We start from the raw sequence: 72089 nt of genomic DNA, 5'->3' as shown, positions 1-72089 counted from the left end.
GTATAAATCAATGAAGGTAATATTTGAAGAAAATGTCACATGTTAATTATTACTATAGCTAATGAACAATATTGTGCATCATATTTTCAGGTTGGATTTAATATATAGAAATAGCTATACGATCTACACCTAAGACTACTTGGTTGATACTAGACAGGTAAGATGAAATCAAACTGATCAATGAAATTACATTTACAATGAATCATCAAATTAATTAACTACAACCTCATATCAATGAAAATTGTACCTTAATTGGTCACAAGAATAAGGAGTTCTAATAGAATTATGCGTATAAGAGGACCAATAGACATTACTCCCCCAACCGCAAACAATATCATATAGAAATTCTGAAACATATGCTGACAGTATCACACCACATGACATTTTCTCCAATAATAAGTTATTAAAGGTTTTAGGTTTTTTAATCAACTTTAGGTTTCATTTGTTAAAGAAATTTCACTTCCATAACATGCATTGATTTCATTTGTTATGTGTTAATTTAAAATATAAACACAAAATTTATCAACCAAATTCAAATTGCTAATGGCTACGTACTGCGTATCAATATCAGACAAAAAATTTAACAACATATAGGAGAGATAATTAAGTGGAAGAAATATATGAGACAGATCCATGATAAAAAACCAATATATTAATAAATTTGAATCCATACAATTGACTGTACTCAGAAACATTAGTGAACTACACCGGACATCAAAAAATTACAATTTCAAAACAGTTGTAGAATATCTTCGAATTCATCGTTCACGATGTGTAGTCCATGAAATTCCTTCTTCTTTGAAAAATTACGCTTCAAAAACAGTTTTAGAATATCTTCAAATTCATCATTCACGATATGCAGTCCATGAAATTGCTTCATCTTAGTTTTTGTGACCGTATCCTTAGGCGCAAAATCCAGAGAAGTCTTTGGGAATTCAATCTGACTCCTCGTCGATTGCGGAGGTGGAGGTGTAGTAAGAGGAGATAAATCTTCTACAGGAGGAACATGAACGGAATTGAGCGAGTTGACGGAAAATTGTTTGAGCTTGATAGCAGAAGCCAAAGAATCAAAAGATGCCTTGTTGTTGTTAACAGGGACAGGGAAGAGGAAGACCCTCAACCATGCAGGCTTTCGTGAAAAGTGACACATACGATCATACTCGAACATCATATGATTGAGATCTTCTTCGTTATAAACTGGGATCAAAGCATCAAAATCTTCACCAAGGAGTTGATACTTGAAGCAAACATTGGAAACCATGAATGAGGAAAGCTTTGCCATGAGGTCGGAGAAGTTGATATTACGATCGACGGTGATGATTTTATTGTCTCCACCGATGTAGGAATAACGACGATGATCATGAAGAGCAGTAAGCCTAGGTTGGATTTCTCCACCATAAGTAATCATGAGCTTGACTCTCTCCATCGTTTGAAAGTGTTTTGAGAGGGTATTGAGAATGAAAAGAGGGTTCGAGAAAAGACGGATGAAACTGTTGGGACCTTCTCTTTTTTTAACTATGTGAATTGTGAGATATTCAAATTTATATGTATTTCATTAACTGAATTTCCAAAATATTAGGGGGGAATGAAAGAGAGTTTTAAATAAATAAACTATGGCAATATAGTTGGACTTACCGAATTTTCCAAATACTATGGGAATGTGAAAATTCTTATCATGTTGTTTGTTAACTTTTCACGTGAATTTTTTTTGATAAGCCATTTAACTTATCCCATCCCATTTATATAAGGCATATAACTTATCACAATTATATTGTCAAGTATATTGCACAAACCTACCTGCAAACCCTTTGATACTTTATCTTTTTGTTTGTTACAATAATATCTTTTAAATTTGAAAATTATATGATTTTTTTTTAGATTTGTTTGTTACAATAATATCTTTTAAATTCGAAAATTATATGAATTATTTTAGGGAAAAAACATATTTGAATATTATTTAATTTTTAATTTAAAGTGTTGATTTCCATTACTATTACATTTAAATTAATATTTTTCTGAAATAAAAAAATTTCTTTATAATTTTGACTAATAAAAATTATTTTAAATTGAATAAAATCGCTATCACGACTATATTAATAAAGCTTAAATATGTATTTCATCCTTGCAATTAGGGGTCGTTTAAAAATGGGTTCTTGTATTCGTTAATCCTTGCAAACTAGCCTTGCAATCATTAACCATTTAAAATTTCGTCCTTTGACCAACTTAATCACTGTCACATCACTAATTTGATGATGTGACAATCACTGCCACACGTGAAATTCCAACTTTGCCCTTAAGAAGAGGACAAAATATTGAAGAAAGAATTGAAACTCATGGGTAAAATTGGAATTTCATGTATGACAGTGATTGCCACGTCATCAAATTAGTTATGTGGCAGTGATTAAGTGGGGAGAGGGACGAAATTTTAAATGATTAAACAATGCAAGAGTAAATTGTCAGGATTAGCGATTACAATGACCAATTTTTAAATAACCCCTAATTGCAACGATGAAATACATATATTTACGCAGCCTATTAATAATAATGGGAAGACGGACATCACGGCATAAAAATTCAAATTAAGAAAGACGATGAAACCAAAACTAAAGAGAGTAATAGACTTTTAAATTAAAGCAGACAACACTCATGAACAAAGTGGTGAGAAATAGTTTCATCGTTTCTAACCAAAAAAGGCATGTAGGAGAAACATTAAAAAACCTTGATGCTATAGACAGTAGACTTAGTTTGAAGAAAGTTATATCAATCTGTGTATTGATATAGTAAGTTCCTTGGGCTAGTGGAAGATTTAGATTTGTAATGATATTTCTATCATCAACTCATAGATATTCTTGATCTTTAAGCTCATAAACTGAGGCGGGATATCTTGGATTATATCACAAAGAGGATGCTCTGAGCGCCACATTTGGAACCAGAAATTAGTATCTCCATATCCTATCTTACAAGTGAAACCATCTTTCATATCCAAACTTTTTATTAACCAAACCAAAGGAAACGGAACTTAATTTTGATATCTAAGAAATCGATGTACCAATCCGCTAGATTTACTAAACTTGCAAATCTCAATTTGACTTACGCCAGACCTAAGATTTTACTAACATCATTACTCAAACAACTTAAGTAAGCACGTCGTTTCACACACTCAACAAAACAACAGTGGAGGAGGAATGGGTTGGAGAGTTGAGGAAGCGAAGCAGTTGTCATCTCACACTCGACAAAACAACACTGGTGGTTTCTCCCACTCAACGGCAAGGGATGGGTTGGAAGGTTGAGGTAGTAAAGCAAGATGTCATGTTAAGAAGAAAGATATGGTACTAAAGAAAGTGTTCAATAAATTGAAAATGAGAGTTTCTATTTTCTAGTTATGAAAATTACATTTTTTATTGCATCATGTGAATCAATCAACCGAACCAAATCAAACCAGATATCATTGGTTCAGTTTAGTTTGGTTCTACTTTTAAAAAATGATGAAAACAAAAGCAAACCGAACTGATGTAGATTTTGTCGGTTTGAATATTTTTTCAATTGAAAATCGAACCGACAAAATTTTTACACCCCTAGCTCCATTAACAAAATTATATCATTTTTTAAGTTATTTGTTTGGCGACCCTTTATCCTCCTTTGTCAAATTCTTTATTTTCTACCCCACTTTCTTATCATCCATAACTGCGCCCCAAAATGAATTATCAACAAAGTGAATGTTCAGAACCATTTGGTGTGAAACATCAAACAATAAAATGCAAAATGAAAAGTTAAAACCATTCCAAATTCCGAAAACAGTACTTCAATGTTAAAAACAATATATGTGGTCTTCTAAGATGAAAACAATCTTGAAAACAAGTAACCATGACAACCTTGCACAGTATCTAGAAGAGGCATAGTTTGACATGCTTCCTCAACATCACGATTCATCCATTTTTCTAATATAACTTCAGCAATAGGAGCAACTTGATGTTGCAACAATGCTGCACCAAGGGGTCCTATCAAGTTCAACCTTGTAGCAGCAGATACCACATCTCTCATTGTTATGAACATGAAAGCTCTCTGAGAACTTGTACTATCGAACCCCAACGCACCACATGTTAGTCCAAATATAGGAGCGTGATGAAAAGATACAGTCCCTAACTTCATAGAAGAATCTCTCATTGTTTTGAGAGAAGGAATCTCCGCAAACACAGCTGAAGCTACCCTCATTAATGCAGATCCTTGTGAGATTGATGCCTTTCGACCCACTTCATTAGTAAGGGTAGCATCCAATATCCTGTCAAGTTTATGCCAGGTTTCCATATTCGGCGACATGCAAGACAAGTACACAAAAGGAAGGAACAAGCTCCCTGTATTCTCCAATACATGAATAAGAAATGTCTTGAGCTCATTTGAATCAGACACTAAGCGGGACTGAACTGCTGCTTCAAGACCAAAAGAATGAGCGAATCCACCGGTAGGTAGAATAGAATCCAACAGCTGCCATTGACTCCACTGTAAAAATGAGTTTTCAAAGACAGGTTTTTCGCGCTCTTCATTTGTTTGCATTATCAATGATATGATATTCCTTCCAAAGTTGACCGGGAATGTCAGATTACTAAAAGTACCTATAAACGAGATTTATGCATTCAAATTTGTAAACAATCTAAAATGTTACAATAGACCATTTGAAAATGTATTGCATATGCAAGATTTGTTTTGGGTGAAAAGTATTGCATATGTAAGATATAAACTTATGAAGCCTGTTCAATTTTCCATGTCCAGTGAACAAGTGGAAAATTGAATTGTTCTTGAAGGAGTAGGAGCATTTAACATAGTCTGATGTGCAAGTTGCCTGAAACTATATCAAATTTACATCTCTTAAAAGAATAATCTTTCTTTTCTCTTTATCTTTCATCTGGCTCTTTCTCTTTCAAGAAACTATATATATTTCAGTCCACTCAGAATCACCATCTAACAAATATTTTTAAGCTATATAGTCACTACTCAATTAACAACATTCAGTAAAAAAAAAAAGTTACAACACATCAAAATGCATGTGAAAATCAAAAAGCACTGTAAAGTAGGAAATTAGAACATATAAGTAAAGGAAATTTTCCATGATGTAATTGTGATTAATTATTCTGCAATTACAAGTCAAGCAGCTGTACCATGACATTCTCTATGACCTCAAACCTAATAACATCATCACCCAAAAAACAAAAATTAAGACTTGTGTTATTGGGATTCCTTATTGTCCTTTTTCATAAAATGGAAGCCCATAACGCCCCTATATTCTCCGGTTCCAAGGCAGCGGGAGCAGTACGTAAGACCACTTCCGCCACAAGTTCTACACCAGTTTGGCCATTCACCTTTTGGAAGCATTTCCAAATGTACCATATTCGTCCTTCCTCGTCCCTGACAACGATGGCAATCCACTCTTCCACTCCCCTCACATACAACACAAGGTGGATCCGGCTTCTTTTTTACTTTCTTCCGAACATTCGACTCAGTCCTCACAACCCAAGATGGCTTTCTGATTGAGAGATGAGGCAGTGTACCACGGGGTTGATATGGTGACAAACCATTAAAACTTGTGGCCTCATTTCGCACTGTTGTTGATAAACTCAGAGTCACAACGAAACCCATCTATGCCAGCAGAATTCAAGTAAGTGTCTACACAAATGGAATCTGAAACAAACAAAGGTACCTACTTACTTACTTTGGACTTTCAACAAACATTTCATGAACATAGGCTTGAGGGTACTGTGACAAAATATTTTTAGTGAGTAAATCACCAATTTTTACCGCTAAAGACGTCACGCAGGGTTTTAAATAAAGGTCTGCAACTGCAATCGGGGCCACAATATTAGGGTTTTAAGTTGTCGAAACCATAATTGAGGCCGCATCAATCACATTTGACCTTATTTTCCATAATATTAAGAATTATGATTCGTGACATGGTTAAAACCGCCGCCGCCGCCACTACTGTACTCTAAAGTTTGTTCTACGGTACCCGACATCTAATCATTTAATGACATGTCATTTCTTATATATTCAGGATATCCAACAAAATTCCAGGTAGCAAATAATTTATATACTTCAACATAGTCTTTAAAATTGATAATCTTTAATCAAATTAAAAGTAACGTGGAGCTGAAAAGTATTTATTTTTATTCTGAAGTTAATTAATAGAATGAAAGACAATGAAATTAAAGAAGAGTACAAAACAAAACAAAACAACCCAGAAGAAGATAAATATATAAAGAAATATAGAGAAAATAATTTGAGAAGTATAAGAAGGGTAAGAGAAGATTATTACAAGGTGGAGCTGAAGAAGTTTGTGCTGCAGCTGCAGCTGCTGTTGTTCAATTTTCGTCTCCGAACACGGATTTGTGTTTTCGTTTTTTTCAAATAAATCATCTTCCCCGGCTCTAATATAAACGATATCTCATTCAATTTTTTAACTAGAGATACCTCTATTTTTTTTATATTTAAGATCGGATTTTTTTTTTTATTATTTTTGTTTATATTTAAGATCGGAATAACTTAGAGTGTACATGGTCTGTTTGGTTTGATTTGGCCAAACTCAATACCCGAACATATATGGTACTTTTATTTTGATGAGGTAAATAATCATCAATTAAACTGTGAACTAGTCCTCGTGAGCTTAATTCGATTGGTAAAAACAATGCATAAAATATGCAAGGTCTGGATTCAAACCCCGTCTAACACAAAAAAAAACTGATGAACTAGATTTGGCAAACCCATTAATTTTTTGTTTGGGTTGTGTAGTGAATTATCCAAATTAGTTTTCTTTTTTTGTTGTTAATATTAAATGACTAAATGATAAGTCATTGTATTTTTTTTTTCCATAAAAATTACATAAGTTTTTTATTTTCTTAAAAAATCGTGTAATCTATTTTCACTATATTTTAGTGTCACAAAATAATAAATGATAATATCAAATATAAAGCTTCATCATAAAATATTTGCGACAAACTATTGCATCAAATAAAATTGCAATACCATCATAATAACAAAAAAGTGTAACATCTTAATATATAACTTTAGCATGTTTTGATTTTCAATATATAAGATGTTTTGTGTCAATTTTGGAAATGAGACTTAATTTATGATCAAAATCTTTGGTACTCTTGTGGAGAGGTATAGGCGGTTGTTTGATTTATCGATTCATCAAAATCTGACGGTGGACGCAATGCACGCCTTAGGTTGGGGTGAAGATGGGGAGGCGTGGAGGTGGAGACGTCGTTTGTTAGCTTGGGACGAGGATTTAGTGGTGGAGATTAGGTACTTGCTTTCTAACGTTACCTTGCAGGAATCAACTTTCGATGTATGGCTTTGGCAAAGAAATTCATGTGATAGCTTTACAGTCCGTGGTGCGTATCAAATGCTCATGAGGCAGGAGATACCTACTCATACCGTTACCTTGGAGGCCCCCTGACATAAAAATGTTCCTTTGAAAGTTTCTATTTGTGTGTGGCGTCTCTTCCGCAATAGATGGCCGACAAAAGACAACTTGGTGCGACGAGGCATTATCAAATAACAACCTATTGTGTGTATCAGGTAGTGGCCAAAGTGAAACTTTAGAACATATTATAATCCATTGTCCTTTTTTCGGCAACCTATGGCAGCTTGTTAAGTCTTGGTTGGGTGTGTATTCAGTGGATCCTCAACAATCTACAGATCATTTTGCTCAATTTGTTTTATCTTCACGTGGTTATGTTCCGCGCCGGTCCTTCTTACATTTGATTTGGCTTTGTTGCATTTGGGTTCTTTGGAATGAAAGGAACCATAGACTCTTTGCTAACAAGACCAACACGACTGTGCAGCTTCTGGAAAAGGTTAAGATCACATCTCTTCGGTGGTTGAAAGTTAAAAATGTTTGCTTTCCTTTTGGCTTTCATATATGTGGTGGCAGCAACCCCTTGTGTGTTTGGGGATTGTCTGTTGTACTTTTCTTATTTATTTTTTGATTCTTAGACTCTTTGATGTAACCTTGTTTTGCTTCTTTGGACATATCTTGTGCTAGGGAGCAAAACTTCTATTTATTTATATATCTCATTTTGGCGTGTTAAAAAAAAATCTTTAGTATTCTTTGTCTTTCATGTTAAAATAAAAATGTTAACATTGTTAGCTAAGTAGGGTATTTGAGTTGATTTTACTCGAAATACATTAATTTTAGGTTTTTTAAGATGGGTTTACCATTTTTTGGGTAGACCAATGCATATACACCCCTCGAGTAACACATTATATGTTTGGCTCTCCCGTTTTTTTTTTTAAAGAATGGTTGGGTCTCCTTTTATCAACTCTTATATGTGTAACACCTTAGCTTTTCCTACATCTATTCATGGGCTCAATTTTTTTTTCTTTATCTTTCTCTTCCATTTTTTAAGGATTATCTTTCTCTTTCTATCACTTCACTTTCTTCATTTCTATTTCTTTCTTGGAGTAGAATAATAGATAAAGAGTGTACAAAAAATAATTTTTTCTCCTTTCATGTTTACTTAAAAAGAGGAAAAATTATTTTTGTATGCCCTTTATCATTTTTTTTGTCAAGTAGTTCAATGGTTAAAGAAATTCACCTTAAAGGTGAATAAGTAGGGTGTCTGTGGTTCGAACCTCAGTCACACCTCCATAAATATACATTATCCCTTATCAAGTGAGTTAAGCTCAAAGGGACTTGTACGCCCTTTATCTATCTACATGCACTTTAGATATATGTTACAAAGACAAAAATAGATAACTCAGAGATACTCACTTTTCTGCACGCATTTCACCTTCATGTGCAAGACTAACGCTTTTGCGAAATGAAATTTCCCAAAACATGCTTACTAGTTACTACTATTATAAACAATTTCGCCTCCTGAACATTTGCTTAAGTTGTGAAACCAACAATTTTTTTAAGAAAAAATAAATGTCTCAACCTTGGTAGTGTCGTTTCAAGCTTTAACCCCCTCACAGTTTCTTAGTAAAAAATTGAGCTTTTTGAAGGATAGTGCAAACTCAATTCATGAACTTACTACCCTCAAAGAGTTTAAAACTTAACTCAATGAGTTTGAACATTAATATAATGAGTACTAAATGCTACATACATAAAAATCATAACTTGTTATTTAGGGTTGTTGAGAAATGGTGTTGTAAGACCAATACATTTGTGTTTCCACTTGGTGTAGCAACAATCACTTTTGAAGATATCATGGTTTTGGGGGTTATCCACTTATCCTATACTTGATGATCCTGTTTTCACCACAGTTGAAGACCAAGAAATGAGAGAGGTGGAAAAGAAATTGATACTTGCAAGACAAGAACCTTGGATATTTTCTTTAATACTGAAAGTGAAATTCAGCATGAAACGTTCCTTGTTACTTGGTTGTCCATTTTTGTTTTTTCTTGCTACTTGGTGAAAAATTCTTTGTTTCATAATGATGTTATTTGTTACATGCTTGAGAGTTTCCTAGCTAATTGGATTTGACTCTATTGAACAATATCTACCACATAGAGATGCTATGTAATTTAGAATTGATCAAGATGTTCCAAGTTATGTGCTTAGGTTAAATGAGACTAAATCAATTGCTTAGAAAAACTACCGCAGTCTCATATTTGATAAAAATTTGTATTTTCCACCAAGATTATTTGAGGCAGATGTTACCAAGCGTTATGCAAGGTGGTGGAAGCAATCGACATTAGGTTGCAACGATGACATATATGCATTTATGAGTGTCTGTTGTGCTTGTGATCATGCCAAAATGAGATATTTTTCTATGCTTTAACATTTTCTTTAGTAGTATTGGCATGACTAACACATATTTTGCTATGCTTTTACACACATATGAGGAAATCTGGTGTGAAAACTTTGTCAAGGAAAAGTGATGAAACCTCAAGAAATTGATTGCTAACTCACTACTGCAATTGAAACGTCCTCACACTACCATCCAAAAACACATGATGGACAAGTATAAAACAATGTTCCAAGGACTTCTTGAAGAAACAATAGCTTCCTTATGTGATTATTAATTTCAATGAAACACAGTCAAAAGCTAAAGGTCTACTTAAATTGAGGCTTAATTGCACTTTAAACTCACCAAATATCATGATTTTGTGATTTTTGCCTTTCACGTTGTTTTTAGCAATTGTCGCACTTTATGTTTTTCTTTTTGAATTTGGTAGTCCATCTCCCGATTTTGAAGCCTCTCAATTTTGTCTAAAATTTACTTTGAGATGATATAATTTATTGACGTGATATTTAACTGTTATAGTCGGTGTATAATCACAACAAATTTTTATTGGTCAAAATTAGGGGTGTTCAAAACCAAATCAACTCAACAGAAAAATCGTAAACCAAACTAATCCAAATCGAAACCGCAAAAAATCGCACTTGGTTTAGATGAATTTGGATGACTTTTGCACTGAACCGTGAGGTTCGGTTTGATTTGCGGTTTGTATCTCAGCAACCGAACCAAACCAAACCAAACCGCAAGAATAAGAAATATTACTTAAACTTGTACTAGCCCAATTACATAGCCTAAGAATAATCTCTTTTAATTCGATTTTTCCATTGTTGCACCATCACGTTCGATTCTAATTCTTTTTCATCTCCTTTAATTCATTTCCAATGATGAATTTATTTTCTTTTCTTCCCAATAATTTGTTTCACGCTTATGTTTCTTCTTAATTTTACCTATTTTGTTATAAGTTTTGTTTGGTTTTAATCTGGCTAGAACTCCTATGTTTATTTTGTAACAAGTTGGCAATATTAGAGTTAATGTAATATTTTTTTTATCTCGCGATAAACCGCACAAACCGAACCAATCCAAGCCGCATTGGTTTGGTTTGGTTTGGAGGACTTTTTAAAAATCAACCGAACCAAACTAAACCGCATGATTTTTTATCTCGCGGTTTGAATGACTTTTATGCTCAAAACCGAACTAAACTGCACCGTGAACACCCCTAGTCAAAATTCATTCGAATTTCATTGCTTGAAAAGATTAGTCCTACCATATAAAGAAAGTTCTTCTCTTAACTTAGTAAAGAAAACAAACTACTGGTAAAAGATAATTAGAAAGTGAAAATTGCTCTTCTCCCTTTTTTTTCTTTTCTCATTCATCGATCTTAAAAGTGCCTCTGTGATGCTGAAAAATGTCTAACGTAAAAAGTCGAGCGTAAATTAACTTATGTTGGACATTTTTCAGAGAATGAGCAATTTGGAATGGAGAAGAGCAATTTTCTTAAAAAGTTGTAATCTGATTGAATAATGTAAAAAGGCCCGACTGAAATTCTTCGGTCATGGCTGATAGGCCTGTTCTATAGTGTCTCCTCTGACCCAGTCGTATTTGGGGAAATTTTACCCTATACACCTACATTCATGCCTTCACCCCTACAAAGCATAAATAATTCCTATTTTATCCCTTTTTTTTCATTTGAGTTCAACCCCACAAAATATATTTCCAATATGTACAAGTTTTCCGATGAGTGTGATCAAAATTGTAAACCATAATTCTTCAAGTGAAATTTTACTTGGGACTTAGTTGGTTATGGGTGCATCAATTTGTAAGGTTTTTTTGGCTAACCCTCCTATTCTCAAGGGACAAAAAGGTTTGGACAAGTTGAAGGGTCCTTTGTACGTCCTCTAAAGCTTTGGACAAAAAGGTTTAGCTACTCATCTTATTAGAGTTGGGTGGCGTGATTAATCATTAGGTTGGATTTGGATTTGAATTAGAATTTCACAAGTGAATCATAACCGTCCATGACTGATATTCATATAGTAGATAAGAAAAACAAACTTGCAACGATTAGGAATGTCCTGCATTTGCACAATCAGCATTAACCAATCAAAATCAGACGACTCATACTTCAAGCAAACTTATTAAGACTTTTAAAACTTGATTTATTGTGTTCAAAATCTAAGTTTTTTTGACTAAAGATCGAACTATGTGAAGATGTCAATGGTGTGAATGCAAAGAATCTTAATCTAAGTTGTTCAAAATCAGACGACTCATTCTTCACATTGTCTTCGCTTGTTCGGCAGCTCGTTAGTGACATGGAGTGGGATCTTAAGGTGTTAATTTTTTATTCAATTCTTGATCAATTTAATTGGTTATCTCATCTGAAGTTCGTCCTTTGGTGGATGTTTTGTTATTCTTCTTTATGAGTTCTTTGTCTTTGTTGCTGGAGCTTTGGTCGTGGTTTGTCTAAGATGCATTAAATTGGTAATGATACACTAGAATCCTTTATTCTTTAAGAGTTTACATGTTTCTTTATTTTGATGTTTGATGTGCTCTCATAATATTTTCTCCTTTATAAACTTTGATCTTATCCTGTATTCGGCATCAACCTATCATATTTTGTACTAGAGAATGAATTTTAACCTAATATAAACTTCTTTTTTCTTCATTAAAAAAATCTCTTCCACTTAAAAACTAACCCCTACCCTAAAATTTACCTATAAATTTTCTAATAATAAATAGAATGTTTCAAAGAGAGTAGTGTTGCCAAATCCTCCCCCTTTTCCATAGATAGACATTAGCCATTTATGAGAAGATAAATTCATTAATTAAAATACTGCAAAAAAAATTGGGTTGTCACACAAATCTAGAGTCAATACACCATTCCAAAAATGTAATACACAAGTTGTGGTCATATGTCAATGAAAGTACTGTTGCTCCACTAAATAAAGTCTTATCAACTAGTGGAAAACCAACATGTAGATAAAATTGCACGTTTAATTAATTAATGTGCATAATGTGTACTTTAAGCTTAATTATAATTTAAGCCAAATAATTAGTATGCAATGTCTTCTAGTTCTAAGTCAACTAGTTTTGAGCTGTCAAAAAAAAAGTCAACTTGTTTTGACCCATGGAGAAGCTTATGAATTGTTTGTAACAAACAACTAATGCTATGAGTTGTATAATTCAATGAAGGCCAACATAAGGGGTAAGGTAAGGCCATAAAAAACTATTGTCCAAAAAATATAAATTCATATTCTACTATTTTTAAAATATAAATTCTTTAGTCATTAAAAAGACCTCATATTCTACTTTTTTAAAATTAAAATTAATAAAAAATTTCAAAATTAATATTGTCTTCACAATGATTATATTAATTTAATAAATAATTTCTATTTTAAAAATTAAAATTAATAAAAATTTCAAAATTAATATTTTAAATTAATATTTTCTGCACAATGATTATATTAACTTAATAAATAATTTCTATTTTAAAATATCTTAAAATTTGCCTTTGACCTCCATATATGTTGGGCCAACATTGGATTCATTTAAGACCACAAAAGATAAGTTCATGTTCAAGATGCCACCAGAAGTCTCATAAGTCTAAATCATCATTACTTATGCAATGGAAGTCAAACCATAATCTTTCAAATTACCAATTGAAAATAAATGTGGACTTGCATGATCCACGATTACGTTCAGAATATCAATTGAAAAATTTAAATGAAATGAAGTAAGAGAAGAAGAGTTAGTGGAGTTATTCAAATTAGTGGTCCTAACTCCTAATGCACTTAACAAATTGCAATATTATTTGAAAACTCACCTCTCCTTGTTTTGAAGTAAATGAAAAAAAGAGAAATGGAGATGTTAATTATTTTATATTTGAGTTGTTTGGTGTGTGTGCGCTAAACAAAATTTTGTAAATGAGTTTTGTCAATTTTAGTTTGTTTGTAAATGAGTAAAAAAAAACTAAATTGTGGTAATAGTGAAATCTCTAAAAATTATCCATCAAATGACGAATTGTTTGAGAAAACCCGAATTTGATTTCTGAATGAAACATTTTTTTTATCAAATTATATTTATCTCAAGATCGAACTTCAAATTATTATGGGACATTTCCCTTTCTGATAAGATGAATAGCTAAACTTTTTTATCCAAAGTTTTAGAGGACGTACAAAGAACTCTTCAACTTGTAGCCAAATGAACTGTAAAGAGTAAAGCTACAATACCTTAAAATTTCCATCTTCTCTTTTGACAAAACTAAGTTATCAAATTGATGTACAAAAGAGGAAGAAAATAAAACTCAAGCTATAAAGTAAGTAAACAAAATTTCCAAAGATAAAAGACTTAAAGAGACTTTTAATGCAATTAGGCCCCTTTTCCATCAAGTTGGGCTCAGTGGACCCCACATTTGATTAATGGGAAGAGAAAATGTTGCAATCTCTTTTTTTTTTTTTTTTTAATATTAACAAAAAAAAAATGCACTAACAAACTTTATGTGATAAATACAAGCACTAGCTACCAAGGTAACACCGCCACCAAAATACCCTTATTAAAAGCCTTGGATAAAGAATTTCTACTTACAAGTTCCAACTTCAAAAACCCTTTGTTTTCTCTTAAGAAATCAAAATCTTATTCTCCATTAAACTCAAAAAAATTCTAGCTATGTGGCATCTCTTGAGAAACCTTAACAACACAAGAAAGAGTTCAAAGGTGGCTGATGAAAACATGTTCCAACAAGGAAACAATATTGTTGAGGTACAAATATTTGGTCATGAAAGGAGAAGAAGATCACAACATGGTTGGGGGAATATTGTGTTTAGTATTCTTCAAGCTCCTATATCAATACTATCATGTGTTTCTCATCCTCAAGTTAATGGTTCTGATGGTGCTTGGGTGAGTGGTGGTGAATTTTCACAAATTTCTGAAATGAATCATCTCATGGTAAATGATAGCATGAGATATGCAATTTTGATGTAGAAAAAAAAATGTGTAAGTATACCAATTGTTGTTAGGTTTTTCTTTTTTCATCATCATTTTTCTTCTTCTTTGTTTGTATTTATTTTAGGTGATTGAGTGGATTATTATGTCAATGGAGATGTGAATATTAATGAAATCCTCCTTTTGTTCTTCTCTATTTTGGGCAATTATAATGAGACTAATCCTTTGTTTAGAGCTACTATTACACTTTTTTAGGGTGCTTAATTACACTTTAAAACTTCAAGTCTTTTCAAAAGTGCATTTTATGATATTATTTTACTCATAATTTGGCTAAGCTTTTAGGATTTAATTTGTTTTAATATCAAAGTTTTGTTGATAAAGAAGTATAGGTTAAAGGTATTTGTTTGTGCTGTGTGGCACAATGATCCAACTTGTGTCAAGTTGAGAGAAAGCCTCGTAGAATGAGGCATATAAGAAAATGACTAAAATAGGAAATGGGTAGGTATATTTTAACTTATTTTCACTTTAATTAGCTAGGGTCACTATGTTAATTGGGGATATAAGCAACGTGAAAAGATGCTCTTTTGTTGTCATGTACTTCTATGATTTTGCTTTGATTTGATTATAATAGTTAATATTCACATAATTTTCTAACATGGTACCTTCTATTTTTTACTAAAGACATGCCACCTTCTATTGAATCTCACTATTTTCCCTAATAAGGGGTAGACACCATTTTCCTACTTCCGATGATTTATATAAAAAATAGGGACGGTCCAAATGACCAAAGCTTCAAGTTGTGACCTAAGTATTTGAGCAAATATTAGTCTCATAGGGAGGAGGGTCCAAGTGACCAAAGCTTGTGGAGAAATCTAGAGTTATGGGAAATTTTAACTAGTGATTTTTCTACAAAAGAAATATGTACGCACTATATAAAGTTTAAAAAAAATTCCTAGTCAAATTATTGAATTTTAGTGGTTAATAAATTTAAATAAAAACAAATAATTTAAGATAATTCGAGATTAAATTTTAATTGTAACAATCATCGATCAAACTTTTTATCCTTTCACAAACTTCAAAATATCAAGATCACTTCGTCTAAAACTCGAAGTTTAGCATATAAATGACAAACATCCATTTTGCACCAAAATATAGCTTTGATTATCAATTTAGATTTATCTTTCCTCTTACTTCCGAGAAGATGAAGGGGAAAATATATAGGCTCTATAATTACACTCATTATCAATTTAGCATTTTCTTTCACAGACAAAAAAAAAATATCAATTTAGCTTCTATATTTTCCCCCCCTTTTTTTTTTTTTTTCGTACAACCCCTTGTTTACCTCTTGGAGAAGTGTAATATAAAGTTATCTCTTTCACAATAATACAAAGTTACCCTTTATTTTCCCAAATAAGGGGTAAACACAATTTATCTTGTTAATGACACTTTTTCATTGTTCAAAAATTAAATTACACTTTTCTAAGCGCACTTGCATAACTTTATATTATTGTGACTGATGTGAGAAGTGTTATTGATTAACAAACCGCGTGAGAGGCAAAACATATATATATAATGCAATATACTCTTGTGAACTTTTCTTATATGAGATAAATAGGTTAAGAAAGTTGATGTATTTAGTTAATAATATAGATCAAATATATCTGTTTTATTAATCTTTTTTTTCTTATAAAAAAGATTGGAGAAATTCTACAAGTCATAACTAAAATATCTAAATTACAAGGTTGAATGTTATGATCCGGAAACCCAATCCCTTCACTCAGCTGTATAAATTTTAATGATTATTTATCAAGGGAGTTTTTATAAACAAATTGCATAAAAATTGACACAAGGCATTACCTACTCATGTATATCTCCACTATCTCGAATTCTTAAGCTCTAAGTATATGCATATTTATTTCCATAGTGCTATAATATTGTACTTTTATAGCAACAATGTATTTGCTATGGGCTCCCCATATTAATAGTTCCATCTATGAGTCGGCATCTATATTATCTTTAGTTTTTAATTTGATTTCTGAATGTATGTATCTATGTGCATAAACAAAATACACTTAATCTCACTACCAAAAAAATAAAACACTTAATCCAAAGGCCTTCTACGTTTTCCAACCAAATAAATCAATATCGATAATTTAGTCGACAAACAATCATTTTTTCTCCAATTTAGTTCATATAGTAGGTCACGAGGGGAGCTCGGAAGATCATCCACATCGAGGTTAGAACAACCGCACAAGTGAGAGAGACGTCACACTCTTACACAAAACCTTAAGACAATGGATTAATGGGTCCTCTACTTATAAGATGTTCAACCTTTACTTTTCTATCCAATGTGGGACATATAACTCACACAACACTCCCCCTCAAGTGTGAGTCCATCTATTCATGATGCACCCCTTTCAAGAGGAAGCTCTTACTTGCTTGTATCGTCGTTGCTGGTTTCTGCGCAAACAGACTGGCTGTCTTGGTCACACCCTTCGTCGAACCGGGGCTCTAATACCACTGTTGGATCATCGAAGGGAGCTCGGGGGACCGCCAACATCGAGGTTAGAACAACCGCACAAGCAAGAGAGACGCCACACTCTTACCCAAAATCTTATATAAATATGATAAATAGTTGCTAAATTATATGAAATTTGTCAATATAATTCTTACTGTATATAAAAGTCCATCAAATTAGTAGCCTGAACTAAATTGATAATTTATTATTTTCGAACAAAATGCATCATGATTTCAAGATGTATTTCGTCACCCACTTTCTATGTAATGAGTTTAAGTTAGTTGCGAATCTTGCAAGACTTATGTGAGTTTACATTTGACCAATACACTCAACAGTATAAGCTTTAGCTGTAGTTGGTTTTATTGGCTTTACCCTCTCCACGTTGGAAGGATGTGTGCAAATTAAATTGAAGAAATCTTATGTACCCATATGTGGGGGGAAAATTAGGACCGGTAGAATTTTAAATAAAAGAATTTACAAGTTTATTTTGAAGGAAAAAGAATTTACAAGTCATGTCCATAAATAAATAAATAAAATCATATTTGTCTCTTAAGCATACTTCAGTTGGTAGGATAATGCATTATTATATGTAGGGCTGAGGTTTGAACCCCAGACACCTTACTTATTCACTTTATAAATGAATTCTAACCACTAGGCTATCAGACCAGAAAAATAAAATCCTATTTGAGATGTATCACACATTAAAAGTGTGAATATATAATCATCTTAGTTAAGGTTTAAATTTTGATTTATCACGTTGTAACCTTTAATCTCTTCTTTAGACTCAACTCTTGTTGGTGGATATCAGAGTATCATTTAAATTAATTAATCAAAATATTGAATGTACTAAAATAATATTAAATTAAATATAAAAATCGACGTAGCATGAAATGATTGAATGTCGAATACCTAACAAAACTGTTTCAAAAAAAAAAAAATTGCCAATATACTTGGCTTGTGTATCTTTGTTAAGAGAAATGATATTTGAACAATTATTTTTAAACGATTTTTGCGACAACTTTCCTCTTATATTCACATTATACTTTTATTCTCTCTCTTTCTTTTTCTCTCTATTGTTATTGTCCAATAAAAAAAGAAGAAAAAAGGTTGTCAACAGTATTGTTTGATTTTGGTTGTCCATATATCACTCCTCCTTTCTTAAACATGGTAGTAGTAGAATTTCCACGTTTCCATTTTCTGTGCTTATCTTTATCATCAATACTTGCTATGATTGTTTCAGCATTTGGATCGAAGATAAAGGTATTAAATGAGAAAGAAACGAGGAAAATGATTGGTCAGTTTTTATGTCAACATTAAGTGGGAAACAATGGAACATAGTCAACTATTATGGCTTTTAGCTTGTCTTTCTTTGTCTTCATTAGAATTTGGTCACGTGCATTTTGAATTGATTAACAAGAGTAATAGTATTGGTAGTGAAAAGCTCCTTCCGTCTTAAAATATATGTAAAAATAGGTTAACATAATTTAATACAAAATCAGATACAATAAATTTTAATGATCTATTTTTATTTATATTTTAATACTGAGATAGTATTTTCTAAATATTTACCATAGTACACCATCAATTCTATAATCCTAAAAAAATTAACACATCTATCTATTTATATCATGGTACAATTTTATATATGTTATTAAATAGTATAACACAAGTTTAACACTCTTTAAACACTTTATAATTGATTTTTTAGTAAAGGAGATAGATTGAAAAATAGTGAGATTTAGAGTAATAACTAAGTGTTTTAGTGCAAAAGTATCATTGTTGTTTTGGATCTAAAAAATAGCATTTTTTTTTAGGATTAAATATGTTTTTGGTCCTTATAAATATGTTAATTTTTTGTTTTAGTCCCTCTAAAAAATTTCTTCAACTTTTAGTTCTTCAAAAAATTTTCATCTTCACTTTTGGTATATTCTTTAAAGTAAAGTCGTATATAGAATCCATATTTTTGAATAAAATTTTGTAAAAACATTTATAATATTATAAGGATCTCTCCCAAAAAAAAAATAGAATTTTTTACCCAAACATAAATTAAATATTAATTTTTATATTTTTCACGGTAAAAAATTCATATTTAATTTATGTTTTGTTAAAAAAATTAATTTTTATTGGAAGTGATTTTTACTATATTAAATACTTTTATGCACAATTTCATTAAAAAATATAAAAATTTACTTATAAATAGGGATCAAAAGTATGATTGAAAATTTTATACGAACTAAAAGTTGAAGGAATATTTTAGAATGATTAAAACGAAAAATTTGGTATATTTATAGAGACCAAAAACATATTTAACCTTTTTTATAAGAAAAAAAAAATTGCGAGTAAATAAACAATTACCCCCCTGAAATTGTAAGTTTCGTCAATTACCCCCTTGAAATTAACAAAACTTCAAATATCACCCTGAAATTGCACAATGTTAATCAATTTACTCCCTCCGTCAAATTCTTCTGTTAGTCAACATGATGTTTTGCAAATACTCCCCTGAAGTTTTGCACTTATGTGCAAAATGCCCCATGAACTTGAAAATTTATATATATATATTTTTTCTTATCATTGACTCAAAAGATATTAAAGGCAAACAATTAACAATTAACTTAGGCCATTTTCATTGTTAAATGTCAAAATGAAATATGGAACTAGAAACAACATATGGAACATCTTAGTAGGCCCTTTTCATTGCAATGAGAACCTTTGGAATCAACACTCACCCACCAACCTCACAATTATCTTCTTCATAATCACCTTCATAGTAGATTTTACAATTTCCATAACATGTTTCACAAGGAACAAACTTTATATCACCACAAGCCTCACATCCACCATCACCTCCTTCAATGTCATCAATCCTTTCACAACAAAAAAGCGATTTCTCAAGCTTCTTGTCAACATGAAGTTTCTGAATTTCCTTAACTCCACCAATGTATTTCTTTTCAAAAAACACTTTTGATAATCCTCCTTTACCATAGTACCCTTCACCAAGTAACTCTTTAAGCTATTCCTTGAATCCTAAATGCATTTCTCAAGCTTCTTTGTTTGCCTTTGATATCTTTTGAGTCAAGTATAAGAAAAAAAAATATAAATTTTTAAGTTCGAGGGATATTTTGCACATAAGTGCAAAACTTGAATTTTTTTTTTTTCTGACCCACTTTTCGAAAAAAAATTCAAGTCTGACCCCCTTTTGAAAAAAATTCCCAAAATGACCCACTTTTGGTTTTTTTTTTTTTTGTCTTTTAGTGGCGTTCCCGCCACCTGAAATGGCGGGACTGGCCGCCGGATCTGACAGCCGTCGCTGCTTTTTTTTTTAATTTTTTTTTCGTTCCCGCCGTTTCATCTGGCGGGACTGATTATTTTATTATTTTTTTCGTTTTTTCTATTTTACAATTAAATAATAATGATAAATAATAATAATAATAATGATAAATAATAATAATGATAAATATTTAATAAAAAAACTACTTTCTCCGCGGAAACCAATTACGCCAATGTAAACTATGACCTCCCGTAGCACATAATTTATCTTTTTTGTTCCGTACGACAAAAAAGATAAATTATGTGCTACGGGAGGTCATAGTTTACATTGGCGTAATTGGTTTCCGCGGAGAAAGTAGTTTTTTTATTAAATGTTTATCATTATTATTATTATTTATCATTATTATTATTATTATTTATCATTATTATTATTATTATTTATCATTATTATTTAATTGTAAAATAGAAAAAACGAAAAAAATAATAAAATAATCAGTCCCGCCAGATGAAACGGCGGGAACGGAAAAAAAATAAAAAAAAAAGCAGTGCCAGCCTGACGCGACGGCTGTCAGATCCGGCGGCCAGTCCCGCCATTTCAGATGGCGGGAACGCGCTAGAAGACAAAAAAAAAAAAAAAATTCAAAAGTGGGTCATTTCGGTATTTTTTTTTCAAAGGGGGTCATATCTGGATTTTTTTTGGCAAAAAGGGTTAGAAAAAAAAAATTTCGCAAAATTTCAGGGGTTATTTGCAAAACGTTATGTTGACTAACAGAAGAATTTGACGTAGGAGGTAAATTGATTAACTTTGTGCAATTTCAAAAGGGTAATTGACGAAACTTACAATTTTAAGGTGAATAATTGGATATTTACTCAAAAAATTGCATTGTTGATATGCATAAGTGATGGTGACTGTTACCCGTACAATCTATAATTATATTTGATTCTGACTTTACTTGGATTGATCAACTGAATATGCTTATGCCTATAAATACACATTAGCTATATCTTCTTTTTAAAATCAATGTATACGTCTAATTGCAAATAGTAATCATTCGAGGTAATTGAAATTTATTAAAAAGATTTATAATTTTTTACTATATTTTTTTTCTTATATACCGATCATTGTAAAGCCTTGATTCAAATATTTATTACTAGAGTCACATGTTGAACATAACTTATCCTTCAAAAAAAAAATGTTGAACATAACTTATATAATTTAAAATGCTGTTTATTTTGAACTTGTGATGCATATTGTCACACGTTTGAATGATCGTGAGATCAAAGAAAATAAATGGTCCTGACAAAGCATAATAAATATTACATTCCGAGAATAATCATTAACATACGTGGACTCATCTGCCACCTTATTTTAAGCACAAATACGTAACACTTTTTTTTTTTTTTTTTTTTACTAAGTAGCACAATTTACTTTTTTTTTTTAAGGAAGTAGCACAATTTACTTGTTCTCATGTTTGTAGTGAATAAATAAATATGTGAAGAAAGTATAGGTGATATGAATAATTTTATTCACGTTAACAATAGTTTAATAATAAAAATTGTCCAAGTAATTGTAAGCTATTTTTTTTTATAGATTACCAATAGAAATTATATGTGTGTTTAAACTCCTCAAAAACATTGTGAATCTCATCTAAAGTGATGCGGTAGAAATTTTTTATTTGAGAGTAACTCTCTTGTTGTTTTTGTCTCGTTTTCTCTTTTCCTTTCCCTATTTTTGTTTTAGCATTGTACACAAAATAGAAAAACTACGCATATATGATTATGAAAGTGTCTCGTTTTCTCTTTTCCTTTCCCTGTTTTTGTTTTAGTATTGTACACAACGGAAAAACTACGCATATATGATTATGAAAGAGAAAATTGTCAAAAAATTATCATAAAATGATTGTATAAATATATTATTTCTCAAGCAAATTTGATCTTCCAATGAACCAGAGGATATTTTACGTGTCCAAGATCCCTATTGTTGCTCCTCTTCCTCGATGGCTACACACTTAGCTAGAACGATATTAGGAGAATAAAAATAGCTTGGTTGTTAGTAAGTAATTCCATCACAACTCCACTATAAAAGATGGATTTGACTCACTCTAATGTGAACAACTCACTTTAAAGAGTAACGTGAGTAATATCAATTATCGATAAAAAAATTAATAATTAAATTTTGAAATATACCATGAGTTTACTTTCGATACATTGACAATCTACGATGACTTTGCACAGATGTCCGATCAGATCTTATCATTTAAATATATTATAATCTTACTAGTGGATGACATATGATGCATTGACATGTTGTATTAAATCAATGAAGATGGTATAAATAACCACTAAAAAGTAGCAATGATCTTCTCCTCTAGATCATGCTTGAAGTACTGTCTTGTTTCTCCCTTTCTTATAGATTAAGTCATAGTTGAAGCCGCCCAATTATTAATACATGTAAGCACTTCTGTTGAAAAACTGGAATAACCTATATTGATGCAACAGATATAATGGTGACATCTTATTACATTTTCCTCTCATATTCTTAGCAGCAAATTACCACCTTTAAGAAGGTCATTTCCAGTGTTGTCGAATATCGGCCATGACAGATATTGGTTGTGGGATTCTGTCTTTCCGTCATGGCCAATTTTGTGAAGAATAGTGGCGCCACGGTACCATCCATACTCGGATATGGTGGTGCAACGTGTTGGCCATTATCGCGGGTTTTTGGCTCTTTGCAGTCCACCATCGACAACACTGGTCCTTTCATTGTATACAGCTTTCAAAGATTAAAGCATGCCACAAGAAAATAGAAATGGTACAAAAATGAATGCACAGATCATATGTGCATTTTCCCAGTTGACATTATTATTATCACGAGGAAACTAGAAAGTATATTAATAGTAACAATACAAAAAGCCTGAGGTCAATAGATTTGGTTTGGTGCCAAGTTTTTACATAAATCAATGAGACTGAGGTTGACATCGATTAAATCATCAAATGTCAATCGGAAGTAATACAAAATAACAATTTCAGGGCAAGTTTTAAACAATGAAGGAGTAAATCAAAGGATAAAACACCGATTGATTATTTTGCAGACCCAAAAAACAAAGAGTTGGTGCAGTTGAAGTTTATAGGGTTTTAACAAAGAGGGCTGAGAAAGAATGAAGACTTTGAGTTGTGCCATTATAGTCTGATTTTGATTTGATTGATGATTATGCTTTTATTTGTATAAAAACTAAACAATAATTCTTATTTATAGTAATACAAGACACCAATTCTTATTGATAATAACAATGTAATATGAAAAGTAATCTTATGTTATGTGGTAGTCTAAAATATTTTAATCCTATATGACTATGAGATAATCTAAGGTACTCAAGATAATACCAAGGTCTTACAAGATATTTTCATATCTTATAACAAGTAGAAAACAAATATTTATTGCAGAATGATAGCATACTGGATTTGGGCTTTAGCTCAATTGATGTGGTGAATGGGGGATAGTAGTGACGTGGCAATATTCTGTTAGGAGGGATTTTCTGTTATGAAAGAGAGGATAGGGGAGTGAGTAAAGAATTCCGAAACCTTGTCAGCATTCAGTTAAGAGAAAGTATTCTCTGGTTACAAGCTTTTCTTTGGTTAGGACTTGGGAGTTCTCGTAACTCTGGTTTATAAGTTTCTTTCTGTTTCCACCATTGTAATTTGTAAGAGCTTTAGCTCATCCATTTGCAGTGAATAATACACAGACCCGATTTTTCCGGGTTCTATCACTGATGGATAACAAAGCATCATAGATTGCTTTTGAGAAGGATCCAAGGAATATAGCTCAGAGACAAATCGCAAGGTTGATGTATGGAGTAAAACTCTTATAAATCAGTTAACTATAATATTTTGGTTGCAATGACAGATGCCAACGGCCAATACAGCACTTGCATGAAACTCGCACCCTTTATGAAATGAGAAGTCAATTTCTAAAGGAATTTGAGCACATTTTCAACTTGCTGAGATAAAGTGCATCAAACATGGGATATTCTATCATGGCAGATGATAAGAAAGATAGAGAGCAGTGTTGCGACACCATGGCGGATTGTGGTGACAGATTTTTTGACAACCGTTGTGGCCAATTTGTGAAGGATGGTGGCACCACACCCACAACATTTTATGGCAGCATAAAAAGGCGGATTTCCGGCTTTCCGCCATGGTCTGCGATCTGCAATCGATAGCACTGATACAGAGGCTTTATACTAATTTCTTTGTGAATAAGCCCCATCTTGTGGCCAGGTTCAAAATATTTATGGTAAATAGCAAACTCTTGTGTCATACGAAACATATATAAAACTAGTGAAAACAATAATCCCATAGTTGTTGTCTCTTGTTCTGCAATCCTACTCAAATAGACAATCAAAAGATAAATCATACACAACAAATGAGTAGTGACTGACACTAAGAGCGACTTCTGTATTGAAATTTCAAATCTATCAGATTTGTTTCATGACACATGAATCAACTGGTATTATTTTTCTTTCTCTGTGATGGCCACTAGCTCGAAAAGAGGATAAAAAGTAATGCTTCAAACTTTAAAAATACAATATGACAAACAAAATGATGTATAAAAGCTATGCCCAATTTCATCGTTAATGACGGTCTAGTGTGATAAATAATACAGGGTGGAAACGTATCTTATTCATGATGTTTCCACGAAGAAAGAAAAAAAAAAGTAACGTAAGCGATACAAGGATTGCTCTATAATAACAATTAGATGGAATAAAAAAAAAACAATGTATCGAATCTAACCATATTTTTCAATAATTAGACAAGAATAACAAGATCCTTACAAAAATTGAATGAACCCTGCTGCATCCTTAACACATCAATTGATTCCCTTTAAATGAATAACCTATTATTCTTCATTTGATAAAATCATTTTTCTTACATTTATTCTGGTACTATCTGTTAGATCAAATCCTTTTTGGTGCATTTCTTCAACCCACTGTTTAGCCTCATCATTTCTCCCATGATTTAAAAAACCACGTACCATGAAATCATATGTCCAACCATTAGGCTTACAACCCCTTTGACACATCCTATTAAACAGCTCACAAGCTTGGTTCATGTCATAACTGGCTACTCTTCTCAGCAGCTGATTGTAGGTGTGAGTGTCAAGCGGAAAGCACATCGCTATTAATTTTTCCAATTCCTCAATAGAACGGTTTACACTGAGACAACCAGAAAATGCACCAATGACAAAGCTCAATGTAGAAATAGGAGAATTTTCTCCCTCTTCAGCTCCTCTTAAATGAACCAATATACCATAGACATCCGGCGATAATGAAGAATGCCAAAGAAGCGTGTTGCCAAGAAAAGAAGTTAATCGACGTCCCCCTTTCATATACACTTGAACAAGATTTATCGCTTTATGATATCTTCGCAATGAGCAAAGCTTCCACACAAGACTCTCAAAGCATTCAATGTCTGGATTTACACCAGCGTTTAACATTTCAAACAAGAAATCATGTGCAATGTCAACCTTATTGGACTTGCAGAGACCAATAACCATGGAACAATATAATTTTTTACTCACCACACCCAGGCGCCGGAGACTATTAAAGAAATTCAAAGCATCAATAATCTTTCCATTTCTCAAATAACTATTTAACACAAGACGTTGAGATAAAAGAGTGGGCACAATGTTATTCCTTGGCATCAACTCATATACTTCCCTGGCCAAGTCTGTGTTATTGGCATGCCCAGCTCCAACGATGAAAAAGTTGAAAATCTTAGTATCAGGTTTACCTTGAGTCAGCGAGTCCAATAACTTGGTAACACGTGTTATTGGATTATCCATATCAAGTAATCTGCAAATAACAGCTCGGCATGAGAACCGCGTCAATCTAAGATTCTTCTCTTTCATTTCAACAAGAAGGCGAGCAGCAATCTCTCCCTTATTTGATTTAATAAAACCCTCAATCATTTTATCGTAGTACAGCTTAGCAGTTGCATTTTCGAGCTTCCCATGCTCGTCATAACCATCTTCTAATCTTCCAGCTTGGCACAAAGCCGATATAAACTTGGCATTTGTGACAGGGCTAAGTGTAAATTCCCGCTCCTTCGCAAGATCCATCAGCTCCTTCATCTCATCAACCTTGCACTCTCTGCACAAAGCATTGGCAAGTGTGGTAAAGGTCTCTCTATCAGGAAAAAGTTTATCATTACCGATAAACCTTTTGAAAACACTGTACGCCTCCTTAACACTCCCATCCCAACACAGATTAAGTATCAAATACTTGTAAGCAATGGTATTAGGATTCAGTCCAAACTGAGACCTGGATTCGTACAATTGGAGCGCGACATTCACCATCCCAATTTTGCAAAAGAAACACAAGACAACATTCATAGTAATCTGATCAGGTGGAATAGAAGACTCGTACATATCCATCAACAAATCATAGACCTCGCGAAGCCGGTTCTCCCTCAAAAGCCTACAAATCAACATGTTATATCTATATAAATGAGGAACAGACCCTTCAGTATCTCTCGTCTGTCTAAAAAACTCCAAAGCGTCGTCCAACCTACCACCCTTCACAAGACCCTTTATACAAACCCCATAAGCATGTTCCAAAGGAACCAACCCCGTGTTCCCAAACTCCTTAACCAACTTAACAGCACGCTCAAACTTTTTCCTCTCACATAACAAACCCACAAGCATACTCACCTCAAAATCACGCAACTTTTTCCCACTACCCAACATTCCGTTAACATATTCCTCCGCCTCATCAAACCTACCCTGCTCACACAACCTCTTAACAACAATGGTATCAGTAACACGCGTCGCATACCCCCTAATCCGAATCTGGTTAAGAATCACATCAAAACTATTAAAATACTCATTCTCAGCAAGTGAATTGAGTAAAACATGATAAGCAAAAGCATCCAAATCAAGACCTTGAAAACGCATCCTACCAAACACATGGAGTGCAATTTCAGGTTTACCAGCAATTGCATAACCAACAACAAGAGTATCATAAAAACGAGCATTATGATAAAATAATTCATGTTTCTCAAATCTTTCAAGAATCTCAAAAAGCATCGGCATAAGATGAGCACGTGTTGTTAGCATACGAAAAATGGCTGTGAAAGTAGCGCGTGTGTGAGTATATCGCGGCTGACGACCAGCCCAATCGAAGAATTTAAGACATGATTGAATGTCGTTATTGTATGAAACATGATGGAGTACACGGAGGACTAAGGGTGTGGTGAGGGGAATATTAAGAGAAGTGAATAAAGCCGAGAAATCGTTCTTGGAAGAGAGGAATTGGTGGATTCGGAGAAGAAGAGGGTCGTTTGAAAGGTAACTGGTTTGAAACCAGGTTTTGAAGGTGGTGGCGGTGATTTGTTTATCAGGTATGGGGAATGAAGGTTTGGGTTTTGGTTTTGGTTTTGGTTTTGATGAGTGTAAGGTGTTTGTGAAAATGCTTGAGAGAGAAATAGAAGAAGAATAAGTTGAAGAGAGGGATTTGTGTTTGAGTTTTGGTTTGGCTTTGTGTTTGGTTACTACATGTTTCAGTGGTAGCATGCTGAACTGAACTGAAATCAGAGTGTTTGTAAAATTGTTTTTGTTTTGTCACGGTTTCAGTAAACATAGTCTTCTTCGAGTATGTTTTGGTGCATTGACCCTATCTGATTCAGAAAAAGAACATAGGTACTAAATAATAATCGAATTTGAGATCGAAATCTATGAAACACATGTATGACGATGATGCGCGCGCAAGAACGAACGGAGAAACGGAGCTAATGAGGAGTGTGTGTTTCGGTAGGGCCGACTTATGGAAATTGGCTTTTATTTTTTTAATAGTCAATTTTGGTTTTCGGTGACTTACAAAGAGTCGTAAGGATAATTTTTATATAGAAATTAATATGACAATAAATAAATATTTGTAAATATATTTATTGAATGATTAATATTATAATATTAACGAAATATTTTGACGTGAATGACTATTATGACTAACATATTGCAGTATTATTATTTTATTTTTTTATAAAACTAAGGCTAAATTGTATTTTTGGTCTCTTAACTATTTAGGTAGTATCGCTTTGCTCACTTAATTAAAATTCGATTTATTTTGGTTCCTTAACTTCTTTCCGTTACACATTTTGATCCTTTCCGTTAGTTTTAATTCAAAAACGTTAGGTTTTCTTCATCTTGTTCTCCTCTTTTTCATCTTCATATCATCTCCATCAACCTTCAAGAACAAGAATCCCAGAAAAATTCCAGAAGAAAACCCAATATTTTTGAATTAAAACTAACGGAAATGATCAAAATGTGTAACCGAGAGAAGTTAAGAAAACAAAATAAATTGAATTTTAATTAAGGGACCAAAGCGATACTACCTAAATAATTAAGAGATTAAAAATGCAATTTAGCCTAAAACTAACATATTGCATTATCAGATACTATTTTAAAATTTTGATACATTGTGAAGTACTATTGTGATCACCCGTTACACATTCAAAAACCAAAACTATTACTCATTTAGCTGTTTTTTAAAATTAATAATTAAAATTTACTTCATCCGTCTTAAAATAAATGACATTGTTAAACCATTTGTACAGTTCACATAACATACTTTGACCATATTTTTCTACTAATAAAAAAAGACAAATTGTAAGATATTGATGGATTCGTCTCGACAAATATTTTTAAAATATTTAATATATTTTTTAATTAACAATTTAAATAATAAAGTAAAAGGGATAACATTGTAAATATAATAGTTAAAATGAAGGATAAAGTTGTGAGTGAAAAAATCATCCCTAAATCATATATCTCCTTTATATATAGGTATAAAGGTTCACCTTAGTTTATCAATGATAGAGAATATATGTGGGGCACATGAGGTGGGTTCTCTCTCCTAACCGAATTTTTTTCATACGCAAGAGTTTGAGACGAACTCATGACAACTTGTTTAAAGGGGCTTAAATCCCTTATCAGTTGAACAAATTTATAGTTGGTATGAAAAATAGTTTTTATTCTCAATTGAGGTAGAACTTGCGGACAACTATAATTAGATATTTAAATAAGTTAGACATGATATTTATCTAACATTCATATTTTACAAGGATTAAAGTCATATTTTAAAGATAACACAATTTTTTTAGATAGACAAAATTATGGTAGTTATTGGAAGCTTACACACACAAGTAAAGTAGACAGAGTTCAAAACTCAATCACCACATTGTCTGATCTAACAATTTTGATATTTTTACTAGTTGAGCTAAGACTTGTAGACAAATGTAAACACAATTTTAGTTAGACGGAATATTTGTTATTGTGACTATTTTACATTTTCCAGTCAACAATTAATAAGATCTCATGAGACATGTGACTATTTTACATTTTCCAGTCACTGGTGGATGACCGTGATGCATTGACATGTTCTATTAAATCAATGAAGATAGTGGAAATAATCACAAAAATGTAGCAGTGATCTTCTCTTATAGATCATGCTTGAAGTACTGTCTTGTCTTGTGCCTTTCTTACAGATTAAGTCATGGTTGAAGCTGACCCTGAATTATTAATACATGTAAGCACTTCTGTTGAGGAACTGGAATAACCAATATTGATGCAACAGATATAATGGTGACAACTTATTACATTTTCCTCTCATACTCTTTGCAACAAATTACCACCTTTAAGGTCCTTTCCAGTGTCGTCAAATATCGGCATGGCAAATATTGGTGACGGGTTTTTGGCTTTCTACCATGGCCAATTTCTGAAGAGCAGCGGCACCACGGAGCCATATTCGGATATGGCGCCGACACCACATGTCAGCCAGTATGATGGGGTTTTGGCTCTCAGCCGTCTATCCTCGACAACACTGGTCCTTTCATTGTATTCAAGCTTTCAAAGATTCAAGCATACCACAACAAAAAAGAGATGGTTCAAAAAATAATGCACAGATCAGATGTGCATTTTCCCAGCTGACATTGTTATTCCAAATCAATACAAGACAACAACTTAAAAGACAGCAGTTATGATAAATTAGGTTAACCAGTAAGGATATGTTTTGTAAGGTTTCATTACCAAAATCATTGTCTGCACTTGAAAATCAACAACTGTCTAGAATATTAAATAAAAAATAATAGTTCTATATAGAGAGATAGGTTACTTCCTACAAAACACAGATCAAAACAGATGACAAAGGCTCTAATGCTCAACTTTACCAAACAATAGGGTGTAGATTGCATTTCCACGATCCCCCCTTTCAAGTATTCTCAGTGTTTTGTTTTGCGAAGGAAGTATTCTCAGAGTTTGACGATACATATCTATATTTCTAGAATAATTTTCTGGCTTCCATCGTTGTGAATTTGAGTGTGTTGAGCCTGAGATTCGGATATCTGTAATTGTGGTTTAACCCGATTAGATATTTCCTCTAATAAAATACCTAGTAACCTATACTATTTCTTTTCCAATCCTTCATTTTTACATCATCCAAACAAGTTAATGACCTCAACTGTACTTCAATTAGATGTTGCCCATCTATGGACACTCCAAACCAGGAGAAGTTTCCATGCTAGGACACTTAACACCAGCGTCAGAATATATGCAACTCTTTAATTCTCAATGGTACAATTTGAATATTAACAGGTTCCACTATGTGTAGAGCCTGGGCTCCTTTATTGAGTTTTGTTCTATCCAATTTGAGACTTCTCACAAGATATTTACTCAGCCTGATTTCTCTAAGAACTCTTCTCAGATATCAGAAAGCATCTGACTAGGTAGAGTGAAAAGGAATACTATTATGTTCGTTTGTATATAATAATATCCTGAAAAATAGTTTCCCGAGCACTCCTAATTATCATCATGAGGAAACTAGAAAGGATACTAATAATAACAATACAAAAAGCCCAAGATCAATAGATTTGGTTCAAGATTTGGACATAAATCGATGAGACTGAGATTGACATTGATCAAATCATCAAATGTCAATTGGAAGTAATACAAAATAACAATTTCGGGGCAAGTTCTAAAACAAGGAAAGAGTCAATCACATTACTCAATAAAGAAACAAAAGCGAAAACACCAACTGATTATTTTACAAACCCAAAAGAAAGAATAAATACTTTGAACTGTGTCAATATAGTATGATTTTTTATATGATTGATGATTATGATCTCATATAAAAAGACTAAACAATGATTCCTATTTATACGAATACAAGACTCCAAATCCTAATTTAATAGGGAAACAAATATGATAATAACAAAGTAATACAAAAATTACACTTATGCTATGTGGTAGTCTAAAATATTCTAATACAAGAAATTAATCCTATGAGATAATCTAAGATACTCAAGATAATACCAAAGTATTACATTTACAAGATATTTCTTAAATCTTCGAACAGTACAACAAATAATTATTGCAAAATGATAGGATACTGGATTTGGACTCCAGCTCAATTGATGTGGTGAATGGGGATAGTGGTGGGATGGCAATATTCTGTTAGGAAGGCATATTCTGTTATAAAAGAGAGGATAGGGGAGTGAATAAAGAATTCAGAAAAGTTGTTAGCGTTCAGTTAGGAGAAAGTATTCTCTCGTTATGAGCTTAGCTCTGGTCAGGAGTTCTCGTAACTCTAGTTTATCAGTTTCTCTGTTTCCACCATGGTAAGAGCTTTAGCTCATCCATTTGCAGTGAATGATACACAGTTGTTCACCTGAATTTTCCAGGTTCTATCACCGAATGATAACAAGGCATTGTAGATTATGCTTTCAAGAAGGATGCAAGGAATATAGCTCAGAGGCAAACTGCAAGGTTAATATTTTAGTTGCAATGAAAGATACCAATGGCCAATATGGCACTTGCATCAAACTCCCAACCCTTTACGAAATGAGAGCACATTCTCAACTTACCAAGATAAAGTGTATCCAAAATGAAATATTCTACCACGGCAGATGATTAGAAAGATAGAAACATAGCAAGCAGCAGATGATTAGAAAGATAGAAACATGGCGGTGTTGTCAAATATCGGCCATGGCGACACCATGGAGGATTGTGGCGACAGATTTTTTGACAACCATTGTGGCAAATTTGTGAAGGATGGTGGTGCCATAGCATTTTATGGCGGATTTTCAGCTTTCCACCATCTTCAATCGATAACACTGAGACAAAGGGTTTCTATTAATTTCTTTGCGAATAACCCACCAAGTGAGCAGGTTCAAAGTATTTATGGTGAAATAGCAAAATTCAGTGTCATATGAAACATATATAAAATAAGCGAGAACAATTGTACCGAAAAAAAATAATAACTGAGAACAATAGTCCCATAGTTGTGGTCTCTTATTCTGCAATCCTACTCAAATAGACAATCAATAGATAAATCAAACACAACAACTGAGTAGTGACTGACACTAAGAGCGACTTCTGTATTGAAATTTCAAATCTATCAAATTTGTTTCATGACACTGACATGTGAATCATCTGATATTATTTTTCATTCTGTGCAATGGCAACTAGCTTGAAAAGAGGATAAGAAGCAATGCTTCAAACTTTAAAAATACAGTATGACAGATAAAATGATGTATAAATGATATACCCAATTTCATCGCTAATGTCAGTCTAGTTTGATAAATAATACAAGGTGGACACATATTTTATTCATAATGCTTCCACGAAGAGAAAAAAAAGAAGGATAATAAGAGATACAAGGATTGCTCTAAAATAACAATTAGATCGAAAAAAAGAAAGAGAGAAAAAAAAAAACAATGTATCAAATGTAACCATATTTTTCAATAATCAGACAAGAATCACAAGATCCTTACCAAAATTGTATGAACCCTTCTGCATCTTTAACACGTCAATTGATTCTCTTTAAATGAATATGCTAGTATTCTCTGTTGGATAAAATTCCTTTTTGTACATTTCTTTTAGTATTCTCTCTTGGATAAAATCCTTTTTGGTGCATTTCTTCAACCCACTGCTTAGCCTCATCATTTCTCCCATGATTTGAGAAACCACTTACCATGATATTATAAGTCCAATCATTAGGCTCATAACCCCTTTGACGTATCCTATTAAACAACTCACAAGCTTGGTTCATATCATATTGGGTTACTCTTCTCAGCAGCTGATTGTAGGTGTAAAAGTCAAGCGGAAAGCACGTTGATATTAGTTTCTCCAATTCCTCAACAGAAGGATTTACTCTAAGACAACGAGAAAATGCACCAATGATAAAGCTCAGTGTAGACATAGGAGAACATTCTTCCTCTTTGGCTCCTCTTAAACGAACACATGCATGATAGATATCCGGCGATATCAATGAATGAGAAAGAAGTATGTTGCCAAGAAAATTAGTTAATCGACGTCCCATTTTTATATACACATGAACAAGATTTATCGCTTCATGGTATCTTTCCAATGAGCAAAGCGTCTGCACAAGAATCTCAAAGCATTCAATGCTTGGATTTAATCCAGCTTTAAACATTTGAAACAAGAAATCATGTGCAATGTCAGCCTTACAGGATTTGCAGAGAGCAAAAATAATGGATTGATATACTTTTTTGCTCACTGTGCCCTGGCGCCGAAGACTGTGAAAGAAATTCAAAGCATCAGATATCTTTCCACTTTTCAAATAACCAATCAACACAAGACGTTGAGATGAACTACTGGGCACAATGTTATTCCTTAGCATCAACTCATATACTTCCCTGGACAACTCTGTATTATTGGCATGCACAGCTCCATCAATGAAAAAGTTGAAAATCTTAGCATCAGGTTTACCATGAGTCAGCATGTCCAATAAATTGAAAACACGTGATTTTGGATTTTCCATATCAAGTAAACTTCCAATAACAGCCGTGCACCAGATCCGCGTCAATTCAAAATTCTTCTCTTTCATTTTAACCAGAAGGCGAGCAGCAATGTCTCCCCTCTTAAACTTAATAAAACTCTTAACCATCCTACCATAGGACAGTCTAGCAGTTGCATTGTTGTGATCCCCGTGCACCAAATAACTATCTTCTAGTCTTCCAGCTTGGCACAAAGCCGATATAAACTTGTCATATGTGATATGGCTTGGTGTAAAGTTTCGCTCCCAGGCAAGATGCATCAGCTCCTTCATCTCATCAACCTTGCACTCTCTGCACAAAGCATTGGCAAGTGTGGTAAAGGTTTGTGTATCAGGAAAAAGACCATTTCCGATAAAAGTTTTCAAAACACTGTACGCCTCCTTAACACTCCCATCCCAACACAGATTAAGTATCAAATACTTGTAAGCCAAGTTATTCGGATTCAGTCCAAACTGAGACCTGGATTCGTACAATTGGAGCGCGGCATTCACCATCCCAGCTTTGCAAAGGAAGCACAAGACAACACTCATAGTAACCATATCAGGTGGAATACAAGACTCCTTCATATCCATCAACAAATCATATACCTCCTGAAGCCTACTCTCCCTCAAAAGCCTACAAATCAACATGTTATACCTATACCAACGAGGAACATACCCTTCAGATTCTCTCTTCTGCCTAAAAAACTCCAAAGCCTCATCAAACCTACCACCCTTCACAAGACCCTTTATACAATCACCATAAGCATGTTCAAACAGATTCAACCCCGAGTTCCTAAACTCCTTAACCAACTCAACAGCATGCTCAACCTTTTTCCTCTCACACAACGAAACAACAAGAAAACCTACCTCAGAACCATGCAACTTTTTCCCACTATCCAACAAACCGATAAGATAATTTTCCGCCTCATCCAATCTACCCTGGTTACACAGAAACTTAACAACAATAGTATCAGTAGCACGTGTTGCATACCCTTTACTCCGAATCTGATTAAGAATCACATCAAAAGAATTAAAATAATTATCCTTAGCAAGAGCACCAAGTAAAATATGATAACCAACTATATCCAAATCAAGACCTTGAAAACGCATTTTACCAAACACATTGAGTGCAATTTCAGGTTTACCAGCAATTGCATAACCAACAACAAGCAAATCAATAAAACAAACTTTATGATCAAAAACACGCTTCCCAAACGTTTCAAGAAACTCAATAACGATCGGCATTAGCTTCGCACGTGCAAGGATACGAAAAATCGCAGTGAATGTAGCTTGTGTATGGTAAAAACCAGGCTGATGACCAACCCAATCGAAGAATCTGAGACATGGAAGAATGTAGTTGTTGTCGGCGCCGTAATGAAGGACACGGAGGACGAAGGATGTGGTGATGGGGAGGTTGAGGGAGGTGAGAGAAGCGGAGAAATTGTCGTTGGAAGAGAGGATTTGGTAGATTCGGAGAAGGAGAGGATCGTGGTAAAGGTGATGGTTTTGGAACCAGGTTTTGAAGGTGGAAGCGACGTCGTTTTGGGTAATGGGGAATGAAGATTTGGGTAATGGAGAAAGAGATGAAGAAGATGATGAATATGAAGATGCGTTCCAAGTGTTTGTGAAAATGCTTGTGTAAGGAAAAAGGGTTTTGAGTTTGACTTTGGATATAACATGTTTCAATTGTAGCATTTTCACAACATAGTGTTCTTCATCGATGTTTCGAACTCTTCAAAAACATGTAGTACTAAGATTCTTTTTGGATCATAAGAACATGAACATGTAGCTTAAGATTACTTTTTAGGCTAAACTGCATTTTTCGTCCTCTATGTTTTATAATGTTGCGATTTTGGTCCCCTATTAAAAAAATTAGCAATTTTGGCCCTTTCATCCCAAAATTGCTCAGAAGATGCCACGTGTCCCAGAAAATGGGTCATAATAGCAACTTTTTGTAAAGATAAGGGGTCAAAAAACATATTTCCCTTATGTTAGTGGTCAAAAGAGCATATTTCTCTAAACATAGGGGGTCACTTTTGCCATTTTTTTTAATAGGGGGCCAAAATCGCAATATTTTGAAACTTAGGGGACGAAAAGTGGAGTTTAGCCTACTTTTTACCCTTTTAAAGATGGAGAATTGTTGTTGACACATTTGGTTTGGCTGAGACACACGAGTAATTTACCTAAATGCCCTTCGGCAATTAACTGCCGAAGTTTTAGAAAACCGACGGCAGTTAACTCCCGAGGATTTCCTCGGCAGTTAACTGCCGAAGATTTTTGTTATATTTTTTCGTGCGTAATAATTTATAAATGTGATTTGTTGGGTTTGTGCAGGCATGGTTTTTGGCGCGTTTTCCTGGCTTTTACAGTGTTGATCCCAACGCTGACTACATGGAAAACTATCCGGTTGCAGCGAGGTGGAAGCTTCAGAAGGGTCACGGAGAGGGGGTCACGTATCGGTCACTGCTTGATCGTATACAGTTTGATGACGTATGCTGGAGGCCGTACGAAGAGCACAGGGAGATCCATGATTTTGAGGAGGTTTTCTGGTATTCTGGCTGGATTATGTGCGGTGTTCGTAGGGTGTACCGTCACTTGCCCGAGAGGGTTTTGAGGCAGTACGGATACGTCCAGACCGTCCCCATACATCTAACGGATGTTGTAGAGCTGCCACCGCCTCACATTGTGCAGGCGTTCGTCGACTTCCGCACTCACACGCTTAAGGCGGCCGATTGGGGTGAGCAGGCAGGAGAGCAGACATGGCGGATGGCTATGTGCTATGGTACACTAGGGTGTCTCACCCTTAGATCTTGCCACCTCTTCCAGGAGATCTTCCTAGGCCAGCAAATGAAGAGCAGGTCATTGCACAGCAGTGGGAGCGGTATGAGGCGAGAAGCTCGCCTGACACCTATGACATGGTTTGTGGCGTTGTTGCCTACGCTGATGCGCAGTTAGGCCAAGAGGAGGTCATGAGCATGACCCCTCAGCAGTGGTTTCAGGCCATGAGCCATATGAGGGAGCAGATCGCGCCGATTTTGACCAGGAGGCGAGGCCATAGGCCGAGGAGGAGGCACCATCAGTAGGACCAGGACCATGACCAGTAGTAATATTTTGGTTTTTGGGACTTGTTTTTTGTTTTGGTGTTTTCATGACATTGATTTGTATATTTGTAATTTGATGACATTACTTTTAATTTCATGGGATTTTTTACTTTGTTTAATGTATAAAAATGTTGGTTTAATTAAGTTGTGCATTTGCGCCAATATTTTTTTGTGATTTGAACCGTTATGATGAATTTCAAACGTTTGTGTAATTTGAACCAAATGCCGGTTTGATTTAATTATGGACAATTCTAAAAGATATTGTATTTTTCTTGTTTATGTCTGAGTTTCAATGTTGTATGAATTATTTTGCCTTTCGAAATGTTCTGCTTTAATTACAGGTAAAAACTGGCCGAAAATGGCTTGGAAATGTTTTAGAATCATGCAGAGCTCACTGTCTACATAATTTGTTTTCTTCGGCAGTTAACTACCGATGTTTTCTTCGACAAAAACGTAAATTACTCGTGTGCCACAACCTTATCAAATGTGGGAACAACAATTCTCTTAAAGATGTTATCTCTTTGGGTTATCAGCAATGATAAGATTATCGTGATATTCCAACATAGAACAATTTTGTATTAAAACAAATTAAGCATAAACAAATTTGAGAATATGTCTAACTTTTCACATTCAATATCATTCTCAAATAGTTTCCACTTATCTTTACAATTCGTACTCTAATTCTTTGTTCAAAATGAGATACTCTTTTTACCTCCGATAATCATAAACCATAAAATCTGAGATCAAATTATGAACCCTAAATTAAAAAAAAAAAGTATTCTTCTTCAAACATCAATTCCTCTTTTTCAGTCCAAATCTTCTTCAAACACCAATTCCCCTTTTCATTCCTAATCAGACGATGAAATAGAAATCAAAGATTTGAGAAATTAGAGGATGATTTGGTGCAATGGTTGGAGAATTGCATGGAAGATGATTTTCGTTTTTTTTTTTTTTTGAAAGTGGGAGATGATTGATGTGCTGTCGTGGTGAGTTTGATGAAGGAGTACGACAGAGTAAGAAAAATATAGGAGGATAAGATTGAATATGAGTAGTTGAAAATGTTAAAACTTTTAGTTTGAATAAATATGAACCATTTATTTCATTTAGCGATGCTTTTTTCGTGGTCCATCGGTCAGAGATTTAATTGGACTCTCATCCTAGAATCCACCTGTTAACGATGCTTTTTTCGTGGTCCATCAGTGAGGGGCTTAATTGGACTCTCATCCTAAAATCCACCTATTGACGTAATTGTTAACTTTATATTTGAGATTTTCGGTTTTGATAAGTGGCATTGGGTTGGGATATTATTATTAATGTTGACATACTTGTTTTCCGCATCTAAATATATACTCCCTCCGTTTCAAAATTGTTGGGTATTTGTATTGGATTTATTATTGCTAAAACAAATATTCTTGTTTGTGTTGTTGGAACCAATGTTCCAACATGATTCAGGCATGTCTATAAGATGTTGGATACGATGTTCCAGCATCCTAGCACGGTTCAGTGTGCCCTGTATCTTGCTTGTTTGTACGCGTGCCCTTTATTGTTTAAGGAAACAATATTTCCTTATCTTATTGACCAAGCAACGCGTATATCTTTACAGAATCAGTTGTGGAATATTCCTAAAGTAATGTTTATATTTTAGGAAATATTTTTTATTGTTTTGGACGATCCTAAAAATGATCCGACATTTTAGGACTTTCCATATTTGTCTCTGATTCTTGTTTTGCAGATCATCTGGACGATCTGTTTTGTTCTGAAGCCAAACTAGAATATTTGACCCAAGATGCTTCAGTATATAAGGAAGACTTCAAGACTTAATTGAGTATTCAAGCCTTCATTCTAAAAAGTTTAGATTTTTAGTGTTTTGAGTCTACATGTGCTCTACTCTTGTATCATGTTGATGCAAGTTTATAACCTTTTATTGTGAGCCTTTCTTATATATAGTTATGGATTATGTTATGGTCAAATACCATTTTTGATCCTTTTAGTTTCACAGAATTCCCAAGTTAATCATTTAAGTTTCGAAAGTTTCAATTATGTCATTTTAGTTTGGCAGAATTCTCAAAGTCCTTTAAGTTTTAAATATGTCCTTTTAGTTGATAAACTATTTCACCGTGCTGTCAGTCTCCGTTTAACTAATGCTGATGTAACCGTTAAGTTGTTAACTTGGATCAAAATGTTGTATTTTAAAAGCTCCATGTGTTAAAACGTTACGTTTAATGGGCACAAATGATCATTTATAATGCTAGAAAGATAGCCATTTATAGCAACAAATGTCTTTCTAGCATTATTAAACGATATTTATAGTGCTGGGATGATCATTTGTGACCATTACACGTAATATTTTGACACCTTGAAGCTTTTTAAAATGCAGCGTTTTGATCCAAGTCAATAACTTAAAGACTACATCAACATCAGTTAATTATTAACTGACAATAGGGGTAACGGTAAAACAGTTTATCAACTAAAATGACATATTTGAAACTTAAAAATTAACTTGGTAATTATGTCAAACTTAAAGGCCTAACATGGTATTTGGCAAGTAATTTTTTTTTTTTTTGGTGAAGAATTTGGCAAGTAATGTTAAATTTTGACAACAGTCATGTTAAATTCCGCCATCATCTTCTTAAGTGTTTTTTGACAACAAACTCTAAATTTTGTGCTTTTGAGGTTTTATAAAGTAACTATACTTTGGTAGCAAATAGTATTTGCTGAGATAAATTGTTCTTTGTGTTTAGTGGATTTTATATTCTTAAATTGTTCTTTTGGGTTTCAGTGGAACTTCCAATTCAATACAGAGATTTCACTCTATGAAGAAAATTATCTCAGTGGCAAGATATTCAAGAACGACGACGGTGTAAACAGAATCACTAACACCGACACACTCAACATATTTTTTGGACGGAGCGATACAATCAACACGAATGACTTTGATGAATCGGTTCAATTTTTGGAAGTATTTAAAAAAATGAGTGTATAATGATCATGTTGCTAATCAAAAGAATGTTTAAATTGAACCTATACAAAATAAATATTTAGATATAAGTATTGATCGGACTACAACCTAATAAATTTTGACTAAAACATATGTTTGATGTTTAATTTTTCTTTTTATATAAAAAGCGTTACATATATCTTAATACATTGTATGTGTTTGTTTATTTTTTTATAGTTGGTTTTATACTCTAAAAAATCAGCTTAAAAATGTTACAAATCTCACAATTCATATTAATTGTTATTCGGTCAACTACATGTTAGTGCTGTATATGTCAAAATATGAAAGTCATTATTGAGTCATTACAAGCAATCCTGTGCTTAGCAATTGTCACTACACTAGTATATGCTTCATTTGTTTTAAAATATAAGCAAAATTGACTTTTTAGGTTCATTCATTTAATGATGTATGTGGTCCATATTATAAACCGCATACATCATTAAATAAATGAACCTAAAAAATCAATTTTACTTATATTTAAAGACGGAGGGAGTATTAAAGTAAGATTATTCTATTTAATGCAATTCACTCATGGCATCTCCTTAATCCTTATTCTTCCAAACTCACTCGTATTTCCCTCTTCTTTGTTTAACTTAAGTATTGTTATTTCAACAAATTATATTTGATTTTGTTACGCATAAAAGAGTCTGAACAATCAACATATATTACCTTTACTTTTTGTCATCAAAAACATATATTACTTTTATTTTATCCACTATATATATAAGTAAAGTTATTTTTTATCACAAAAATTCACAAGTGTCATTTTCTTATGCATTCAATTTCACTCCAATTTATTCTTTATTTTCTATGATTTTAATATTTTTTTTTTAATAAGAAAATGCTTGTTGTAGCAAACAAACTAATCCCGAACAATTCACGACCTTGTATTGCTAAATATCCTCTTTAATTACACATCATGATTTCCCTGTTTTCCGGGCTTGGAGCAATTTAATTGGCTATAACTGTTATCGGGATGAATAACAACGCTGTTTTTAATGATACCAATTTTCCAAGCATCCACTTTTACATTTTTTTTTGTTTAATTAGTCAATTTATACGTTCTACAAATAACAAGTAACAATGTTATCTTTATGAGAGAACAATAGGAATAAATGGTAGCCCTCATATTAAAAGGAATCAGCGAGATTAAAACATGATTTAAGTGAGTCATGTATCAATTATCACTTCTATCAACAAGCGCGCTAACACTCCAGTTCCTTCTTCTTCGCCCGTTCAAACCCTACTTCTTTCTCCGCTTTAACATGTCTTCTGCCCCTCAAATTATTCATCTCAATTAAAAAGTTAAATCAATCTCTTTATTTTTACCAACATGATTAAAAATGAAATTCAATTAAGAATCCAAGTTTTCATCTCTCGTATTCTCAAGAGCAACATCTTTATTTAGAGAAGATAATACCGAATAACTCTACAAAACAAATTTAAAGTTGGAGTATGGATAAATACATAAATAAGGTTAAGAATGAATTTTGATACTTTATTTGTAATTATTAATAAAGGATGAAAGAGATGCTAAAGGAAAAGAAGCGTTAAGGCATTGGTGCATAAGAGATGTAGTGAGAATTGGCACATGACTCCATTAAGTCATGTTTTAATATCACCATTTATTTATATTGTTCTCACATAAAGATATCAATCCCACTTGATATGCCCCGTATTACACACACACACAATTCAAAAGACAATTTTCAAATGGCATGCTCATGTTCATCTCAACTCCCACATTGAGATGTCAACGGAACGAGGCGGGAGTGAGAAGTAGTTTCTTCTCCCTTTCCCAGTCAACTAACATGCTCACCATCACCGTCTCCATTTTCCTGCTAACCAATTCTCAACCTAACAACCTACAAACATTATACCACATATGGTAAGCAAAGACACAGGTGACAAATATATGACTATTAAATTTGACCATATCCCCACAAAATACACACAGTGTACCACTAAGATCAATGATTGTTCTACTACTTAAAAGATTTTGAGAGGTAGGAACACTATCTTGAAGCATCTGCTAGGAGAAGATAATTACTTTGGAGGGGATCCAACTTTTCCAAAACTTAGCAAGAGGTTATACCTCCTCATGCCGCACTCTCTCCATGTCGAAAGCAACCAATAGAATTGTGTATTTCGAACTAACGGAGTAGACCCCATTTGTGTCATACTTCCATAAAACAAAAATCCCCGCATAGAGACACTACACTCATCAAGCATCAAACTCAAACTGTCCAACATCTCCTGCTTATATGTACTATATATATATATATATATATATATATATATATATATATATATATATATATATATCACTTGATATGGTGAGAATAATTTTTTATCACTATTTTCCTTCAACAATAAAGAAGGTTTAAATTGGACCTATACAAAATAAACAATTAAATATAAATATTAATTGGACTAAAATCTAACAAATTTCGGCTAAAACATCCATTCAATATTTATTTTATTTATAAAAAATGGTAAAAATATCTTGGCACATTGTATTATTATTATTATTTTATAGGTTGTTTGTACTTTAGAAAAATCAACTTAAAAATAGTTACAAATCTCCCTATTCATATAAACTATTATTATTCATCAAACTACATGTTTTATATATATATATATATATATATATATATATATATATATATATATATATTAAAATATGAAAGTTATAATCTGAGTCACGATGAACCATCACATGCTTATAACAAGTCACTACACTAGTATAGTAGTAATAAATATGCTATATGCTAGTTTTTTTTAAGGACGTTATTACTAGTTAATTTATTGATCTTACAATAAGTTTTTCAAGTTAGTCGAACCGGTCAAAGGACAACTCATTCCTTTACCCCCTACATCTCTCTCTCATTGTCTAATTATAATTATAATATATAGTTAAATATAGATCTCAATCGTGTTCACATGTAAATATAGCATTGTACGGTCTAAACTAGTAATAAACATGTTTTGTGTCACATGTGTTACAAAAATGAACCTTGCCAACTTAATTGCTTAAACGGTCATGTTTAAAATTTAGTTTCTTAACTATTTACCTTGTCAGTTACACCGAAGCACACCTTCATGACTATAATGAAAATTATTCATCCTCATAGACAATATAAATTCAACCACAACATAAAGCAAATAGCCATTAATCTTTAGCTTGTTATTTTCTTTCTTTCTTTCTTTCTTTTCACTCCATTGAATTGTTTTGTTCTAATTTCAATTCTTGTGAATTAAGTCATACGAAAATGAGCATAAATTCAAATGATACTTTGTTCTACCAAATTAAAAGATTGAATGAAACAATATACAATGTTTGTATTGAGGCTCCACCTCCTATTGTTTCAGATGGTTTATGGGCTGGCCACGAAAATGGAAAGACACCAATGAAATTCTTCTTTCCCATGTTTGAGTTACAATTGGTTATCATTTTTGCACTCACTCAAATATGTAGTTTTCTTCTCAAACCTTTGAGACTCCCTCAATTCCTTCCACAAATGATTGTAAGTAAATCCAATTGACATAATTTTTAGAAGAATTATTTCTTTAGTGCATGTTTAGATTAACAGTGATTTTATCAGAATCGTTGTGAAACATCACGATTCTAAACATTTATATGGATAAATTGTAGTTGTTAGAAAAAGTTAAATTGCATACGAAGAATAGATTTTGTTTCTAATTTCATTTCTTACATCTGTAACTTCTTCACACAAATGATGAAGTTAAATTGCATACAAATAGTAATTTTGGTAAATTTCCATTATTAAACACAATACTCATTCCATTTGCAGGTTGGGTTGATTCTAGGTGTTTCATTTGAGCTAAAATCATTGGAAGCATACATGGGCAAGTTGTTTCCATATGGAACTCATGACGTAATTTCATCAATTTCATCATTAGGTATGGTGATCTTCGTTTTCATAAACGGTGTACAAATGGATTTCAGCTTGATAACGAGGACAGGAAAGAAAGCATGGATAATTTCAATAATTGGATTATGTGTACCATTATGTGTTTTGTTTTTACCACTTCTAACATTGCCTGGAAGAATCGAAGCCATTCAAAAAGTACACGGCGGCGGTGGAATCATAGTGGCAACGTTATCTCACAGTCTAAGTCAATTTTCAACAATCGCTTCACTTCTAAGTGAACTTCAAATCCAAAACTCAGAGCTTGGTAGATTGTCTTTGTCCTCGGCTTTGGTCTGTGACATACTAACCACAATTATTTCAGCCAATATTATTGCTGTTCAGACTAGTTCTAATTCGACACCGATTTTAAGAAACATGATCTTACTTTATACATTAATTGCATTAATTCCATTGGTATGTAGACCAATAATGTTTTGGATCATCAAACGTACACCAGAAGGAAGACCTGTGAAGGATAGTTACATTTATGTTATCATTTCAATGGTTTTTGTTCTTGGTATTTTGTCAGTTAAGATTAATCAATTATTTGGCTTAGGAGCTTTCATTTTGGGACTGTCTGTTCCTGAAGGACCTCCTCTAGGATCTGCATTGGTTAAGAAGCTTCAGTTCTTTGGTACAACATTATTTTTGCCTATCTTTGTAACTACTTGTGTGTTTAAAGCGGATTTTTCAATGGATATGTCATCATATGTTATGGTATCTGCTGGTTTACTGGTCCTTGCAACTCACTTGGTCAAAATGGCAGCATTATTTATAACTGCCCTTTGTTGCAAAATACCTGTCATTGATGCTTTGTGTATTTCCCTTATTTTGAACACTAAAGGCGTGATGGAAGTTGGCATATACAATTCCGCATTTGACGATCAAGTACTACATTTAACTTTTTTTTAGGTTTAATTATGTATTATGTCCCTTACTATATGATTATTTTGGTTTTGGCATCCTCGAAAAAAAATAATTTGATTTCAGTTCCACAATTTAGAAATGAGGGATCAAAATGAAACGCAATACTTTTAATTGTCTAAATATATATGTAGTACATAAACTACCCTTCTCTATTCTATTTGGTCCCTGAATTATAGAAATATAATAAGTACTCTCTAAACAACTTATTATATTTCTATAGTTTAGGGAAAAGAGGAGAGAGAGAGATACAGTTTAGAATAAATTGAAAATTTACTTTAAATGTATATGGACTATTATTGTTATTTATGATGTATGTATGTATGCAGGTTATTGATAGAAAAATATTTGGAGTGATGATGATAAGTATAATGATTATAGCAACCATTGTGCATTGGTCAGTGAAGTTATTATATGATCCATCAAGAAAATATGCTGGATACCAAAAAAGGAATATGATGAGCTTAAAAAGAAACTCAGAGCTAAGAATACTAGTAACACTTCAAAAACAGAACCATATTTCAGCAGCAACAGATTTCCTAGACTTATGTTGTCCAACACAAGAAAAACCAATCACAGTTGATGTTCTTCATGTAATTGAGCTTGTTGGAAGAGCCTTACCTCTTTTCATTCATCATCACCTTCAAAGACAAGCATTAGGATCTACTTCATATAAATCATACTCAGACGATGTTATCCTCGCTTTCGATATATACGAGAATGATAATCAAAATGCAGTATCAATAAACACTTACACAGCAATATCTCCACCAAATCTCATGTTTGAAGATGTTTGTAATCTTGCATTGGACAAAGTTGCAACCATCATCATTCTTCCATTTCATATAAGATGGTCAAGTGATGGTGTAGTTGAATCTGATGACAAGAAAATACTAAGAGCATTGAACCGCAGAGTACTTGAAATTGCTCCATGTTCTGTTGGAATCCTTGTAGCTCGTGCTAATTCAATGCAGAAACCAACATCAATAACATCAGAATGTTCCATGACTCAATTAGCCATCATATATTTAGGTGGAAATGACGATGATGAAGAGGTCTTATGTTTAGCAAAACGAGCGATGAATAATCCTAAGATCAACCTAGTTGTTTACCGTCTTGTTGCTAAGGAAAACATAGTAGAATTGGAGGAATTAACGGTAATTGGCGATGAAATGTTGGAAGAATTGAAAAATGCTGAAAATGTGAGGTATCAAGAAGTTTTTACTGAGAATGGATCACAAACAGCATCTTTTCTACGTGAGATTGTGAACGAACATGATTTCTTTATAGTTGGGAGAAGACATGAAACTCAATCTCCTCAAACTGATGGATTAGCAGAATGGAGTGAATTTCCAGAACTCGGTGCTATTGGTGATTTTCTTGTTTCACCTGATCTTAATAGTAGTGCATCTGTTTTGGTTGTGCAACAACAACTTTCACGTGTGAATGACGTTAAAAAGTGAATTTTTTAGTTGTAAATATCTATGTCGGCAGATGAGTTTGTTTCGGTAGTTTTATTTATTCTTTAATTTCATGTATGTCCATGTTATAGATTATTTCATGAGTTGGTGAAAACACGATTTTAAAGATTTGAGTAAATTACACTCCCCATCCCTAAAAGATAAAGATATTACACTCCCCTCCCTCATTGTTTTAAAACACACACTCCCCTACCTTAACTTTTAAATAAAATACACATTAGTTATTTTTATTAACTTTCCATTAAAGACCAAATAGTCTCCGTTAAAAATTGTATTATTACGAAAATAACCTCCGATCGTCTCTCGTGACTGTCATCTTCCTTTTTGTATTATTTTTTTCATCATCTACGACCAACTCTTTGCCTGCACAAACTCTTCGGCGTCGCTAATTGGCCACACATGAATTGAGCTCTCGAAAGGACCATCACTCCCAGTTCTTGACCATAGAACAACAAGAGAAAAAATCACCACAACCCCATCACAAAAAGCACCAACAAGCAATCAGTCTTAATGTCCAGAGGCGGTTCTAAGGCCCGGCGACCCCGGGCACTCGCCCGGGCTCCGGGCCAAATTTTTTGCAATTTCTTGTGTAAATCCCTATGAATTTCTTATATAAACCCCTATAAATTGGGCAATTTCTTTACATTTTTTATTATTTGCTTGCAATTTCTTATGTACGTCCTATAAATGTGTTGCAATTTGTTTTTTGCCCAGGCTTTATAATATTCCTGGCTCCGCCACTGTTAATGTCTAAAGGTGTCCTGCACTCTCTTGCTCTAGAAGATGTCTAGAGCTGCTCCTCTAATCATATATAGCAACAAGCAACTCTCTCACTTTTCCCCATTTCCTAGTTTCATTACCAGTAATGGGATATTTAACAAAACTACCTTAACAAATTCATAGCATCTTACTCATACAAAAGTTCGTAACATTTGATTAAGAAAATAGGACCGATTTCAACGTTTTTTGCCATCGTATCAAACCCTAATTTGTTTTAGATAAAAGCAACGGGGTTCAGTTCTTTTTTAGATATAATAGAACCGATTTCTACAATTTTAGGATAAAAGATTAAATATTGAAACCTTGATTAATAGTGAAAAAAATATAAGATTAGAGAAAGACATGGATAAAAGAGATGGAGTAAAGTTTGTTTGACAAAGGTTATTTTGGTAATAAAAATATTATATAACCTATTTTGAATTTGATGGAAAATCAACAAAAGGATTAAAATGTAGTGTATTCTAACGGTTAAGGGAGGGAAGTGTTGGTTTTAAAATAAGAGGGGAGGGGAGTGTAATATCTCTATCTTTTAATAGAGGGAGTTTAATTTACTCTAAAGATTTTAATGGAGTTTGCATGTTTTTAAAAATAATGTGTTCGAAAATAAATGATGATTGAAATGAAAGGTTAGCTATTGGAAAAAATTCAGTTGCATGGAAAGGCAGTGGCGGAGCCAGGGGGTGGTAAGGAGGAGCCACCGCCACCCCATCTTCAATTTTTTTTTTTTTTTACCCTGGAATCCCTTTTTTTGATTTTAAGATTTGGTTCCCTGATTGTTCTTTTTAAATGTCACCCTCCTTCAGAAAAGAAAGAATATTTTTTCACAAATACAGTATAATATAATATAAGGAAAAACTATGAGATACGGTAAGTTTTAGAGCAGAAAGTGAGAAAGAAATCATGTAGCAGCAGCCGCGGCGTTTGTGGCAACGGTGAAGTAAAGAAAAAAGGGTTGGAAACGGGAAACTATCTCTTTTAGTGGCCACTTTTTTCTCTTTCCTCTCAATCGCTTGATTAATCTGTCGGCATAAAATGGAGCGGAGAGATGGCAGGAGACATACACGCCGGGTTTGTGTTAAATGGCAAGTTTTTTTTGTTACATGTTTCTTTACTCCTTTTACAACTTGTTTTTTTTTTTCTTTCAATAATTAATATCTAATCATGTGATTTAAAACATTCATATACACAAACGCAATAAAATTCCCTTAAAAAATAGCATATTTAGAGACTTCCTGTTTATCTTGACCAAAAAAATATTTGAGTAAATAGTCAATTTCCCCCCTGAAATTGTAAGTTTCATCGATTACCCCCCTGAAATTAACAAAACTTCAATTACCCCCCTGAAATTTCACAACGTTAGTCAATTTACCCCTCCGTCAAATTTTTCTGTTAGTGAACATGACGTTTTGCAAATACCCCCCCTGAAGTTTTGCACTTATGTGAAAAATGCCCTCCAAACTTAAAAATTTATATTATCTTTTTCTTAAAAACAAACAATTAATAGTTAAATATTAAAACTAACTATTAATTTTGGAATTTGGGAAAACTACATGCATATATACATCAAAATAGGCTCCAAAATGGGGAAAAATATGTATTTTTTAAAGTGACAATAATGGGATGATTTGTGGATTAATATTGGGGGTTGTGTAGTTTAAATGGTTTGAGCAAATTGTTGAAGGAGTTGGAGGAGTTAAAAGACTAAGATGGTGAAGGAGAAAATTTAAATCTGATTATTAATTTGTTTATAAACCTCTAAAAATAACAATTTGTCTATTAGAAATAACCATTATTGTCACTTTAAAAATACACATTTTTCCCTATTTTGATGTATATATGTATGTAGTTTTTCCAAACTCCAAAATTAATAGTTAGCTTTAATATTTAACTATTAATTGTTTGTTTTTAAGAAAAAAATAATATAAATTTTTAAGTTTGGGGGGCATTTTGCACATAAGTGCAAAACTTCAGGGGGTATTTGCAAAACGTCATGTTCACTAACAGAAAAATTTGACGGAGGGGGTAAATTGACTAACGTTGTGAAATTTCAGGGGGGTAATTGAAGTTTTGTTAATTTCAGGGGGGTAATTGATGAAACTTACAATTTCAAGGGGGAAATTGACTATTTACTCAAAAATATTTTTTTTGATAGGTTGTTGCGTCTTATTATGACCCTTCTAATTTCTACCGTCATAATTGAAAGATCTTTTTCAGCAATGAAAATTATCAAGTCAAAGTTGAGAAACAAGATGAGACTTCGGTTACTGATAGCAGATAACATGTTAGTTTATATTAAAAGGGAAATTAGTGCATGTATTAGTTCTGAGTCAATTATCGATGATTTCAAGTTACTCGGAAAGCGTAAAATGTCATTTTAAGTATCTAATGATCGACTTTATATATTATGTAGTTTAAATTTTGAATGATCGTTTTTTAGTTTATACTTAAATGTGTTATATGCAATATGATTTATATATTTTAGTTTATTTTAATTGCGGCCACCCCAAACCTTTTTGTCTGGCTCCGCCACTGTGCAAAGGGAAATGTATATAAAAGTGTACAAATACAAATTCATTATTTTTTTTATTTTTTATAAAATACAAATTCATTCTACTCATGAAAAAATGTAAAACAAAGTTTTTGTTTTAAGGAATGTAAAACAAAGTTTTGTTCCTCAAGTAAAAAAAAGGCTTAATATATGTTTTGGTCCCTTAACTTATTTTTGAATTTTAATTTGGTCCCCTAACTTTAAACTGTCTCAATTTAGTTTCCTAAGTATACCTCCGTTTACCCAAGTGATCCTTTCTGTTAGTATTTTTCAAAAAACGTTAACTTTGTCCGTGTAAGAATCCAAGCTTTCATCTTTGGTTTATATATATATATATATATATATATATATATATATATGCGCTTAGCACGAGTCACTACTCTAATATACTCCCTTCGATCCTATTTATAAGAAACATTTTACTTTTTTGATTCATTGCATAAATGATGTATTTGGTCTACATTCTATACCAAGTACATTAATTATTCAATGAATCTAAAAAGTCAATTTTTTCTTATAAATAGGATCGGAGGGAGTAGTAGTAATAAATACATTATACTCCCTCCGTCCCAAATTGTATGTCGTTTTGGAAAAAAAATTTGTCCCAAATTATATGTCGCTTTACAATACCAATGAAATATTAATGTTATTTTTCCTATTATATCCTTAACTATTAATTACTCTCCCTTCTTTTAATTATTTCATTTATCTTTTCCATACCATTTATTAAGGATAATTTTGTAAAACAACTCATAATTTCTCTTCCCCACACAATATTAATTACATTTCTTAATACGTGTGAAATGGCCAAAACATCATACAATTTGGGACGGAGGGAGTATGCTACTGCCTACTAGGTTTTTAAGGATGCTATATGCTAGTTTATTGGTCTTACAATAAGTTTTCCAAGTTAGTCAAAGCGGTCAAAAGATAATTTCATTTATTCCCTTATCTCTCTCATTGTCTAATTACGTTCTACATATAAAAAATTAATCAATTTTTTATCCATCATACAATTTTATAGGTTGACGAATTATATATATATATATATATATATATATACTTCCTCCGGTTCTATTTACAAGAAACAATTGACTTTTTAAATATATTGAATAATTTATGAATTTGATTTAGATTCTTGACTATATACATAAATTATTCAATGTATTTTAAAAATTAATTTTTTTTTTATAAATAAGATCGGAGGAAGTATTAAAGTAAAGTTATTCTTATTGCAACAATTCACAAGTGTCATTCTCTTTCCAAGCATCCACTTTTTTTTTTTCTTTTTTTTTTTTAATTAGTCAAGTTATACATTCTACATATGGCCAGTAATTAAGAATGTTATCTTTATGCGAGAATAATAAGAAAATATTGTAGCTCTCATATTAAAAGAAAGGGTTGAGATTAAAACATGACTTAAGTGAGTCATGTATCAATTCTCACTTCTATGCACAAGCGTGTTAACGCTTCAGTTCTTTCTTCTTCGTGCTTTCAAACCCTGCTTCCTTTTGAAGCTTCAACATGTATTCAAACTATTCATCTCCATTAAAAGCTAAATCAGTCTCTTCATTTTCTTCAATATTATTAAAAACGAAATTCTAGTAAGAATCCAAGCTTTCATCTTTGGTACACTCAGGAGTGTGTATATATATATATATATATATATATGTCACTATTTGAGTTACTACAAACAATCACGTGCTTATCACAAGTCATTACAGTAATATAGTAGTAATATATACGTTTTATGCTAGTTTTTTTTTTTAAGGATCCTATACGATAGTTTATTAATCATACAAGAAGTTTTTCAAGTTAGTCGAACTGGTCAAAGGACAACTCATTCATTTATTCCCCTCTCTCTCATTGTCCAATTATAGCATTGTATGGTCTAAATTTGTAATAAACATGTTATGTTTTACAGGTGTTACAAAAATATCAACAACCTTGCCAACTTTATTACTTATATGATCATGTTTAAAATTAAGTTGCTTAGCTATTTACCTTGTCGGTTACACCGAAGCACTCCTTCATGACTAAAATGAAAATTATTCATGCTCATAGACAATATAAATTCAACCACTCCTTCATGCATCCTCTAACTTGTTATTTTCTTTCTTTTCTCTCCATTGAATTGTTTTGTTCTAATTTCAGTTCTTGTGGATTAAGTCATACAAAAATGAGCATAAATTCAAATTATACTTTGTTCAACGAAATTAAAAGATTGAATGGACCAATATACAATGTTTGTTCTGAGGCTCCACCCCATATTGTTTCAGATGGTTTATGGGGTGGCTACGAAAATGGAAGGAGACCAATGAAATCCTTCTTGATCTTGTTTGAGTTACAATTGGTTATCATTTTTGCACTCACTCAAATATGTAGTTTTCTTCTCAAACCATTGAGACTCCCTCAATTCCTTCCAGAAATGATTGTAAGTAAATCCAATTGACATAATTTTTAGAAGAATTATTTCTTTAGTGCAAGTTTAGATTAACGGTGATTTTATCAGAATCGTTGTGAACCATCATGATTCTAAACATTCATGTGGATAAATCAAAGTTATTAGAAAAAGTTAAATTGCATATAAAAAATAGATTTTGTTTCTAATTTCATTTCTTCCATCTGTAATTTTCATTTGAAATTCATTACTCTATTTGTCCCACAATAACCAATCTATTTGATCATTTCACACAAATGAAGAAAATTAAACACAATACTCATTCCATTTGCAGGCTGGGTTGATTCTAGGTGTCTCATTTGAGCTAAAACCATTAGACACATACATGGGCAAGATATTTCCATATGGAACTCATGACGTAATTTCAACAATTTCATCATTAGGTATGGTGATCTTCGTTTTCATTAACAGTGTACAAATGGATTTCAGCTTGATAACAAGGACAGGAAAGAGAGCATGGATAATTTCAATAATTGGATTATCTGTACCATTATGTGTTGGTTTTATACCACTACTAACATTGCCTGGGATAGTTCAAGCCATTCAAAAATTACATGGCGGCAATGGAGTCATGGTGGCAATGTTATCTCACAGTCTAAGTCAATTTTCAACAATCTCTTCACTCCTAAGTGAACTTCAAATCCAAAACTCAGAGCTTGGTAGATTAACTTTGTCCTCGGCTTTGGTCTGTGACATACTAACAACAGTTATTTCAACCAATTTTGTTGCTCTTATGACTAGTCCTGATTTGACGACACTTTTGAGAAACATATTCTTACTTTATATATTGTTTGTATTAATACCATTGGTATGTAGACCAATAATGTTTTGGATCATCAAACATACACCAGAAGGAAGACCTGTGAAGGATAGTTACATTTATGTTATCATTTCAATGGTTTTTGTTCTTGGTATTTTGTCAGTTAAGATTAATCAAGAATTTGTCTTGGGAGTTTTCGTTTTGGGACTGTCTGTTCCTGAAGGACCTCCTTTAGGATCTGCATTGGTTAAGAAGCTTCAGTTTTTTAGTACAACATTCTTTTTGCCAATCTTTGTAACAACTTGTGTGTTGAAAGCAGATTTTTCAATGGATTTTTCATCATCTATGATGGTGTATACTGGTTTAGCGGTCCTTGTAACTCACTTGGTCAAAATGGCAGCATTATTTATAACTGTCCTTTGTTGCAAAATACCTGTCATTGATGCTTTGTGTATTTCCCTTATTTTGAACACTAAGGGCGTGATGGAAGTTGGCATCTACAATTCCGCATTTGACGATCAAGTACTGCATTTAACTTTTTTTTTCAGTTTAAATATGTTTTGTCCTTTATTATATGATTATTTTGATTTTGGCCTCCTGGAAAAAAAATTGATTTTGGTTCCTCGTTTCTGTCTAAACTTTGGTTCTCATAGCTATTTCAAAATAGTTGCAAATATTATAGTTATAAGAGCCACAATTTTGAAACGAGGGATCAAGAAGGGACACAATATTTTTATGTATTTGAATATACATGTAGTACACAAACTACCATTCTATATTCTAGTTGATCCTTAAATTATAGAAATATAATAAGTAGTTTCTAAATGATTTTCAATCCATCGAGATAGCCCTCGAACTATCATTATATCTCTTATTTTTAAACTAATCGAGAGACTAACTTGATGGATTAATAACAGTGTAAAGATGGCTTATTATATTTTTATAGTTTAGGGACCAAAGAAGAGAGAGAGTTACAGTTTAGACTAAATTGAAAATTTAATTTATATGTATATGGTCTATTATTCTTATTCAAATATGATGCATGTATGCAGGTTATTAATAGGAAAATATTTGGAGTGATGATGATAAGTATAATGATTATAGCAACCATTGTGCATTGGTCAGTGAAGTTATTATATGATCCATCAAGAAAATATGCTGGATACCAAAAAAGGAACATGATGCGCTTAAAAAGAAACTCAGAGCTAAGAATACTAGTAACACTTCAAAAACAGAACCATATTTCAGCAGCAACAGATTTCCTAGACTTATGTTGTCCAACACAAGAAAAACCAATCACAGTTGATGTTCTTCATGTAATTGAGCTTGTTGGAAGAGCCTTACCTCTTTTCATTCATCATCGCCTTCAAAGACAAGCATTAGGATCTACTTCATCTAAATCATACTCAGACGATGTTATCCTCGCTTTCGATATATACGAGCATGATAATCAAAATGCAGTATCAACAAACACTTACACAGCGATATCTCCACCTAATCTCATGTATGAAGATGTTTGCAATCTTGCATTGGACAAAGATGCAGCCATCATCATTCTTCCATTTCATATAAGATGGTCAAGAGATGGTGGAGTTGAATCTGATGACAAGAAAGTACTAAGAGCATTGAACCGCAGAGTACTCGAAATTGCTCCATGTTCCGTTGGAATCCTTGTAACTCGTGCTAATTCAATGCCGAAACCAACACTAACAACATCAATAACATTAGAATATTCCACTACTCGATTAGCCATCATATATTTAGGTGGAAATGACGATGATGAAGAGGTCTTATGTTTAGCAAAACGAATGATGAATAATCCTAGGATCAACCTAGTTGTTTACTGTCTTGTTTCTAGGAAAAACATAGCAGAAGTGGAGGAGTTAATGGTAATTGGTGATGAAATGTTGGAAGAATTGAAACATGCTGAAAATGTGAGGTATCAAGAAGTTTTTACTGAGAATGGATCACAAACAGCATCTTTTCTACGTGAGATTGTGAACGAACATGATTTCTTTATAGTTGGGAGAAGACATGAAACTCAATATCCTCAAACCGATGGATTAGCAGAATGGAGTGAATTTCCAGAACTTGGTGCTATTGGTGATTTTCTTGCTTCACCTGATCTTAATAGTAATGCATCTGTTTTGGTTGTGCAGCAACAACTCTCACGCGCAAATGACCTTAAAAGGTGGATTTTGTAGTTGTCAAGACATGATAGATAGAGTCTATCGAAAAAAAAAAACGACATTAGATAGAGGCACACTTCATGCATAGTCAGAAAAATAAACTACAGATTTTTGCAATGAAATTTTTGTATGGTCACGCAAGTAGAAGGTCCAACCAGGCCATATGAGTTTTTTTTGGTTGTATTACATATTCTTTAATTTAATGTCCATGTTAAAAATTATTTCTTGAGTTGGTGAAAACACAATTTTAAAGATTTTAATTGAGTTTTCATGTTTTATAAAGTAATATGTATGAGAATAAATGATGATTAAAATGAAAGGCTGGCTATTGGAAAGCATGGAACATCAAAATGTATTTAAAAGAGAACAAATACAAATTCATTCTCGTTTTCTTTTTGGTTACAAAATTCAAATTCATTCTACTCATTGATAAAATGAAAACAAAATTTTGTTCCTCAAAAAACGTCTAGCAAGAATAACAAATTCATTCTCACTTGAAGAGAATGACAAACAAGAAAATTATCTAGCAAGAAACGTGGTTGAAATCAGTCCACATTGAAATTTTATGAACAGAGGATAGCAAAACAGCTCCACCGTAATTGAAATATTTTAGGTGAACTAAAACGAAAAATTGAAATATTTATAAAGACCAAAATTATATTTAAACATTTTGTAAAATTACTCATAAATTCTTTTTAAATATAAAATTAACTATATTTTTTAATATGTGTGAAAATGTTAAAACGACTTTTAATAAAGTGTGGGTAGTAAGTATCTAAGAGAAGAAACCTTATTTTAAGTCACAACCCACCTTCTATTTTTAAAGCTTTGGAGATAATATTCTTTAATATCCTTTGTTTTTCCCTCCACATCTCAAAATTAAACCCATTAACCCATAAATCATAGCATGAATTTTCACCCTTTACCATTTTCCTAATTAGTTGAAACCTTCCTTTATTCGACCCACTTCAATTTGGTTGAACTGAATACACAGTTAAAAACTGAAATTGTTAACCACTTTGCCACTAAAACTTATTTGCTAATGTATTTGGCCCCCTAAAATATTTCTTTCAAGCTCCACCGCTGATCGCGTAAACTCTAAAATTGGTTGTTTGTTGTTTTAGGGTACCAACTACTCATTGGTAGATGTTAACAATTATATAATGCTATATTAACAACCAACTATTGTCGAGATCAACAGCAAAACGAGTTTATATATTAACAAATTCTCCTAACATTGATGTTTTCATTTGACATTATTAAGGCTAATCACATTCCCACCTAGGTGTACTGAGTTTGCAGCCAAAGTAGGAAAGAATCTAACATGGCCATCTTAATTCGGAAGGATCAGAGTTTCTTCTTCCTGACACGAGCTCGAAAAGCATCATTCTGTAGTTGTAAACATCGGCTTTAGCGGTTATAGAAACTCCCGAAATCCACTCATCTGGAGCTAGATAGCCTCTTGTTCCTCTCATGGGAGTGAGGGGACCCGGCAGAAGTCCCTTCCGATCGGCAATTAGTTAATATATAAACTAATTATCAAAAGGGCTGGCAATTAGTAATTCTCAATCATTTTCTCAACCATTTTGTGCTTTGTAGGAGTTCAATGATTACCTGATAACTGACACTGTAGAACTATATAGTGCTTTGTATATTACATAGAGCAATGATATTTGAACAACCATTTGGTACAACCTTTATGACAATTTTTTTTTCTCTCTTCTTATTGATCAAAAATATTGGAGAGAGAAAAAGGAAGAGAGAGAATAGGACATACACGAACACATACTTCACAAGCAATGCATTTATCAAATTCAAAATGGATTCGACCGCGGAAACGTTCCGATGTGATTAATTTTTCATAAGGATATTGAATAGTTACAGGTATAATGTGAATCCAAGAGAGAAAGTTGTACAAAAATGGTTGTACAAATATCATTTCTCAACAACCTATCATATATAATCCACAGGTATCCCAAATGCCAACTCAAGAATATTGATGCTTTAACTGTAATTGCTTACTGTCTAATTGCAGTATGGACAGCTTCTTGGTCATCCTAGGCAAGCTTTATACATGCCGAGTTACCAACCTGTAAGAACTTCCATGTTTTACTCATAATTTTATTTCTTAAAAATGGTCGTTAGATAAACATTTCTTATATTTTATTTTAGCAGTATTATTTGATCTTGATCTCTTATCATATACTATGATTAGGAACTTCAAATTTCTACGGTGTAATTTCATATATTTTACCCCTACTGTTGGCAAGATCAGCCATCTCCAATAAATTAATGCATGCTTAATGTTCCACGTTGATATATCATGCATGTTGGACATTCTTATCATGAATCACTATGGTGAAACTTATATTTTCTTCAATTATAGGCATCTCAACTGTTTTTTTTTTTTATGTTGGTACAAGGCATCTCAACTGAATTTTAACAACCTTAGATCCAAGTAATTGTATGTTTGGGGAGATGTATGCTTAATATTCTGGAAACTGGATCTTCTCAAATCGGTATCTTGCAGGAAATATTGTAAAAGGGACGTGATTATTGAAGACTTGACTGACTGTGTTATTAGCAACTCAACTCCTTGCTCAAATAGAATACACCAAAATAATAAATATTTTGGATTAGTTTTATCATTATATAGTAGACATTTAGATGTATTTGATTCCAATTCTCAAAATGAATTTTTTATATGCCAATTGGCGATAAAAAACTGAAATGTTAGGTGAGGGTTTTCCTGTAATTTTTTTTGTTTTTATGTAAACATTTCCTGCGGATTTTCCTTGGGATTTTGTTACGTCTTTTGCTGCGGATATGATCCGGGTATCAAATTCACGGGCAGGCAAATTCCTTAAAAACTGACCCGATGATTTACTGCGAATTTTACTGCGAGAATATCCGCAGTACATTTTCCTGCGGAACTTAAAATTCTAAGGAAACAATTACCTTCGAAGGTATTACCTGGGAACCTCAATCCTTGGCAAAATCCGCAGGAAAATTGAGCTAGGCTGAAGTCTGCAACCTTTGGACAAAAATCAGAATCTATGAGAATGTTTTCTGGCCTCACGTAGGAATGGTACAGACTCTACACTTTTCATGAAGATATGTCAATCCCCTAGCTATTCCAGGAGCAATTTGGTAGCTTACAACAATAGTGAAAATTTAATAATATTCAAGAATTTGCTAAGATATATATATATATATGTATATAGATCAGGGTTGGACTTAGAAGTGGAAAAATATTTTGAATTGTGTTCAAATAGAAATTTGATGTTTAAATGAAAAAACTTAAAATAGAATAAAATGCTAGTAGCTTAAACATTTTTAAAGAATAATGCTAGTAGCTTGAATTATTATTTTTTTTAGCAAAAGTAGCTTGAATTCTTGACAAAATAGTGTTTGGAAATTATATGTTAAGAGAGTGGGTAGGCAGAACTTATATTCTGTAAAATTTTCAATTGAAAATGAAAACTTTAGAGCACTAAATATAAGAAATTTGATGGAAAAACTTAATTGTAACAGAAAATAAATGACTGAGTATTTTCTTTTTAAAAAAGGTATTGCCAATCATCAAACATTGTTTATTATAGAGATTAGACTGAAATAGAGAAAATGGGATATAGAAATGTCGTGGTGATTTTTCGATATCAAGCTATTGATTAGCGTTGATTCGTAAATTTTAGGCTTAAATGCGCTTTTGGTCCCTTAACTATTTATTTGATATCGCTTTGGTCCCTTAACTAAAATAAAGATTGTTTGAGTACTTTATCTTTATCTCCGTTACCTATTTTGGTCCTTTATGTTAAAAAAATTCAAAAATCCGTTAGGGTTTATATTATTCATCTTCTTCCTTCTCCTTCCATCATCTTCTTCATGATCTTCATCATCAACAACATACCAACCCAGAAGAAAAAAAAAATCATCATCATCTTCATCAAATCTATAAACATAATCAATTTCATAACATAAACATAATCAATTCCACTGTCCAAATCGAATCTGCAAACCAAATCTGCAAATCGAATTTCATAAACATCCCTTCCAAATCGAATTCTCAATGAACCAAACTAAATCTGCAACCATTGTCCTCTTCATCGAAAATCTATGAACCCATATTTTCTCTCTCTGTTCAGTTCCATTCAAGATCTAAAATTAGTGTTTGTTGGAATTTAATGGTAGATCTTTAAACTCTGAAACAAAATCATTGTCCTCTTCATCTAACAAAGAACAAGGCAGTGTTTATTTCTTGCTTTATTTGTTGGATTTAGCTTTCCTTCGTCTGTTTTTGCGGGTTTTGCAGGCATGGAGATGGTTGATTTTTAAAAAAAAAAATTGTTGTTTGGTAAATTAAAGTGATTTTTTTAGTGAACAAATTGGTTGTTGATTGAGTTATGAAATTGATTATGTTTATAGATTTGATGAAGATGATGATGAAAAAGATTTTTTTTTTCTGGGTTGGTGTGTTGTTGATGATGAAGATTATGAAGAAGATGATGGAAAGATAAGGAAGAAGATGAATAATATAAACCCTAACGGTTTTTTGAATTTTTTTAACGGAAGGGACCAAAACAGGTAGCGGAGATAAAGATAAAGTACTCAAACAATCTTTTTTTTAATTAAGGGACCAAAGCGATACCAAATAAATAGTTAAGGGATCAAAAACGCATTTAAGCCTAAATTTTAAGTCCATCACTGAGCTTTAATTTTTTTCAAGGAAAAGGGAAAAAGATGGAATAAACCCTAAATTTTAAGAGAATAAAAGTTCAGGGGTTAGTTACGTTAAGGGAATGTATTAGCACCTAAAACATAGCATGAGGAGGTTAGACCTCCTCCTGTCGCGCTCTCTCCATGTTGAAAGCAACCAATGGAATTGTGTACCTTGAAATAACTGAGTATACCCCATTTGTTTCATACTTCCATGAAACAAAAATTCCCTCATACTATCTAACATATCTTGGTTATATGTACATCACTTGAGTGAGAAGAAATTTTCAATTTTTATCATGATCTTCTTTCGACAATAAAGAAGGTTTAAATTGGACCTATACAAAATAAACATTTAAATATAAATATTAATTGGACTAAAATCTAACAAATTTCGGCTAAAACATCCATTCAATATTTTTATGCTAGTTTTTTTTTGTGGAAGGACGCTATATGCTAGTTTATTTTAATCGAACTGGTCAAAGAACAACTCATTCTTCTATCCCATTCCCCCCTCCCCTCCCTCTCTCATTGTCTAATTATAACTATAACAGTTAAATAGAGATCTCAATCGCGTGCACATGTAAATATAGCATTGTACGGTCTAAACTAGTAATAAACATGTTTTGTTTCACAGGTGTTACAAAAATGTCAACAATCATGCCAACTTAATTACTTAAACAATCATGTTTAAAATTTAGGTGCTTAGCTATTTACCTTGTCGGTTACACCAAAGCACTCCTTCATGACTATAATGAAAATTATTCATCCTCATAGACAATATAAAATGAACCAGAACATAAAGCAAATAGTCATTAATCTCTAGCTTGTTATTTTCTTTCTTTCTTTCTTTTCTCTCCATTGAATTGTTTTGTTCTAATTTCAATTCTTGTGGATTAAGTCATACAAAATGAGCATAAATTCAAATTATACTTTGTTCAACGAAATTAAAAGATTGAATGGACCAATATACAAAGTTTGTTTTGAGGCTCCACCCCATATTGTTTCAGATGGTTTATGGGGTGGCCACGATAATGGAAGGAGACCAATGAAATCCTTCTTAACATTGTTTGAGTTACAGTTGATTATCATTTTTGCACTCACTCAAATATGTAGTTTCCTTCTCAAACCTTTGAGACTCCCTCAATTCCTTCCACAAATGATTGTAAGTAAATCCAATTGACATATTTTTTTTAAAAAATCTTTTCTTTAGTGCATGTTTTGATTAACAAAGAGTTTATCATAATCGATGTTAACCATCATGATTCTAAATATTCATGTGGATAAATCGTAGTTATAAGAAAAAGTTAAATTGCATTCAAAGAATATATTTTGTTTCTAATTTCATTTCTTCCATAGGTAACTTCTTCACATAAATCAAGAAGTTAATTAAGAGGACATAGCAAATGTTTTGTGAAGAGTATTTTAGATAGCTGAAATTAAACACAATACTCATTTCATTTGTAGGCTGGGTTGATTCTAGGTGTCTCGTTTGAGCTAAAACCAATGGACACATACATGGACAAGTTATTTCCATATGGAACTCATGACGTAATTTCATCAATTTCATCATTAGGTATGATGTTCTTCGTTTTCATAAACGGTGTACAAATGGATTTCAGCTTGATAACAAGGACAGGAAAGAAAGCATGGATAATTTCAATAATTGGATTTTCTGTACCATTATGTGTTTTGTTTATACCATTACTAACATTGCCTGGAAAAGTTGAAGCCATTCAAAAAATAGATGGCGGCAATGGAATCTTGGTGGCAATGTTAACTCACAGTCTAAGTACATTTGGAACAATCGCTTCACTCCTAAGTGAACTTCAAATCCAAAACTCAGAGCTTGGTAGATTGTCTTTGTCCTCGGCTTTGGTCTGTGACATACTAACCGCGATTATTCAAAGCAATATTGTTGTTCTTGTGACTAGTCCTGATTCCACAACACTTTTGAGAAACTTATTCTTACTTTATATATTAATTGTATTAATTCCATTGGTATGTAGACCAATAATGTTTTGGATCATCAAACGTACACCAGAAGGAAGACCTGTGAAGGATAGTTACCTTTATGTTATCATTTCAATGGTTTTTGTTTTTGGCATTTTGTCAGTTAAGATTAATCAAGAATTTGCCATAGGAGCTTTCATTTTGGGACTGTCTGTTCCTGAAGGACCTCCTTTAGGATCTGCATTGGTTAAGAAGCTTCAGTTTTTTTGTACAACATTCTTTTTGCCAATCTTTGTAACCACTTGTGTGTTGAAAGCAGATTTTTCAATGGATGTTTCATCATCTGTTATGGTGTATACTGGTTTAGCGGTCCTTGTAACTCACTTGGTCAAAATGACAGCATGCTTTATAACTGCCCTTTGTTGCAAGATGCCTGTCACTGATGCTTTGTGTATTTCCCTCATTTTGAACACTAAAGGTGTGATCGAAGTTGGCATCTACAGTTCTGCATTTGACGATCAAGTATTGCATTTAACTTTTTTTCGGTTCAAGTGTTTTTCGTCCTTTATTATATGATATTTTTACTTTGGCCTCCTCGAAAAAATTTCTTTTGATTTCAGTTCCTCATTTCTATCTTATCTTTAGTTCTCATAGCTATTTAAAATACTTCCAAATTTTATAGCTATAAGAGCCATAATTTATAAATGAAGGATCAAAAGGAGACACAATATTTTTATGTGTCTGATTATATAAGTAGTACGTAAACTACCATTCTCTATTCTATTTGGTCACTAAATTATAGAAATATAACAAGTAGTCTCCAATCGACTTTCAATCCATTGAGTTAGTCCTTGAACTATCATTATGCCTCTTAATTTTAAAGTAACTGGGAGACTAACTTGATGGATTAATAACAGTGTAAGGATGGATTATTATATTTCTATAGTTTAGTAGGGACCAAAGAGGGGGGAGAGAGAAAGAGAGAGAGTTACAATTTAGAACAATTTGAAAACATACTTTAATTGTATATGGAGTACTATTGTTATTCAAATTTTATGTATGTATGCAGATTATTAATAGGAAAACATTTGGAATGATGATGATAAGTATAATGATTATAGCAACCATTGTGCATTGGTCGGTGAAGTTATTATATGATCCATCGAGAAAATATGCTGGATACCAAAAAAGGAACATGATGGGCTTAAAAAGAAACTCAGAGCTAAGAATACTAGTAACACTTCAAAAACAGAACCATATTTCAGCAGCAACAAATTTCCTAGACTTATGTTGTCCAACACAAGAAAAACCAATCACAGTTGATGTTCTTCATGTAATTGAGCTTGTTGGAAGAGCCTTACCTCTTTTCATTCATCATCGCCTTCAAAGACAAGCATCAGGATCTACTTCATCTAAATCATACTCGGACAATGTTATCCTCGCTTTCGATATCTATGAGCATGATAACCAAAATGCAGTATCAATAAACACTTACACAGCAATATCTCCACCAAATCTCATGTTTGAAGATGTTTGTAATCTTGCATTGGACAAAGTTGCAACCATCATCATTCTTCCATTTCATATAAGATGGTCAAGTGATGGTGAAGTTGAATCTGATGACAAGAAAGTACTAAGAGCATTGAACCGGAGAGTACTTGAAATTGCTCCATGTTCCGTTGGAATCCTTGTAACTCGTGCTAATTCAATGCAGAAACCAACATCTATTAAATCAGAATATTCCACTACTCGATTAGCCATCATATATTTAGGTGGAAATGACGATGATGAAGAGGTCTTATGTTTAGCAAAACGAGCGATGAATAATCCTAAGATCAACCTAGTTGTTTACCGTCTTATTGCTAAGGAAAACATAGAAGAATTGGAGGAGTTCATGGTAATTGGTGATGAAATGTTGGAAGAATTTAAACATGCTGAAAATGTGAGGTATCAAGAAGTTTTCACTAAGAATGGATCACAAACAGCATCTTTTCTACGTGAGATTGTGAACGAACATGATTTCTTTATAGTTGGGAGAAGACATGAAACTCAATCTCCTCAAACTGATGGATTAGCAGAATGGAGTGAATTTCCAGAACTTGGTGCTATTGGTGATTTTCTTGCTTCACCTGATCTTAATAGTAGTGCATCTGTTTTGGTTGTGCAACAACAACTCTCACGCACGAATGACCTTAAAGGGTGGATTTTGTAGTTGTCAATACATAATAGATAGAGGAACACTCCATGCACGGTCTGAAAAAACAAACTACAGATTTTTGCAATGAAATTGATGTATGGTCTGCTAAAGAGGAATTATGGACTTTTGAATGCAAGTGGAAGGTTCAATCACATGTAAATATCTATGTCGGCGGATGAGTTTGTTTCGGTTGTATTATGTACTCTTCAATTTCATGTCCTTGTTTCAGATTATTTCATGAGTTGGTGAAAACACAATTTTAAAGATTTTAATGGAGTTTGCATGTTTTTTAAAGTAATGTGTGTGAAAATAAATGAAAGAATTCAGTTGCATGGAACAAAGAAACATATATAAAAGAGTACAAATACAAGAAGTAAGAACATGAACCGCAATTAACTTACTCTTATGAAAATTCACTTTAAGATTAGAGATTCCCTAAGAGACCTTGTATTTTTACCCAACTTTTCTCACCAATCAATAGTGTGTTGTCAAAAAATTGAAGGTGTGATATCAGAACACCATTAAAATCACAAACTTTGCATCATAACATTGAAGTCTCCTGCCACTAAAGAGAAAAGGAGAAAGGGTATCCCTTTGGGCTACTATTAACAAGAGAAGAAGTAGTAGCTGTACTAATACCTATGTTCTTTTAATATACATATTTTTTTTCTTAATATTATGTTTATTTTTAAAACCACTAACATAATGCCATGAAAAACTTAAACTAGAGGTATTAAAACCATATTTTTTAACTTTTGTAAATCAAGAGCTTTTATTATTGTATTTAAAACTAGAGGTATCAAAATTACGGATTAAATAAAAAGTGAGACTAAAATTGCATTTTATTCAACTATTTGCTATTGGAGAATGGTGAGGAGCAATTGAGAGGCGAGGACTCATTTAGAATATTTATATAGGGTTAAAACTTTCTTAGTCCCTACAAAATTATGACTTTTAGCAAAGACTTTTTTTGTTGTTAATCTTTAAGTTTTTAAAGGAAGAGGGTTTTGGTAAATAACGTCTGACGAAAAATTGTTGTACTTAAAATCGAATTGAAGTTGTCTTTTTCTGAACAAGAGAATTCAAGTTGTCTTGAATTGTTCCACATAAGAGTTTAAGTTGTCTTGAATAATTGTCTTTTAGTGGAGCTCATTAACCCCTTAATCTTAATTGCTTTTTTTTTTTTTGTGGTGGTTGGGGTTCGAACCCTGAACCTTGCATATACTATGTATTATCCCGAATGAGCTAAACTCACGAGGACAATATCGATTGCTTTTATCAAGACTAAAACAGGGATTAAGGTTTTTTTTTTTGGTAAAAATTAATAATGCTAAGAACAAAAATTAATTAAAAATTTCGTAGAAACCAAATTCAAAAGTCATAATTAACTGAGATTAAAATAAGTAAGTTACCAAAAAATTAACCTAGATTAAAATAAAATTTAAGGTTAATAAGTGTTTCATCCATAAAAGTATAATGAATTTTGATTATAGTTCCAAAACAATAAAACAAGATGTTTCCATGCTACAAAATTATTTTATTTTGCTTTTGATTTCTAATCTAATGGCCAATTTACGTTGATATTAATGTCAATATTTTGAACATTTTATGTTTTTAATGTTATGTTCATTTTTTTTAAAAAAAATAAAGCCATGCTCGTCTATTATGTCAAATTCTTGCATGTTCATATTATGTTTAAGAAATATCATTGAAAAAATTGTTCTTCCTGTTTCATTATTTTGTAATGTGTATTTATATAATGATATTGTCTTGGGTCTAAAGTTATCTCTAACTTGGACATCAAGTATTTTGGGCATCAAGTATCTCTAAATTGAACCTCAATTATCTCTAACTAATATAAATATACTAATAATCTATACAATGAATACTTTATATTCTAATACATCCCCGTAGTCAAAACGGGAGGTTGATAAGTGTTGAGACTATCTCTCTGAAATCGTCAAATAATTGCAGCGGAAGACCATTGGTGAAAATTTCATCTATTTGATTGCGAGATGGAACATGTAAAACATGTACTTGACCATTAGCAACCTTTTCACGCACAAAATGGATATCCATTTCAACGTGTTTTGTGCGTTTATGTTGGATAGGATTACTTGACATGTAAACAATACTAACATTGTCACAATAGACAAGGGTGGCTTTGATGATCAAGCACTGGAGTTCCGACAGTAGGCTTTGAAGCCAACAAGATTCAACAACAACATTAGCAACACTGTACATACTCAACTTCAGCACTAGAGCGAGATAAATTTGATTGTTGTTTTGCAGACCAAGAGATCAAATTATTTTTAAGGTAGACATAATATCCTGATGTAGATATCAAGTATCTCTAACTTGAACATCAAGTATTTTGGGCATCAAATATCTCTAACTTGGGCCTCAATTACCTTTAACTAATATAAATATACTAATAATTTATACAATGAATATTTTATATTCTAATAATCAAGAATAAATCAAAAGCATGTCTCAAAAATATGTTCGTATTATCTTTTCTTTTTTCTTCTTGTTTAATATTTTGGGCAAGATTTGTCACTCACATCAACAAAAATATGTTTCAAATTAAATGATATAGAATTTTATTTTTTTTGTGACGAAATGATATAGAAAAAATTTAAAACCAAAAACTATATTTTTGTATTAAAAAATAGAGGAGTTAAAATCATAAATTAGTGAAAATAGTGAAACTAAAATAAGTTTAAATCAAATATTTGCTATTGGAGAGTGGTTAGGAGTAACTAAGAAGCGGGGATTATTAGATTTTTTCATAGAGTTAAATTATTTTTTTGAAGAATCAAAAATGAATTATATTAACAGCAGTTCACCTTTAATATAAGGTATAAGGTGTGCTCAAGAGGTCGCCCAAAAAAAAAAAAAATACAAGCTGTCACTGTACAAATTCATAAACAGGTGTCAATCAATACCCAAATAAAGTAACTGACCACCACCTTTAAGAACCTAAAACAAATGACATGTTTTGTTTATATTTTAAATCAAATTTTCGAGCTGTTGTACAGTTGCATAATGCAGTCTAACAAAACATCTTCAATGGAAGTTGACACTGTCCCATCTGAATCAAAAGTTTTGCCACCAAAGCCGAAGTTTGAGCCTCGTGATATTTCTACCGGTCAGGTTCAGTTCCACCGCATCGTTATACCCCTCTTAGGAAAGCTTGGATGGACATCTATACTCCTATATATGAGCAGATGATGATTGACATCCGAATGAATTTGAAGCCTCGGAAAATTGAGCTGAAGACAAGGGACGATACACCTGATATTAGTAACCTGCAAAAGTGTGCTGATTTTGTCCATGCTTGGTTTTGATGTTATAGATGCTATTGCTCTTCTGCGTTTAGATGAACTCTATGTTGAGTCCTTTGAGATCAAGGATGTTAAGACACTTCGTGGCGATCACTTGTCTCGTGCAATTGGAAGATTGTCTAGAAAACTTGGTAAGACCAAGTTTGCAATTGAGAATGCTTCTAAGACAAGGATTGTGATTGCTGATGCCAAAATTCACATATTGGGATCTTTTTTAAACATTAAGATTGCTAGGGCTTTTCTTTGTGACCTAATTAAGGGATCACCTGCAGGAAAGGTCTGTTCCAAATTGAGAGCAGTTACTTCTAAGCTGGCAGATAGGTTTTGATCTTATAAATCAGACTTCTTTATGATTTTTTGTTGATTGATTGCACCAGTGCAATATGATTGAATTTATAGTAGCATGCTTCAAAATCCCCTCACGCCCAACACTCTTTGGGCTTAGTGCATGAATAGGTTTAGGCGGCCCTTGACTTCGACAAGCTCTGATACCATGTTGTAATTTGGGGCCTAACTCATCCTTACAAAACCGGCTTGTAAGGTGAGGATTGTCTCCTCTTTATAAACTCTTCTCAAGAGTCTTATCTATCCGATGTGGGACTTGGGTTTTTCCCAATATAAACATATTTACTTCAATGTTGCAATGAAAAAAGAATGACACAAATCTATATCTATAAATTAAATGAATATAATGGTCTAAAAATTACAGGTCTAAGTTTTTCCATCCATAGCTGTCTAAGACAGCTAACAATGATGCTTCTCAATAAGAACATGAAATTGTTCACTTGGCTACATAATGAAAAGAACAAACCACTAATTGGAATGCATAAGCATTAGTCCACACTAGTAGAAAAGCATCTCAATGTTTTCTAGTAGTATTGGCAATTGACTTATGTAAATGATGATGACTAGAATGCTTGGTTGGATGATGATTTTCAGTTCCAGATTTCGGTGTCCTTGGGACTGAGTTATGATTATCAGTTCCAGATTTTGGTTTCTTTGGAAATGAATTTGAGGAGTGTAATGCTTCCAATGCAGCTAGAACATTTACCATGGTTGGTCTATGTTTAGGATCAGTATTAAGACACTTTAGAACAAGCGCAGCTGCAGCTTGAGCTCCTTTCTTTGAGTATTGACCGCCTAACTTTGTATCCATGATTCTCAATATTCTTCTGCTGTCACTCAGGAAAGGCATTGCCCAATCGACCAACGTTTCTTCAGTGTATACCTGTCTATCATCTTCGACTACACGCCTTCCTGTTAGTAACTCTAACAAGACGACGCCGAAGCTGTATACATCACTCCTTAGTGTTAAATGACCTGTTTAGTGTCAACACGTTTAGAAACCATGAACATACGTATGCATAAGACAGAATAAAAATCGTTAATGAAAATGAAAAATGTACCTGTAGCTACATACTCTGGAGCAGCATAACCATGAGTTCCAATAATTCGAGTTGAAACATGAGTGTTATCTCCGGTAGGACCATCTCTTGCCAAGCCAAAATCGGAAAGATTCGCATTGAAATCCTACATAAATTTTTCGGCGCTACTCTGTAAGAATTGAGACTTATATGTAAAAAACCAGATGTAGTCACCCCGAATACACAAGTTAAGTTTTCTGTGTAACATACCGAATCAAGTAGGATGTTGGAAGCCTTTAAATCACGATAAATAACATTTGCATCAAGGGAATGTAAGAATGCTAGTCCTCTTGCCACACCGATTGCAATACTGATCCGTGTCATCCAGGAAATTGGTTGAACACCTTCTGCAGAAACAGGAAAAAATAATAATGAATATGAGAATAAACTACGTCTCATCTCGGCACAAAAACTTGAAAATTTATGTTGTTCTGTCAAGTACTTATTCTTTTGCAAATCAAAAGGACCCTGCAAGTGAATTTATTACTTACTTCTGAACAGGTGATTTTCCAAACTTCCTTTCTGCATAAACTCATAAACCAGAAGCCTGTTTTTACCTTCTGAACAGTAACCAATAAGCTTCACCAAATTTTCATGGTGAAGTTGGCCTAGATAATTGACTTCTGCCTGCAAACAAAAAACAGTAGAAAATCAGCTAATACATAGAAAGACCAATACCAATTAGAAAAAAGTTTGATGCAAGTGTTTATGTTGCACATACAAGCCATTCCTTGTGGCCTTGAAAACTTTCTGGCTTAAGCTTCTTAATGGCTACTACAATTCCATTTCCTGGTTTTGTTGGAGCACCAGTGTTTTCATCTATCCATCCTTTGTAGACGAATCCAAACCCTCCTTCCCCTATTAAATTTTCTTGCCGAAAGTTCCTAGTTGCCTCCTTTAGATCATTGAAGCTGAAGGACTTAACATCTTTAGAGATCGATTTGTCATCATTTGATGATGAAGTTTTCGAATCGGTTTTCTGGTCAGGAGAATCCGAAGTCTGCTTTATGTTACTTTGAGTATTTGTACTTCCTGTGAGTAGATGAAATATAAGTCCAAACACAAACAGCCACTAGAAAAATGCGAAAAGAAAAAAGAAAGCGCGTTGAATCAACGATAGTTGAACCGCGGTTCAAACAGGTTCTAAGGGGCTAGAACCAACCGTTCCACAATCCTATTCCCGGCTCAACTGATTGAACTGACTTGTCTGGTTCTGACAACACTGTCATACACCATAATATTTTGAACATGCCAAACAAGCCTACTAATTGAACCAGCTTAATATCTAAGTTTGGTACAAACAAAAGGAAGCTTAAACAAAAATATAAATTGGTTAAGGATAAATTAGAAAGCTTAGAGTTTGAATTGGAGGAACACTGCTCACAAAAAAAAAAAAAAAAAAAAAAAAAAGATGAAAACAATAATAAACAAATAACCATAGAGTATTAAAATTTGAAACTTAAAGCATAGACTGGATGTTTCTTGCTGAACAAATATCAGTTATGAACGAACTTGCCCCTTTTTCATTATTCAGAACTATCAAGAACCTGAAATTTTTATCAACAAAATTTAAACAAACATGATTTTGATCATAGAAAACCAAGGATTTTGGAACAATAAACAAATAAAGAACAGAAAAAAGAGAAAAATATGAAAGCATTCACTAAAATCACAAAACAATAATTAAAATTTAAGGCTGTGGTAACATCAACCTTAATGACACTAAAAGTAAAGTTAAAGAGCAAAAATACAAACAAAAGGGAAAGAAAAAAAAACACATACACACACTTAGTGTCACCAAAGAGGAAACAAGGGATGTAAAAAAAAGATGATAAGAATAACTATAAACTGACCAAATAAACTTGGTGAGGAATCATGACAAACTGGTTTTCTGCAAGTGTTTCCCATGATGAAAGTGTTATTCTTTTGTTCTCTCTTTGTTATCCTCAGAAAAGTACACAACACTCATCTAAGGAAAACACAGAATGAAGAAAATGGTGTGAATCGAAGGGTTATGAAAAAGTCTTTAAATTATAATATGTGTTTGTTGTTTTGTGTGAGGAAATAAGACAAAGTCCACGCTATGATCACATCATAGATAGAGAAGTGAAGAAGAAATTAATTGGTGATTTGATAAGGAAACAGCGTAGTCAAGGAATGGAAGTTGCCACTTGTTGAAACAAATATAATCACACGCAGTGTTCTTTTTTTGATTTGCTTGACTTCGTAACGGATATAAGAGACAAGTCGTTTAAGTAATTGAGATTCATTTAAAAATTGATGTAACATATATTTGTTCACGTATATTGGCTCGAACTTCTGACCATATATACTAATATTGTATTACAACATGTTAGTTTTTGTTGAAGAGATTAATTTTTCGATGTTCTTCAACATTTACTCTTTTGTAACGCATGGATTTTTATCCGTAGATATCCATTAAAATTAATTAAAGACGTAAATATTGATTTAAATAGTCTTTTAGTGTACAAAAATCATCATGGAATATTTAAAATCAAGTGTAAAATTTGAGAAAATGACTAAATTTATTGATATGTTGTAACTTTATGAGACTGAATTGTCATGTCGTAAATTTGAAATATAAAACTAACCGATTTTATAATTTAAAGACTAAAATGTCTATTTAAGGAAACGTCTATCACGATGTTAGTGTTTGACTTTCAAAGATAGAAAAATGAGTTAAGGCTCCCAAAAATAAGGCTTAATTTCTTGTGGATCCTACATCCCTACCATCTTTTAATTTATGGTTGAGTTTTTGACCCATCATATACATGTACATGTACAAGAACATGAGAACCTCTTCCGTATAAATTATCAACGGTGAGACGTGGAAAACAAGAAAGACAATTTTATTTTTTTAAATATCTCACTCTGAAAGCACAGTTATTATTATCATGGAAAATTTTATAACTATTACTTTTTTTCACTCTATGATCTTCTCCCGCATCCTATAAAATTTCTAAAAATG

General features: G+C 32.7%; 9 protein-coding genes and 1 pseudogene across 13 annotated transcripts; 4 read left to right on the top strand and 6 right to left on the bottom strand.

The window, feature by feature from the left end:
• Positions 1–730: 730 nt before the first annotated feature.
• LOC11424558 (uncharacterized) lies at positions 731–1426 on the bottom strand. Its single transcript, XM_003617118.1, has one exon. The coding sequence runs from the start codon at positions 1424–1426 to the stop codon at positions 731–733; it is 696 nt and encodes a 231-aa protein (XP_003617166.1).
• A 2275-nt stretch (positions 1427–3701) lies between these two features.
• Positions 3702–6437, bottom strand: LOC11430631 (urease accessory protein F). Its single transcript, XM_024783439.2, has 2 exons — positions 6305–6437; positions 3702–4610 (listed from the first exon to the last, which is right to left on the bottom strand). The coding sequence occupies exon 2, from the start codon at positions 4549–4551 to the stop codon at positions 3832–3834; it is 720 nt and encodes a 239-aa protein (XP_024639207.1). The 5' UTR covers positions 4552–4610; positions 6305–6437; the 3' UTR covers positions 3702–3831.
• On the bottom strand, positions 5067–6433 carry LOC112421782 (chaperone protein DnaJ). 2 transcript variants are annotated; one of them, XM_024783440.2, is made up of 2 exons: positions 6305–6433; positions 5067–5673 (listed from the first exon to the last, which is right to left on the bottom strand). In XM_024783440.2, exon 2 carries the CDS (start codon positions 5629–5631, stop codon positions 5221–5223), a length of 411 nt encoding a protein of 136 aa, XP_024639208.1. In that variant the 5' UTR covers positions 5632–5673; positions 6305–6433; the 3' UTR covers positions 5067–5220. The 2 variants fall into 2 exon arrangements, with proteins under 2 accessions (XP_024639208.1, XP_024639209.1); XM_024783441.2 differs by having other exon boundaries at positions 5067–5631; positions 6305–6429.
• A 7818-nt stretch (positions 6438–14255) lies between the features above and the next one.
• On the top strand, positions 14256–14868 carry LOC11431400 (uncharacterized). The gene has a single exon (XM_024783680.2). It carries the CDS (start codon positions 14397–14399, stop codon positions 14709–14711), a length of 315 nt encoding a protein of 104 aa, XP_024639448.1. The 5' UTR covers positions 14256–14396; the 3' UTR covers positions 14712–14868.
• A 10486-nt stretch (positions 14869–25354) lies between these two features.
• On the bottom strand, positions 25355–28027 carry LOC11425742 (pentatricopeptide repeat-containing protein At1g71210, mitochondrial). Its single transcript, XM_024785021.1, has one exon. The coding sequence runs from the start codon at positions 28025–28027 to the stop codon at positions 25355–25357; it is 2673 nt and encodes an 890-aa protein (XP_024640789.1).
• A 1727-nt stretch (positions 28028–29754) lies between these two features.
• Positions 29755–36088, bottom strand: LOC11424557 (pentatricopeptide repeat-containing protein At1g71210, mitochondrial). Of its 4 annotated transcripts, none has more exons than XM_024784451.2 (2): positions 33280–36088; positions 29755–30355 (listed from the first exon to the last, which is right to left on the bottom strand). In XM_024784451.2, the coding sequence occupies exon 1, from the start codon at positions 35979–35981 to the stop codon at positions 33342–33344; it is 2640 nt and encodes an 879-aa protein (XP_024640219.1). In that variant the 5' UTR covers positions 35982–36088; the 3' UTR covers positions 29755–30355; positions 33280–33341. The 4 variants fall into 4 exon arrangements, with proteins under 4 accessions (XP_024640219.1, XP_024640218.1, XP_024640220.1 ...); XM_024784450.2 differs by lacking the exon at positions 29755–30355 and adding an exon at positions 30380–30852; XM_024784452.2 differs by lacking the exon at positions 29755–30355 and adding an exon at positions 30869–31975.
• Positions 36089–43657: 7569 nt separating this feature from the next.
• On the top strand, positions 43658–46707 carry LOC11432901 (cation/H(+) antiporter 4). Its single transcript, XM_003617107.1, has 3 exons — positions 43658–43912; positions 44201–45208; positions 45574–46707. Exons 1-3 carry the CDS (start codon positions 43658–43660, stop codon positions 46705–46707), a joined length of 2397 nt encoding a protein of 798 aa, XP_003617155.1.
• A 5525-nt stretch (positions 46708–52232) lies between these two features.
• On the top strand, positions 52233–64344 carry LOC11421450 (cation/H(+) antiporter 4). Its single transcript, XM_003617106.2, has 6 exons — positions 52233–52487; positions 52789–53796; positions 54327–55424; positions 57499–57555; positions 61647–62654; positions 63202–64344. The coding sequence occupies exons 1-6, from the start codon at positions 52233–52235 to the stop codon at positions 64342–64344; spliced, it is 4569 nt and encodes a 1522-aa protein (XP_003617154.2).
• A 3033-nt stretch (positions 64345–67377) lies between these two features.
• Positions 67378–68004, top strand: LOC11435210 (RNA-binding protein pno1-like; annotated as a pseudogene).
• Positions 68005–68331: 327 nt separating this feature from the next.
• Positions 68332–71224, bottom strand: LOC11434725 (probable serine/threonine-protein kinase PBL18). The gene is made up of 6 exons (XM_003617102.4): positions 70954–71224; positions 69822–70132; positions 69592–69727; positions 69311–69447; positions 69083–69206; positions 68332–68996 (listed from the first exon to the last, which is right to left on the bottom strand). Exons 1-6 carry the CDS (start codon positions 71006–71008, stop codon positions 68536–68538), a joined length of 1224 nt encoding a protein of 407 aa, XP_003617150.1. The 5' UTR covers positions 71009–71224; the 3' UTR covers positions 68332–68535.
• Between the last annotated feature and the right edge of the window lie 865 nt (positions 71225–72089).

The sequence above is a fragment of the Medicago truncatula genome, chromosome 5 (genome assembly GCF_003473485.1).
Source record: "Medicago truncatula cultivar Jemalong A17 chromosome 5, MtrunA17r5.0-ANR, whole genome shotgun sequence".
NCBI classification, from domain to species: domain Eukaryota; kingdom Viridiplantae; phylum Streptophyta; class Magnoliopsida; order Fabales; family Fabaceae; genus Medicago; species Medicago truncatula.
This window is presented reverse-complemented; position numbering and strand designations above follow the sequence as displayed.

Bases quoted from the DNA above. Each gene is read 5' to 3' on its own strand.
- LOC11421450 (XM_003617106.2), top strand. From the start codon at position 52,233: ATGAGCATAAATTCAAATTATACTTTGTTCAACGAAATTAAAAGATTG. The intron at 55,425-57,498 runs GTTGTGCAGCAA...GTCTAATTGCAG, and splicing joins ATAGTAATGCATCTGTTTTG to TATGGACAGCTTCTTGGTCA. The intron at 57,556-61,646 runs GTAAGAACTTCC...TTTCATTTGTAG, and splicing joins ACATGCCGAGTTACCAACCT to GCTGGGTTGATTCTAGGTGT.
- LOC11425742 (XM_024785021.1), bottom strand. From the start codon at position 28,027: ATGCTACCACTGAAACATGTAGTAACCAAACACAAAGCCAAACCAAAA.
- LOC11424557 (XM_024784451.2), bottom strand. From the start codon at position 35,981: ATGCTACAATTGAAACATGTTATATCCAAAGTCAAACTCAAAACCCTT.
- LOC11434725 (XM_003617102.4), bottom strand. From the start codon at position 71,008: ATGGGAAACACTTGCAGAAAACCAGTTTGTCATGATTCCTCACCAAGT. The intron at 69,448-69,591 runs GTAAGTAATAAA...CTGTTTCTGCAG, and splicing joins GGAAAATCACCTGTTCAGAA to AAGGTGTTCAACCAATTTCC. The intron at 69,207-69,310 runs GTATGTTACACA...AAATTTATGTAG, and splicing joins CCAACATCCTACTTGATTCG to GATTTCAATGCGAATCTTTC.
- LOC11431400 (XM_024783680.2), top strand. From the start codon at position 14,397: ATGTGGCATCTCTTGAGAAACCTTAACAACACAAGAAAGAGTTCAAAG.
- LOC112421782 (XM_024783440.2), bottom strand. From the start codon at position 5,631: ATGGGTTTCGTTGTGACTCTGAGTTTATCAACAACAGTGCGAAATGAG.
- LOC11430631 (XM_024783439.2), bottom strand. From the start codon at position 4,551: ATGCAAACAAATGAAGAGCGCGAAAAACCTGTCTTTGAAAACTCATTT.
- LOC11424558 (XM_003617118.1), bottom strand. From the start codon at position 1,426: ATGGAGAGAGTCAAGCTCATGATTACTTATGGTGGAGAAATCCAACCT.
- LOC11432901 (XM_003617107.1), top strand. From the start codon at position 43,658: ATGAGCATAAATTCAAATGATACTTTGTTCTACCAAATTAAAAGATTG. The intron at 43,913-44,200 runs GTAAGTAAATCC...TTCCATTTGCAG, and splicing joins AATTCCTTCCACAAATGATT to GTTGGGTTGATTCTAGGTGT. The intron at 45,209-45,573 runs GTACTACATTTA...GTATGTATGCAG, and splicing joins ATTCCGCATTTGACGATCAA to GTTATTGATAGAAAAATATT.